Genomic DNA, 72089 nt, shown 5'->3' with positions numbered 1-72089 from the left:
ATTTTGCAGGTACTGTCTCAGTTTTTGTGGGTGATTTCCTTTCTAAAAATTTTCCATCAGTCCTATTTACTTCATTTCTTGAAAGAGGTTTATTATTGCAGCCTACAGTCTAATGTGAAATTGCAAAATTCTGGCTCGTTGCCCCACAGAATAAATCACCACACTGTATCTTTTATTCACAACACAGTTTGGCATCTGTACTATTGAGGTCAGTAGTTTTGCACAAATCAGATACACTTAGAAAACTGAGTAAGTCTTGGGGTTATTTAAAAAAGTGATATCAAGTCTATCCACATTTCATGGAAAATTCATAGGAATTTTAATTTGAAAAAATGTAACCTAGTTAAGGGAGACCCAGATTGAAGCTGAAATGTTAACTCTTATGAGCAATTCAGTAGAAGGGCCATTTTATGTTACAGTGATTATATTAGAAATAACACTAAGGGAGGATGGATCAAGATGGCAGAATAGGACATGGAACTCACCTCCTCCCACAAATACATCTAAAATACATCTACATGTAGAGCAATTCTCACAGAATACCTGTTGAATGCTGGCATATTTCAGACAACCAAAATTGCTAGAAAGATCACCACGTAACTGGATAGGATGAAAGAATTTTTTAAAAAGGAATTGGGATGAGACTTGTGCCCCTGGGAGGGAGCTGTGAAAAAGGAAAAGTTCCCTCACCTGGGGGAGCCCCTTCACTGGTGGGGAGATCAGCTGAGACAAAAAGGGAGCTTCAGAGGCTAAGAGGAATGCAGCAGCTGGCTTGTGACAGGCAGAACAGAAAGAGACCAGCACAGACTGTTCTAGCCACCTCCCTGCACTCCACAGCCTGAGATGTGCACTGGTGCACTTGGGGGCTGGGGGCTGAAATTTGGGCTTTAGAGGACAGACCTGAGGAGAGGACTGGGGTTGGCTGGCGGAGACAGCCTGAAGGGGCTAGAGCATGGTCTGAGCCACAATGGGAACTGTGCACAGGAAGGAGCCTGGGTGGGCCATTGAAGCCCCATTGTTAACATGCACATATGAAGGGAAGGGCAGGGCGGGGCCTGCCACAGCAGCCTCATTCTCAGCATGCTCAGAACTGGCACAGTGCCACCTCTACATGGAGAGCAGGGATGGCCAGACTTTGGAAGCAGGGCTGAAATCTGAGTCCTCTCCTGCAGCTGTGCCATCCACAGATCTATGCAGCTACCACCAAGGCCTTTGTAAACTCAGAGCCTGTGGGGCATCTGAGCATATTACTGGTGCTCCTGTGACTGGAGTGTGTCTGGCATGTGCATCTGGAGGAAGGGCCAGGGTCTGGGCTGATTCAGTCGCTCTTACTGTGTGTCCAGGTGCACAACTATGGTGGTCCCATTGTCTAACCTCATAAGTTTTGCACCAGTGGATCTGTTCTAGTGGTTTTGTAAGCACAGTGCCTGAGGGACACCCAGGCCTATTGCTTGAATTCCCATGATTCAGGCGGGGCTGAGGGCAGTGCCAAAACAGTGTACTTGGTAAGTCTGCACAACAGGTGACAGGCAACACCATAGAGCTCATTTACCAGTGGACAGTTCCTGTGGAGGAATGCTCAGGGCTCCTCTCCCAGTAGGAGCACTCCAGGCCTGTCTACTTCATATCACAGTTCAGAAACAGATCTGAGGGCATCTACTTCAACAACTGGGGAGCAGACTCTGCCCCCCACAGGGCTGTGACAACCACTGAGCAAAGAGGAGGCCCTGCTCAATATCAAGTGCATGCTCTGGTCACCTCAACACGAATCACATTGAAAGTGAGGGGATGGGAAAAGATATTTAATGCAAACAGAAATGACAAGAAAGCAGGAGTAGCAATACTCATACCAGACAAAGTAGACTTTAAAACAAAGGCCATAAAGAAAGGTAAAGAAGAACATTATATAATGATAAAAGGATCAATACAAGAAGAGGATATGACACTCGTTAACATATATGTGCCCAATATAGGAGCACATAAATACATGAAACAAATACTAACAGACATAAAGGGAGAAATTGACAGGAATACAATAATACTAGGATACTTTAACACCCCACTCATATCAATTGACACATCTTCCAGACAGAAAATCAATAAGGCAACAAAGAGCCTAAATGATACAGAAAAGCCAGACAAACATTCTTTTAGGTGCACATGGAACATTCTCTTGGATTGACCACATATTAGGACACAAAACAAGCCTCAACAAATTTAAGGCAATAGAAATTATTTCAAGCATCTTTTCTGACCACAATGGCATGAAACTAGAAATCAACCACAGAAAGGAAAACAAGAAACAAACAAGTACATGGAGACTAAACAACATGCTACTAAGAAACCAATGGCTCAACAATGAAATCAAAGAGGAAATTTAAAAATACCTGTAGATAAATGACAATGAAAACACAACCATACAAAATCTATGGGATGCAGCAAAAGCAGTTCTTAGAGGGATGATCATAGCAGTACAGCCTTCCTGTTTTGAAAATCTCAAACAACCTAACCAACCACCCAGAACAATTAGAAAAAGAAGAAAAAAAATAAGAAAAAAACAAAGCCTAAAGTCAACAGAGGGAAGGAAATAACAAATATCAGAGAGGAAATAAATAAAATATAGATTTAGAAAATAATTTTAAAAGCCAATAAAACCAAGAGGTGGTTCTTTGAAAGGGTAAACAAAATCAACAGACCTCTGGCCAGGCTCATCAAGAAGAGGACCCAAATAAACAAAATAAGAGGTGAAAGAGGAGAAACAACAACTGATACCACAGAAATATAAAAAGCCATAAGAGAATACTATGAACAATTATATGCCAACAAATTGGACAACCTAGAAGAAATGGACAAGTTTGTAGAAACATACAACCCACCAAAACAGAATCAAGAGAAATAGATAATTCAAACAGACCAATCACTAGAAGTAAAATAGAAACTGAAATTAAAAAAAAAAAAAAAAAAAAAGAAACTCACTGCAGACAAAAGGCCAGGACCAGATGGCTTCACTGGGGGATTCTACCAAACATACAAAGAAGAACTTATACCCATTCTTCTCAAACTCTTTGAAAAGACTGAAGAGGAGGGAGCACTTCCAAAGTCATTCTATGAAGCCACCATTACTCTGATACCAAAACCAGGCAAAGACACTACCAAAAAAAAATTACATAACAATATCTTTGAATATAGATGCAAAAATTCTCAACAAAATATTAGCAAACTGAATCCAACAACACATAGAAAAGATCATATACCTTGACCAAATTGGATTCATCCCAGGTTCAAATGGATGGTTGAACATACACAAATCAATCAGTGTGATATACCACATCAACAAAAGAAAAGACAAAAAACACATAATCATCTCAACAGACACAGAAAAACCATTTGATGAAACTCAACATCCATTCATGACGAAAGTCTTACCAAAGTGGGTGTAGATGAAACATATCTCAACATAATAAAAGCTATTTATGGCAAAGCCACAGCCAACATAATACTCAATGGTGGAAAGCTAAAATTCTTTCTGCTAAAATCTGGAACAAGACAAGGATACCAACTTTCACTGCTTCTATTCAACATAGTATTGGAAGTCCTAGCCACAGCAATCAGACGAGAAAAAGAAATAAAATATACTCATATTGGAAGGGAAGAGGTAAAATTGTCATTATATGCAGATGACGTGATACTATACGTAGAAAACCCAAAAGACTCCACATAAAAACTACTAGAACTGATAAATAAATGCAGCAAGCTAGCAGGACAAAAGATGAACATACTGAAATGTGTTGCATTTCTTTACATTGACAATGAAATGTCAGGAAGTGAAAGTAAAAACCAATCCCTTTTAACATATCATGAAGAAAAAAAAAAAAAACTTAGGAATAAACCTGACCAAGGTAGTAAAAGACTTATATTCTGAGAACTATAAAACATCAATAAAGGAAACTGAAGATGATTCAAAGAAATGGAAAGATAGCACACACTGTTGGATTGGAAGAATTAATATTGTTAAAATGGCCATACTACCCAAATTAATCTACAGATTTAATGCAGTCCCTGTCAAATTAACCATGAAATTTTTATAGGACTAGAACAAATAATCTTAAAATTTATATGGAACCATAAAAGAGCCAGAATTGCCAAAGCAATCCTGAGGAAAAAGAACATAGCTGGAGGCATAACCCTTCCAGACCTCAGACAATACTACAAAGCTACAGTGATAAAAACAGCATGGTATTGGCACAAAAAGATATATATGGATCAGAGGAACAGAATAGAGAGCCCAGAAATAAACCCACACACCTACGATCAATTAATCTTCGACAAAGGAGGCAAGAAAAAACAATGGAGAAAGGACAGTCTCTTCAGCAAGTGATGTTGGGAAAGCTGAAGAAGCCTCATGTAAATCAGTGAATTTAGAACAATCCCTCACAGCATACACAAGGGGAAGGAAGGGATCCCACGCCTGAAGGGGGAAATTGGGGAACCATTGGGAGGGCAGAGGATCAAAAGGGACCACGACCAGGTCTCTTCTGCCCACTTGGACCCCCAGGAACGTGCTGAGATCCCGGGCCAGATCCTCTGCGCACTGAGGCTCCCTCGAGCTACGCACATCTTGAGAGAGTGGGAAGGAGGGAAGGGGGAGCAAAAGTAAAGGCCAGACCTCCAGGAACAGCACCCCTGAGGGGTGGCTGGGGGAGGGGAGGAGTTCCTACACCCAGCAGGACCCACCCACATTTAGGGGTCCAGCAGTGATGGGAGAGACCCTTGGAGAGATGGTGGAGGAGGAGTATGAAGTAATCGAAGGGAATGCAGCCAGTGCTTTCCCTATCCACTTAGGCACCAGGGAGCCTGCTGGGCTCCCAGGCATAATCCTCTGCCCTCAGAGCCTCCCTCCTGCCATGTAGAACCCAAGCCCCACCCCTACACCCTGACACAGGGTCCTACCTCTACAGTCGGAGACCCCCTCCAATGCTCTGGGCCTAAGCGCCACCCACACACCCTCACTCAAGGCCCTACCTCCAAACTCCAGAACTCCACACTCCAGAGGCCCTCCTTTCGACGTGCTGCCTCTCCCCTTCAGTGCAGGTCCTAAGCAGAGGCCCCACCCCATGCTTGATACATACATATTGCTAATTACCTTAAATATAAATGGATTAAATGCTCCAACCAAAAGACATAGACTGGCTGAATGGTTACAAAAACAAGACCCATACATATGCTGTCTACAAGAGGTGCACTTCAGACCTAGGGACACATACAGACTGAAAGTGAGGGGATAGAAAAAGATATTCCGTGCAAATGGAAATCAAAAGAGAGCTGGAGTAGCAATTCTCATATCAGACTAAATAGACGTGAAAATAAAGACTGTTACAAGAGACAAAGAAGGACATTACATAATGATAAAGGGATCAATCCAAAAAGAAGATACAATAATTGTAAATATTTATGCACCCAACATAGGAGCACCTCAATACATAAGGCAAATGCTAACAGCCATAAAAGAGGAAATCGACAGTAACACAATCATAGTAGGGGATTTGAATATCCCACTCTCACCAGTGGACATGTCATCCAAAATGAAAATAAATAAGGGAACAGAAGCTTTAAATGACACGTTAAACAAGATGGACTTAATTGATATTTGTAGGACATTCCATCCAAAAACAACAGAATACATTTTCTTCTCAAGTGCTCATGGAACATTCTCCAGGATAGACCATATCTTGGGCCACAAATCAATCCTTGGTAAATGTAAGAAAATTGAAATCGAATCAAGTATCATTTCCAACCACAATGCTATAAGACTAGATATCAATTAGAGGAAAAAAACTGTAAAAGATAGAAACATATGGGGGCCAAACAATACACTACTAAATAACCAAGAGATAACTGAGAAAATCAAAGAGGAAATCAAAAAATACCTAGAAACATATGACAATGAAAACACGATGACCCAAAACCTGTGGGATGCAGCAAAAGCAGTTCTAAGAGGGAAGTTTATAGCAATACAATCCTACCTCAAGTAACAAGAAAAATCTCAAATAAACACTTAACCTTACATCTAAAGCAGTTAAAGAAAGAAGAATAAAAAAAAAACCCCAAAGTTAGCAGAAGGAAAGAAATCATAAAGATCAGATCAGAAATAAAAGAAAAAGAAATGAAGGAAACAATAGCAAAGATCAAAAGGCTAAAAGCTAATTCTTTGAGAAGATAAGCAAAATTGATAAACGACTACCACACTCATCAAGAACAAAAGGGAGAAGACTCAAATCAACAGAATTAGAAATGAAAAAGGAGAAATAACAACGGTCCCTGCAGAAATACAAAGGATCATGAGAGATTCCTACAAGCAACTATATGCCAATAAAATGGGCAACCTGGAAGAAATGGACAAATTCTTAGAAAAGCACAACCTTCCAAGACTGAACCAGGAAGAAATAGAAAATATAAACAGACCAATCACAAGCACTGAAATTGAAACTGTGATTAAAATTCTTCCAGTAACAAAAGCCTAGGATGAGATGCCTTCACAGGTGAATTCTATCAAACATTTACAGAAGAGCTAACACCTATCCTTCTCAAACACTTCCAAAATAGAGCAGAGGGAGGAACACTCTCAAACTCATTCTACGAGGCCACCATCACCCTGATACCAAAACCAGACAAAGATGTCACCAAAAAAGAAAACTACAGGCCAATATCTCTGATGAACATAGATGCAAAAATCCTCAACAAAATACTAGCAAACAGAATCCAACAGCACATTAAAAGGATCACACACCATGATCAAGTGAGGTTTATCCCAGGGCTGCAAGGATTCTTCACTATACACAAATCAATCAATGTGATACACCATATTAACAAATTGAAGGATAAAAACCATATGATAATCTCAATAGATGCAGAAAAACCTTTGGACAAGATTCAACACCCATTTATGACAAAAAGTCTCCAGAAAGTAGAAATAGAGGGAACCTACCTCAACATAATAAAGGCCGTATATGACAAACCCACAGCCAACATCATTCTCAATGTTGAAAAACTGAAAACATTTCCTCTAAGATCAGGAACAAGACAAGGTTTCCCACTCTCATCACTCTTATTCATTATAGTTTTGGAATTTTTGCCACAGCAATCAGAGAAAAAAAAGACATAAAAGGAATCCAAATCGGAAAAGAAGAAGTAAAATTGGCACTGTTTGCAGATGATGTGATACTATGCATAGAGAATCCTAAAGATGCTACTAGGAAAATACTAGAGCTAATCAATGAATTTGCTAAAGTAGCAGGATACAAAATTAATGCACAGAAATCTCTTGCATTCCTATACACTAATGATGAAAAATCATTAGAGAAATTAATGAAATTAAGGAAACACTCCCATTTACCATTGCAACAAAAAGAATAAAATACCTAGGAATAAACCTACCTAAAGAGACAAAAGACCTGTATGCATAAAACTGTAAGACACTGATGAAAGAAATTAAAGATGATACAAACAGGTGGAAAGATATACCATGTTCTTGGATTGGAAGAATCAACATTGTGAAAATGACTATACTATCCAAAGCAGTCTACAGATTCAATGCAATCCCTGTCAAACTACCAATAGCATTTTTCACAGAACTAGAACAAAAAAATTCTCAATTTGTATGGAAACACAAAAGACCCCGAATAGCCAAGCCAACCTTGAGAAAGAAAAATGGAGCTGGAGGAATCAGGCTCCCGGACTTCAGACTATACTACAAAGCTACAATACTTAAGACAGTATGGTATTGGCACCAAAACAGAAACATAGATTACTGGAACAGGATAGAAACCCCAGAGATTAACCCACACACATATGGTCACCTTATCTTTGAAAAAGGAGGCAAGTGTATACAATGGAGAAAAGACAATCTCTTCTTCAATAAGTTGTTCTGGGAACACTGGACAGTTACATGTAAAAGAATGAAATTAGAACACTCTCTAACACCATACACAAAAATAAACTCAAAATGGATTAAAGACCTAAATGTAAGGCCAAACACTATAAAACTCTGTGAGGAAAACATAGGCAGAACACTCTATGACATAAATCACAACAAGATCCTTTTTGACCCACCTCCTAGAGAAATGGAAATAAAAACAAAAATAAACAAATGGGACCTAATCAAACTTAAAAGCTTTTGCACAGCAAAGGAAACCATAAACAAGACGAAAAGACAACCCTCAGAAAAAATATTTGCAAAGGAAGCAACTGATGAAGGATTAATCTCCAAAATACACAAGTAGCTCATGCAGCTCAGTATCACAAAAATAAGCAACCCAGTCCAAAAATGGGTGGAAGACCTAAGTAGACATTTCTCCAAAGAAGATATACAGATTGCCAACAAACACATGAAAAGATGCTCAACATCACTAATCATTAGAGAAATGCAAATCAAAACTACAATGAGGTTTCACCTCGCACTGGTCAGAATGGCCATCATCAAAAAATCTACAAACAATAAATGCTGGAGAGGGTGTGGAGGAAAGGGAACTCTCTTGCACTGTTGGTGGGAATGTAAATTGATACAACCACTATGGGGAACAGTATGGAGGTTCCTTAAAAAACTAAAATTAGAACTACCATATAACCCAGCAATCCCACTACTGGGCATATACCCTGAGAAAACCATAATTCAAAAAGAGTCATGTACCACAGTGTTTATTGCAGCTATATTTACATTAGCCAGGACATAGAAGCAATCTAAATGTCCATCAACAGATGAATGGATAAAGAAGATGTGGCACATATATACAATGGAATAGTACTCAGCCATAAAAAGAAACGAAATTGAGTTATTTGTAGTGAGGTGGATGGACCTAGAGTCTGTCATACAGAGTGATGTAAGTCAGAAAGAGAAAAAGAAATACCATATGCTAACACATATACATATATGGAATCTAAAAAAAAAAAAAAAGGTTTTGAAGAACCTAGGGGCAGGACAGACACAGACGTAGAGAATGGGCTTAAGGACACGGGGAGGGGGAAGGGTAAGCTGAGATGAAGTGAGAGAGTAACATTGACATAAATACTCTAAGAAATATAAAATAGATAGCTAGTGGGAAGCAGCTGTATAGCACAGGGAGATCAGCTCAGTGCTTTGTGACCACCTAGAGGGGTGGGATTAGGGGGGTGGGATAGGGAGGGTGGGAGGGAGATGCAAGAGTGAGGGGATATGGGGATATACGTATGCATATAGCTGATTCACTTTGTCATACAGCAGAAACTAACACAACATTGTAAAGCAATTTTACTCCAATAAATATGTTAAAAAACAAAAACATACATACCAGTTTTAAGAGCAGCACTATTTATAATAGCTAAGTCATGGAAGCAAACTAAATGTCCATTGGCAGATGAATGGGTAAAAAGATGTGGTGTATTTACACAATGGAATACTTCTCACCAATAAAAAAGAATGAAATAATGCCATTTGCAGCAACGTGCATCGACCTAGAGATTATCTTACTAAGTGAAGTAAGTCAGAGACAGACAAATACCATATGATATCACTTATACAAGGAATCTAAAATATGACACAAATGAACTTATTTACAAAACAAACAGACTTACAAACATAAAAGCAAACTTATGGTCACCAAAGGGATAAGGGGATGGGGGAGGGCTAAATTAGTAGTTTGAGATTATCAGATACAAACTTCTATATGTAAAATAGATAAACAACAAGGACGTACTGTATAGCACAAGGGACTACATTCAATATCCTTTAATAACCCATAATGGAAAAGAATATGAAAAATGTGTATATGCATAAATGAATCACTTTGCTGTACACCAGAAACTAACACAACATTGTAAATCAACTATATACTTCAATACAAAAAAATAAAATAACACGAAGCATGATCCCTAGAATTTTGCTTTTATGAGTCAAGGTAGTTTTTTTTTAGAGAACTTTTATATTTTTAGGTCATTTGTTTTTCAAGTAGAATATACAACAATTATTTTGAGTGGAACTTTCAAATATGTGGCTGCCTATATATGTTATTTCTGTTGCAAGTAGAAAATGCCTTATTTCCCACAATTACCTCCCTTGTAACCTGTAAAGGAACTTGAAATGCCAACATTTGTGAGTCATTCCCTTTGTTCTTGAAGATTATAATGTTTTAAGCAATTATACCCCAATAAAGATGTTAAAAAATTATAATATTTTTTGTTTTTATATCTTTCTATTGGAATTATTTATCAATTAAACAAATGTTTATTAAACATCAACCTTGTACCAAGCTACACTAAGTGATATGCAGAAAAGTGAGACAGAACACTGGGAGAGAGGCATGGAGGTGCTATTTTATGTGACATGGTGACAGAGGTATCAGATGAAGTGACATTTAAGCAGAGACCTGAATGATACTGAGGAGTGTGCACTGGGTAACTCAGGAAAGAGAATTCCAAACAACAGGTAATATAGAGAACTTGAAATGGGAGTGTGTTTGAGAAACAATGGGCCAGCATAGCCAGAACAGAGCAGGTGGGGAAATTGTTAAGAGAGAACATCAGAGAGCCTGCCAAGAATACACGGTGACTTAGACTTTCTGGAAGAATTCCCAACTCCTATCCCCATTTTTCTTATCATCTATATCTAATCAATTCCATCAAATCAGAGGTCAGTTTTTAAATTATATCTCAGAACCAACATTTGACAGAAGCCCCCTTCAGCATGTCCACTTCCACTGTTTTAGTTTAATTTGCTCATCTTCTTACCTAGGTATTAAAAATACCTCCTAACTCAGTTTTTTCCCAAAACAGCATGACCATAAAGAAACTGTTAAACTCCAGATCCTCTGGCCCCACCCCCAAACCACTGGGTAATAAACGTAAAGGCAGGGCTCTGCGTAGCCATTTCTTAAACATGTGCTTTAGATGAATCCACATGTTTCTTGTTTCCTAAAACTTAAGTTTTTTTCTACATTCTTATCAGACTTTTCATCCCCTCCTCCCACCAAAAATTCAAATCTTATGGCTTTCTGGTTCTTTCCTTGCTTAAATACCTCAATAAATAAGATGGTATACCTTTAAATTCTTTAAAATGTATGTGGGCTTCCCTGGTGGCGCAGTGGTTGAGAGTCAGCCTGCCAGTGCAGGGGACACGGGTTCGAGCCCTGGTCTGGGAAGATCCCACATGCCGCGGAGCAGCTAGGCCCGTGAGCCACAATTACTGAGCCTGCGCGTCTGGAGCCTGTGCTCCGCAGCAAGAGAGGCCGCGATAGTGACAGGCCCGCGCACCGCGATGAAGAGTGGCCCCCACATGCCACAACTAGAGAAAGCCCTCGCACAGAAACGAAGACCCAACACAGCCATAAATAAATAAATAAAAACAAAATACTTTAAATAAATAAATAAAATAAAATAAAAATCCGTGCTTTAAAAAAAAAAAAAATGTATGTAAGCCTTTTCACAGTTTGATATTAATCTACATTCCCTACCATCATCTCCTGACTCATACGAATCACACACACACACATATGTCTTGCATTGATAATCAACCAAACTCTAGTAGATGATCAGAAGTACAGGTATTTTTCTAGTTCTGCTTCTTCGTCTTTCTCTTTTATGTGTATGCGTATGTATGCTTGTGTCTATGTCCTCTGCTTTGATAGCTGTTTGACCTTTCAGTTGGATAGGATAAACTAGTTATCCATCAAGAACTAGGTCAATTTCTTTCCTTTTGCAATTGACAAATTTAGTTGACCTCCACTGTGCTCCACATCTATTGTAGCACTTGAGACATTGTCACAAGTAAGTTATGTAAATGTTATATGTAATATTAAATATGTAACATCAAATATGCAATATTAAACATTTAAATTACTTGGTCCTCCATTAGAGTGTGAACTTCTTGAAAGCAAGACCATATTTCATTAATGTTTGATTTGCAGTTATAGCAGAATTCATGGACCAGCTACACTCTCATGAAATATTTGTTAAGTGAGTGAATAAGTTTAGTATGTTAAATTGGCAAAAATGTGGGGTGTTGAAAATTTAGACTCTTTTCTCGAGTCCATAAGCATGTTAAATTAATAATGATGTTTTAGACTTGTTAATTTAAAAATTCGAACTTTTAAAATTTAACTTTTTGGAAAGATATATTAAATCTCTACCATAGCAGAGTTAAATATTTTTTGATCAGTTTATAATACTTTTTTGAACTCAAATTTATTTCTTATTATTTACTATCTTTTTAAAAAAGACCTCTCTTATATATTGATGTGTTTCACATACTACTTTAAATCCAGGCATGCAGTTTTTCAAATCACTCACTGCCTATTTAGGACCAATTTCATATATTTTTATTTCCAAAGCATTTGGTTTAATGACAAATCCAGTAATTGTGGGGTGTGGGGGGAAGCTGAGGAGGAATAGAAAGAGAAATAAGGAAACCTAGAACAAAGTGGGAGCCATGTAGCCAAAGGAAGAGACGGACATTGGCCAATGTTTCAGAGTAAGTTGAGGACATATGATTATGTAGACAGTGTGAATGAATATAAGTTAATACTTCAAGAAGCATAACTGGGGAGGGAAGAGATAAGATAGTAAATAGGGGACACTATTGGGGTTTTTATTAAGAGAAGTTAGTTTTTTATCTTTGCTTTTAGGCATGCATGATTTAAACATTTCCATTTAAAGAACAGGAAACAGATACTGAGGTGGGTGGGAAGTTAAAGATAAATTTGTGAGAAGGGAAAAAAAATAAAGGCACCAGGTTTTGGAGGAATGAGATGTGTGAGTAGAGGACTGAGAGCCAGGGAAGAGAAACATTTTAGAATTCAAAATGAGGGAATTACCTTGGAAAGGAAATCTAGGGACCAAAACAATACTAAAAATAACATTTTCTTCATCTTACATCATAATTACTTTTACTATGATTAACTGATGAAGTACCTTCTGCTGGGGTCTATTATTGATATAATTACTCAAACTTTTGTCTGTAATCAAGGCATGCATTAATCCAATCAATGTGCTTATCTATGTATCAGTCCATATCTTTGGAACTCTTTCTTCTTAAATTTTAAAATCATTTTATATAGTCAGCTTTTCAAGAATAACCACCAAAAATGATGATCTGAGAGACGTTGTGGTCTATGACATGGTGCCAATGGATTTGGAACCAGTAAACTTGGGTGTATACATTTATTAGTTAGAAAATACAGTATCTAATTTTAAGATCTATTTTAAAGCTACAAAAACCAAGAGAGTATGAAATTTCTGTAAGAATAGACAATAAGACCAAGGTAACAAAACAGATGGTGTAGAAATAGATTGACACATTCAGTAAGTGGATATTTTTCCAAAAAAATGTGCTAATACAAAGATTAAGGAAAATTTGTATTTTTCATTTTCAAACCTGGATATCCATAAAGGAATAAAATGAACCTTAACCCATACCTCACACCATAAAATTTTAATTTGAGGTGGAATATAGACAGAAATATGAAGAATACAACTGTAAAGTTTCCAAGAAAGTTTCTGTAAAGTTTCTGTAAAGAATACAACTGTAAAGTGTAAACAGCATATTTTCACAACCTTAGAGTTAGAAAAGATTTCTTAAAGAGAGGAAGCATAAAAGAAAAAAGGACTAATCATACTTAAAGTAAAAATTTCTGTTCATAAAAAATACCATAGAGGAAAATGAAAATGTAAGCAACAAATTAAAGAAAATAACCATAGTGATTATATATATGTATATTTATGTATATCTGACATTGTAACAGTTATATCAGGATATATAAAGAATGCTTACAGATCATTAATAAAGAGATCGACAATTTCACTGCCCCCTAAAAAGGGCTTAAGACATAAACAGATTCTTTTTTTTTTTTTTTGAACATCTTTATTGGAGTATAATTGCTTTACAATGTTGTGTGAGTTTCTGCTGTATAACAAAGTGAATCAGCTATATGTGTACATATATCCCCATATCCCCTCCCTCTTATGCCTGCCTCCCACCTTCTGTATCCCACCCCTCTGGGTGGTCACAAAGCACCGAGCTGATCTCCCTGTACTATGCAGCTGCTTCCCACTAGCTATCTATTTTACATTTAGTAGTGTATATATGTCAGTGCTACTCTCTCACTTCATCCCAGCTTACACTCCCCCCTCCCCATGTCCTCTAGTCCATTATCTACGTCTGCGTCTTTCTTCTTGTCCTGCCACTAGGTTCATCAGAACCATTTTTGTTTTAGATTCCATATATGTGTTTTAGCATACAGTATTTGTTGTTCTCTTTCTGACTTACTTCACTCTGTATGACAGACTGTAGGTCCATCCACCTCACTACAAATAACTCAATTTCATTTCTTTTTATGGCTGAGTAATATTCCATTGTATATATGTGCCACATCGTCTTTATCCATTCATCTGTTGATGGACACTTAGGCTGCTTCCATGTCCTGGCTATAGTAAATAGTGTTGCAATGAATATTGTGGTACATGTCTCTTTTTGAATTATGGTTATGTCAGGGTATATGCCCAGTAGTGGGGTTGCTGGGTCATATGGTAGTTCTATTTTTAGTTTTTTAAGGAACCTCCATACTGTTCTCCATAGTGGCTGTATCCATTTACATTCCCACCAACAGTGCAAGAGGGTTGCCTTTTCTCCTCACCCTCTCCAGCATTTATTGTTTGTAGATTTTTTGATGATGGCCATTCTGACCAGTGTGAGATGATATCTCATTGGAGTTTTGATTTGCATTTCTCTAATGATTAACAATGTTGAGCATTCTTTCATGTGTTTGTTGGCAATCTGTATATCTTCTTTGGAGAAATGTCTACTTAGGTCTTCCACCCATTTTTGGATTGGGTTGTTTTTTTTTTTTTTTGATATTGAGCTGCATGAGCTGCTTGTATATTTTGGAGATTAATCCTTCATCAGTTGCTTCCTTTGCAAATATTTTCTCCCATTCTGAGGGTTGTCTTTTCATCTTGTTTATGGTTTCCTTGCTGTGCAAAAGCTTTTAAGTCTCATTAGGTCCCATTTGTTTATTTTTGTTTTTAATTCCATTTCTCTAGGAGCTGGTTTAAAAAGGATCTTGCTGTGATTTATGTCATAGAGGGTTCTGCCTATGTTTTCCTCTCAGTTTTATAGTGTCTGGCATTACATTTAAGTCTTTAATCCATTTTGAGTTTATTTTTGTGTATGGTGTTAGAGAGTGTTCTAATTTCATTCTTTTACATGTAGCTGTCCAGTTTTCCCAGCACCACTTATAGAAGAGGCTGTCTTTTCTCCATTGTATTATTCTTGCCTCCTTTATCAAATATAAGGTGACTCTATGTGCGAGGGTTTATCTCTGGGCTTTCTATCCTGTTCCATTGATCTGTATTTCTGTTTTTGTGCCAGTACCATACTGTCTTGATTATTGTAACTTTGTAGTATAGTCTGAAGTCCAGGAGCCTGATTCCTCCAGCTCCATTTTTCTTTCTCAAGATTGCTTTGGCTATTTGGGGTCTTTTGTGCTTCCATACAGCTTGTGAATTTTTTTGTTCGAGTTCTGTGAAATATGCCATTGGTAGTTTGATAGGGATTGCATTGAATCTGTAGATTGCTTTGGGTAGTATAGTCATTTTCACAATATTGATTCTTCCAATCCAAAAACATCGTATATCTCTCCATCTGTTTATGTTATCTTTGGTTTCTTTCATTAGTGTTTTATAGTTTTATGAGTACAGGTTTTTGCCTCCTTAGGTAGGTTTATTCCTAGTTATTTTATTCTTTTTGTTGCAGTGGTAAATGGGAGTATTTCCTTAATTTCTTTTTCACTATATTTGTCATTAGTGTATAGGAATGCAAGAGATTTCTGTGCATTAATTTTGTATGCTGCTACTTTACCAAATTCATTGATTAGCTCTAGTAGTTTTTTGGTAGCATCTTTAGGTTCTCTATGTACAGTATCACATCATTTGCAAACAGTGACACTTCAACTTCTTCTTTTCCAGTTTGGATTTCTTTTTTTGCTTTTTCTTCTCTGATTGCTGTGGCCAAGACTTCCAAAACTATGTTGAATAATAGTGATGAGAGTGGGAAACCTTGTCTTGTTCCTAATCTTAGTGGAAATGGTATCAGTTTTTCAGCACTGAGAAAGATGTTGGCTGTGGGTTTGTCATATATGGCCTTTATTATGTTGAGGTAGGTTCCGTCTACGCCTACTTTAGGAGAGTTTTTATCATAAAAGGGTGTTGAATTTTGTTAAAAGCTTTTTCTGCATCTATTGAGATGATCATATGGTTTTTATCCTTCAATTTGTTAATATGGTGTATCACATTGTTTGATTTGCGTATATTGAAGAATCCTTGCATTCCTGGGATAATCCCCACTTGATAATTGTGTGTGATCCTTTTAATGTGCTGTTGGATTCTGTTTGCTAGTATTTTGTTGAGGATTATTGCATCTATGTTCATTAGAGTTATTGGCCTGTACTTTTTTGGTGACATCTTTGTCTGGTTTTGGTATAAGGGTGATGGTGACCTCATAGAATGAGTTTGACAGTGTTCCTCCCTCTGCTATATTTTGGAAGAGCTTGAGAAAAATAGGTGTTAGCTCGTTTCTAAATTTTTGATAGAATTCACCTGTGAAGCCATCTGGTCCTTGGCTTTTGTTTGTTGGAAGATTTTTTTTTTTAATTTTTTATTATTTATTTATTTATTTATTTAATTTTTGGCTGTGTTGGGTCTTCGTTTCTGTGCGAGGGCTTTCTGTAGTTGAGGCAAGCAGGGGCCACTCTTCATCGCGGTGCGCGGGCCTCTCACTATCGTGGCCTCTCTTGCGGAGCACAGGCTCCAGACGCGCAGGCTCAGTAATTGTGACTCACGGGCCTAGTTGCTCCGCGGCATGTAGGATCCTCCCAGACCAGGGCTCGAATCCGTGTCTCCTGCATTGGCAGGCAGATTCTCAACCACTGCACCACCAGGGAAGCCCTGTTGGAAGATTTTAAATCACAGTTTCAATTTCAGTGCTTGTGATTGGTCTGTTCATATTTTCTATTTCTTCCTGGCTCAGTCTTGGAAGGTTGTTCTTTTCTAATAATTTGTCAATTTCTTCCAGGGTGTCCATTTTATTGGCATCATATAGTTGCTTATTGTAGTCTCTCATGATCCTTTGTTTTCCTGCAATGGCAGTTGTTACTTCTGCTTTTTCATTTCTAATTCTCTTCTTTTGTGTCTTCTCCCTTTTTTTCTTGATGAGTGTGGCTAATGGTTTATCAATTTTTTTTATCTTCTCAAAGAACAAGCTTCTGGTTTTATTGATCTTTGCTGTCGTTTCCTTCATTTCTTTTGCATTTATTTCTGATCTGATCTTTATGATTTCTTTCCTTCTGCTAACTTTCGTTTTTCTTGTTGTTGTTGTTGTTCTTCTTTCTCTAATTGCTTTAGGTGTAAGGTTAGGTGATTTATTTGAGATTTTTCTTGTTTCTTGAGGTAGGATTGTATTGCTATAAACTTCTCTCTTAACTGTTTTGCAGCATCTCATAGGTTTTGGGTCATCGTGTTTTCATTGTCATTTGTTTCTAGGAATTTTTTGATTTCCTCTTTGATTTCTTCAGTGATTTCTTGGTTATTTAGTAGTGTATTGTTTAACCCCCATGTGATTCTGTTTTTTTTACAGTTCTTTTCCTCTAATTGATATCTAGTCTCATAGCGTTGTGGTAGTAAAAGATACTTGATTTGATTTCAGTTTTCTTACGTTTCCCAAGGCTTGATTTGTGACCTAAGATATAGTCTATCCTGGAGAGTTTTGCATGAACACTTGAGAAGAAAGTGTACTCTGTTGTTTTTGGGTGGAATGTCCTACAAATATCAGTTAAGTCCATCTTGTTTAATGTGTCATTTAAAGCTTTTGTTTCCTTATTTATTTTCATTTTGGAAGATCTGTCCTTTGGTGAAAGTGGGGTGTTAAAGTCCCCTGCTATAGTGGTACTGTCGATTTCTCCTTTTATGGCTGTTAGCATTTGACTTATGTATTGAGGTGCTCGTATGTTGGGTGCATAAATATTTACAATTGTTATATCTTCTTTTTGGTTTGATCCCTTGATCATTATGTAGTGTCCATCTTTGTCTCTTATAATAGTCTTTGTTTTAAAGTGTATTTTGTCCGATATGAGGATTGCTACTCCAGCTTTCTTTTGATTTCCATTTGCATGGAATATATTTTTCCATCCCCTCACTTTCAGTCAGTATGTGTCCCTAGGTCTGGAGTGGGTCTCTTGTAGACAGCATATTTCGGGTCTTGTTTTTGTATCCATTCAACCAGTCTATGTCTTTTGTTTGGAGCATTTAAACCATTTACATTTAAGGTAATCATCGGTTATATGTGTTCTTATTACCGTTTTCTTAATTGTTTTGGGTTTGTTTTTGTAAGTCTCTTCCTTCTCTTATGTTTCCTGCCTAGAGAAGTTCCTTTAGCATTTGTTGTAAAGCTGGTTTTGGTGGTGCTGAATTCTCTTAGCTTTTGCTTGTCTGTAAAGGTTTTAATTTCTCCATCAAATCTGAATGAGGTACTTGCTGGGTAGAGTAATCTTGGTTGTAGATTTTTCCCTTTCATCACTTTAAATATGTCCTGCCCCTCCCTTCTGGATTGCATAATTCCTGCTGAAAGATCAGCTGTTAAACTTATGGGGATTTTCTTGCATGTTATTTGTTGCTTTTCCCTTGCTGCTTTTAACATTTTTTCTTAGTATTTAATTTTTGATAGTTTGAATAACATGTGTCTTGGCATGTTTCTTCTTGGATTTATCCTGTATGGGACTCTCTGTGCTTCCTGGACCTGATTGACTATTTCCTTTCCCATGTTAGTGAAGTTTTCAACTATAATCTCTTCAAATATTTTCTCCATACCTTTCTTATTCTCCTCTTCTTTTGGGACCCCTATTATTCAAATGTTAGTGCATTTAATGTTGTCCCAGAGGTCTCTGAGACTGTCCTCAATTCTTTTCATTCTTTTTTCTTTACTCTGCTCTGTGGCAGTTATTTTCACTCTTGTATCTTCCAGGTTACTTATCCATTCTTCTGCCTCAGTTATTCTGCTATTGATTACTTCTAGAGAATTTTTTTTTTTTAAACATCTTTATTGAAGTATAATTGCTTTACAATGGTGTGCTAGCTTCTGCTTTACAACAAAGTGAATCAGTTACACATATACATATGTTGCCATATCTCTTCCCTCTTGCATCTCCCTCCCTCCCACCCTCCCTATCCCACCCCTCTAGGTGGTCACAAAGCACCGAGCTGATCTCCCTGTGCTATGCGGCTGCTTCCCACTAGTTATCTATTTTACATTTGGTAGTGTATATATGTCCATGACACTCTCTCACCCTGTCACATCTCACCCCTCCCCCTCCCCATATCCTCAAGTCCATTCTCTAGTAGGTCTGTGTCTTTATTCCCATCTTGCCACTAGGTTCTTCATGACCTCTTTTTTTTTTTTTTTTTTTTTTTCCCTTAGATTCCATATATATGTGTTAGCATATGGTATTTGTTTTTCTCTTTCTGACTTACTTCACTCTGTATGACAGACTCTAACTCCATCCACCTCATTACAAACACCTCCATTTCATTTCTTTTTATGGCTGAGTAATATTCCATTGTATATATGTGCCACATCTTCTTTATCCATTCATCCGATGATGGACACCTAGGTTGCTTCCATGTCCTGGCTATTGTAAACAGAGCTGCAATGAATATTTTGGTACATGACTCTTTCTGAATTATGGTTTTCTCAGGGTATATGCCCAGTAGTGGGATTGCTGGGTCATATGGTAGTTCTATTTTTAGTTTTTTAAGGAACCTCCATACTGTTCTCCATAGTGGCTGTATCAATTTACATTCCCACCAACAGTGCAAGAGTGTTCCCTTTTCTCCACACCCTCTCCAGCATTTATTGTTTCTAGATTTTTTGATGATGGCCATTCTGACCGGTGTGAGATGATACCTCATTGTAGTTTTGATTTGCATTTCTCTAATGATTAATGATGTTGAGCATTCTTTCATGTGTCTGTTGGCAATCTGTATCTCTTCTTTGGAGAAATGTCTATTTAGGTCTTCTGCCCATTTTTGGATTGGGTTGTTTGTTTTTTTGTTATTGAGCTGCATGAGCTGCTTGTAAATCTTGGAGATTAATCCTTTGTCTGTTGCTTCATTTGCAAATATTTTCTCCCATTCTGAGGGTTGTCTTTTGGTCTTGTTTATGGTTTCCTTTGCTGTGCAAAAGCTTTTAAGTTTCATTAGGTCCCATTTGTTTATTTGTGTTTTTATTTTCATTTCTCTAGGACCTGGGTCAAAAAGGATCTTGCTGTGACTTATGTCATACAGTGTTCTGCCTATGTTTTCCTCTAAGAGTTTGATAGTGTCTGGCCTTACACTTAGGTCTTTAATCCATTTTGAGTTTATTTTTGTGTATGGTGTTAGGGAGTGTTCTAATTTCATACTTTTACATGTACCTGTCCAATTTTCCCAGCACCACTTATTGAAGAGGCTGTCTTTTCTCCACTGTATATGCTTGCCTCCTTTATCAAAGATAAGGTGACCATATGTGCGTGGGCTTATCTCTGGGCTTTCTATCCTGTTCCATTGATCTATATTTCTGTTTTTGTGCCAGTACCAAACTGTCTTGATTACTGTAGCTTTGTAATATAGTCTGAAGTCAGGGAGCCTGATTCCTCCAGCTCCATTTTTCGTTCTCAAGATTGCTTTGGCTATTCGGGGTCTTTTGTGTTTCCATACAAATTGTGAAATTTTTTTGTTCTAGTTCTGTGAAAAATGCCAGTGGTAGTTTGATAGGGATTGCATTGAATCTGTAGATTGCTTTGGGTAGCAGAGTCATTTTCACAATGTTTATTCTTCCAATCCAAGAACATGGTATATCTCTCCATCTATTTGTATCATCTTTAATTTCTTTCATCAGTGTCCTATAATTTTCTGCATACAGGTCTTTTGTCTCCTTAGGTAGGTTTATTCCTAGGTATTTTATTCTTTTTGTTGCAATGGTAAACGGGAGTGTTTTCTTAATTTCACTTTCAGATTTTTCATCATTAGTATACAGGAATGCAAGAGATTTCTGTGCATTAATTTTGTATCCTGCTACTTTACCAAATTCATTGATTAGCTCTAGTAGTTTTCTGGTAGCATCTTTTGGATTCTCTATGTATAGTATCATGTCATCTGCAAACAGTGACAGCTTTACTTCTTCTTTTCCGATTTGGATTCCTTTTATTTCTTTTTCGTCTCTGATTGCTGTGGCTAACACTTCCAAAACTATGTTGAATAATAGTGGTGAGAGTGGGCAACCTTGTCTTGTTCCTGATCTTAGTGGAAATGGTTTCAGTTTTTCACCATTGAGGACAATGTTGGCTGTGGGTTTGTCATATACGGCCTTTATTATGTTGAGGAAAGTTCCCTCTATGCCTACTTTCTGCAGGACTTTTATCATAAATGGGTGTTGAATTTTGTCGAAAGCTTTCTCTGCATCTATTGAGATGATCATATGGTTTTTCTCCTTCAATTTGTTAATATGATGTATCACGTTGATTGATTTGCGTATATTGAAGAATCCTTGCATTCCTGGAATAAACCCCACTTGATCATGGTGTATGATCCTTTTAATGTGCTGTTGGATTCTGTTTGCTAGTATTTTGTTGAGGATTTTTGCATCTATGTTCATCAGTGATATTGGCCTGTAGTTTTCTTTCTTTGTGACATCTTTGCCTGGTTTTGGTATCAGGGTGATGGTGGCCTCGTAGAATGAGTTGGGGAGTGTTCCTCCCTCTGCAATATTTTGGAAGAGTTTGAGAAGGATAGGTGTTAGCTCTTCTCTAAATGTTTGATAGAATTCGCCTGTGAAGCCATCTGGTCCTGGGCTTTTGTGTGTTGGAAGATTTTTAATCACAGTTTCAATTTCAGTGCTTGTGATTGGTCTGTTCATATTTTCTATTTCTTCCTGGTTCAGTCTCGGCAGGTTGTGCATTTCTAAGAATCTGTCCATTTCTTCCAGGTTGTCCATTTTATTAGCATAGAGTTGCTTGTAGTAATCTCTTATGATCGTTTGTATTTCTGCAGTGTCAGTGGTTACTTCTCCTTTTTCATTTCTAATTCTATTAATTTGAGTCTTCTCCTTTTTTCTCTTGATGAGTCTGGCTAATGGTTTATCAATTTTGTTTATCTTCTCAAAGAACCAGCTTTTAGTTTCATTGATTTTTGCTATTGTTTCCTTCATTTCTTTTTCATTTATTTCTGATCTGATCTTTATGATTTCTTTCCTTCTGCTAGCTTTGGGGTTTTTTTGTTCTTCTTTCTCTAATTGCTTTAGGTACAAGGTTAGGTTGTTTATTCGAGATGTTTCCTGTTTCTTGATGTAGGCTTGTATTGCTATAAACTTCCCTCTTAGAACTGCTTTTGCTGCATCCCATAGGTTTTGGATCGTCGTGTCTCCATTGTCATTTGTTTCTAGGTATTTTTTGATTTCCCCTTTGATTTCTTCAGTGATCACTTCGTTATTAAGTAGTGTATTGTGTAGCCTCCATGTGTTTGTATTTTTTACAGATCTTTTCCTGTAATTGATATCTAGTCTCATAGCGTTGTGGTCGGAAAAGATACTTGATACGATTTCTAGAGAATTTTTAATTTCATTTATTGTGTTGTTCATCATTGTTTATCTGCTCTTTCGTTCTTTTAGGTCCTTGTTAAACCTTTCTTGTATTTTCTCCATTTTGTTTACAAGATTTTGGATCATCTTTACTATCATTATCTGTATTCTTTTTCAGGTAGACTGCCTATTTCCTCTTCATTTGTTTGGTCTGGTGTGTTTTCACCTTGCTCCTTCATCTGCTGCATATTTCTCTGTCTTCTCATTTTGTTTAACTTACTGTGTTTGGGGTATCCTTTTCGCAGGCTGCAGGTTTGTAGTTCCTGTTGTTTTTGGTGTCTGTCCCCAGTGGGGTGGGTGAGGTTGGTTCAGTGGGTTGTGTAGGCTTCCTGGTGGAGGAGACTGGTGCCTGTGTTCTGGTGGATGAGGCTGGATCTTGTCTTTCTGGTGGGCAGGACCGCATCCAGTGGTGTGTTTTGGGGTGTCTGTGAACTTAGTATGACTTTAGGCAGCCTCTCTGCTAATGGGTAGGGTTGTGTTCCTGTCTTGCTCGTTGTTTGCCATGGGGCATCCAGCGCTGGAGCTTGCTGGCCATTGGGTGGAGCTGGCTTTTAGTATTGAGATGGAGATCTCTGGGAGAGCACTCACCGATTGATATTACATTGAGCCAGGAGGTCTCTGGTGGTCCAGTGTCCTGGACTCGGCACCCCTATCTTGGAGGCTCAGACCTGACACCCGGCCAGAGCACTAAGACCCTGCCAGCCACACGGCTCAGAAGAAAAGGAAGAAAAAAGAGGAAAATAATAATAATAATTAAATAAAAATGATAATAATTAATAAATAAGAAGATAGCAACCAAACCAATAAACAAATCCACCAATGATAATAAGCACTAGAAGCTAAACTAAGATAAACATAAAAATCAGAAACAAATCAGTCGCAGAAAACAAACCCCAAGTCTACATTTGCTCCCAAAGTCCACTGCCTCAATTTTGGGAACATTCGTTGTCTATTCAGTATTCCAGAGATGTAGGATTCATCAAGTTGATTGTGGTGATTTAATCTTCTGCTCCTATGCTGCACAGAGAAATTTCCCTTTCTCTTCTTTGTTCGCACAGCTCCTGGGGTTCAGCTTTGATTTTGGCCCTGCATCTGCATGTAGGCTGCCCTCAGGCGTTTGTTCCCTGCCCTGACAGGAGGTGGTTAAAGCAGCGGCTGATTAGTGCTCTCTTGCTCACTCAGGCTGGGGAGTGGGAGGGGTACGGTAGTCATAATTGGAATGCAGGGTGAGCCTGCAGCAGCAGAGGCCAGCATGACATTGCAACAGCCTGAGGTGCACTGTGTGTTCTCCCAGGGAAGTTCTCCCTGGATCTCAGGATCCTGGCAGTGGCGGGCTGCACAAGCTCCTGGGGGCAGTGGCGGGGGTGGCTGGTAGTGACCTGTGCTTGCACACAGATTCTTGGTGGCAGCGGCAGCAGTATTAGCATTTCATGCCCGTCTCTGGGGTCTGAGCTGATAGCCGCAGCTTGCGCCTGTCTGTGGAGCTTGCTTAGGCAGTGCTCTGCCTTTTGTGGGCACACAGGGAAGGAATCCCCTCTCTTGGCACACCCTGAAACAATGGTCTCTTGCCTCTTTGGCAGGTCCAGACTTTTTCCCAGACTCCCTCCTGGCTAGCTGTGATGCACCAGCCCCTTTCAGGCTGTCTTCATACAGCCAACCCCAGTCTTCTCCCTGGGCTCTGAGCTCTGAAGCCTGAGCCTCAGCTCCCAGCCCCCACCCACCCCAGCGGGTGAGCAGACAAGCCTCTCAGGTTGGTGAGTGCTGGTTGGCACCAATCCTCTGTACGGGAATCTCTCCGCTTTGCCCTCTGCACCCCTGTTGCTGCGCTCTCCTCCATGGCTCCGAGGCTTCCCCCCTGCCCACACCCCCATCCCTGCCAGTGAAGTGGCTCCCTAGTGTGTGGAAACTTTTCCTCCTTCACGGCTCCCTCCCAGAGGTGCAGGTCCTGTCCCTATTCTTTTGTCTCTGTTTTTTCTTTTGCCCTACCCAGGTACTTGGGGATTTTCTTGCCTTTTGGGAAGTCTGAGGTCTTCTGCCAGCATTCAGTAGGTGTTCTGTAGGAGCTGTTCCACACGTAGGTGTATTTTTGATGTATTTGTGGGGAGGAAGGTGATCTCCACGTCTTACTCCTCCGCCATCTTGAAAGTCTCCTAAACAGATTCTTTTAAAAAGACACATACAAATGGCCAATAAGCACATGAAAAGGGTCTCAGCATAATTAATCATCAAGTAAATGGAAATTAAAACCACAAGATACCACTCTGTAAAATTTTCTTTGTGTCAACATATAACTATGACCCAGCAATTGCACTCATTATTTATCCATGAGAAATGAAAAAATTTTACACAAGAAAGTTCACAGCAGCTTTATTAGATAAAAACAGAAAACCAAATGTCCACTAACAGGAGAAGGATCAACCAATTTGTAATTTGTCATGTAATTGAATACTTCTTAACAATAAACAGGAGTAAGCAACTGATACATACAACATAGATGGATAGTCAACGCATTATGTTGACAAGAGAAGTCAGTACAACGTACAGTTCTATTTATATGAAATTCTAGAAGAAGCAAAAGTAATCCATGCTAATAGAAAACAAGACAGTGATTGTCTAGTGAGTGGAGGCTGTGGTGATTGACTGAAAAAGAGCATGTGAGGACTTTCTGGGATTATGGCAATAGTCTGTAACCTGAGTGGGTAATTGATGCATAAACTGTTAATTCCATATACGTTTCCTGAAATGAGAAATTAGATTAAGGGAGACCTTATCTCTTTTTTCCATTGGTATGATGCATTACTCTACCCTTTGAGAGAAAAGCCATATCTAATCTTTCTGCAAAACCCGTATGATTTCATATGGGTTTATAATGAACTATTGCAGAAAAAGACTTCTTTTTATCAATTTAGACACTTTTCTGAGAAAACAAGATTATGCTTTTGAGTATAATTGTAATTATATATGAATTCATATATGAGGCTTCATATAGGTACATATACATACACACGTGTGTGTGTGTGTGTGTGTGTGTGTGTGTATACATATATCTAGGAAACTGTGTTGAATCGGAAAACCATTTCTTATTTGAGTCTGAAGTGTGATGACAATGTGAAAGTATAACCAAAAACATATCTGGGACATCAATATAATAAGCCAAGGTTAACTAATGAAACTGAGTTGAAAAGAGATATACTTATTTCTTTTACTCATTTATGTGAACACATATGCAAACATACTGAAGGGCTTCACAGAGGTTTCAACCATTGAATTCAATACGAATTTAGGTAAATTAAGGGGTGAGAAGTGTTGGGGAGTGACCTACCCCTTTTATCTGAATGAAGTGTCCATTATCTTTTTTATTTACCCATATTGTTTCTTAAAATCAAGACATTTGTTGTTTATAATTCAAACTAAGCAATATTAATCTGCTTTAATTCAAATAGATATTTCACTTAATTATTTTACAATAATGAACTATTGTGGAATGATAGCAAGAAAAAAAAATAACCTCTTTTTTAATGCCATAAACTGAGATTTATTTTCAAATTCCAGGATAAAGCAGCTTCCTCCCAGGTCTCCATTAGCAAGCAATATATAATGGTTTGTGGAATTACCCCTTCACATGAAAGAAGACATTTCCCTTTAGTGAAGAAAGTAAATATAGCAATATGTAATCTTTTGAATTAATTTTTGTATTAATCTTAAATGGTATCTTGACAGCAGTACAAAGTTTATCAACAAAAAGAATAAAGTTTTGAGATAAGGTGACCCAATATGCAGCAAATCCCATACTTGATTGTTTAAATCACAAGAGTTATTAGCATTAAAGAAATAATCCTTGATATAAGAAAAGGTGGAATGGAATCTTTCCTAATGGTTTTAACTCAGAATTAAGGATGTTCAGTTCCCTCAAAAAGCCTTCCTCTTTCTAACCTAAACTCGAAACACAATCCAAAATTTGACATGTCAGTTGAGGTATATTGATAGATAAACATTTATAGAGCATTCATTTAAAGAATTGTACAGATCTCATTTGAGTGGTTTTTTAAATCATTAGGAAGTATCCGAATGTTCAAATAATATTTAAATATAATAATAATATTAATTATTTTAATTCCCCAGGTATAGATCTCACTTTTTAAAGAAATTACAAGGCGCTTTCTGGGGAGGTTCTCTCTATACATTCTTTTTTAAAGCTCTCCTTTGTACTGTTGCTCTGCTGTTACTTTTTTCAGACCCCCTTTTTGTTTATAGCTCCTTAAATGTTAGGCTCAATTTCTGTTTCAGTTACTTTTGTCCTTAAATCTTCACATTACACTCACATACTAAATGTTTAATAAACAAATAAACCTTAAACAGGAATGGCAATGTAAACATCTTACTATGTTCCCAGGATCACAAATACATATACTATTGGGAACTAATACAAATAGCTACCTGAAAATTAATGAAAAGAATTTAAAGTTGAGGGAGGAATTACCTAATGGTTTATATCTTATGGAGATTAACTATTTTTAGTTTTATGGAGATGAACTAGTGGACTTTTGGCATTTGATAGATATGCAGACGCATAAACATACAAAGTACTTGGTGTAGTCTGTGTAAATGAATATTAATAAGGAAAGCCTTAAAGATTTATTCTACTTCTTCATAGATCTGATTGAATTTCACCACTTTATTCATTGCTTGGGCTTGTCTGAATATTACTTGTCTGAATATTACTATTAATCTAACCTTAACTTAGATTAAAACCATAAAAAAGTCCATTTTTAAAGCCGTGCAAAGAAAACGCTACATCAAAATTGTTAATATACACCTCAAACAGAAAACATGCGTATCTTTATTTGTCTTTCACCTCATTTATGTCAGCCTATATCTTACTGGCAAAAATTGCTTTCCAGCTCTAGACAATCTAATTTGACTGTGATGCTTTCTGACACCTGAGTATTATGGTTTCTTTGGTTAAAGTAAAAGATTTGCAAAACCAGTCCAAAAGCTTTATTATCAGGGCAGAGCATCAGTGCATTTCTTGAACATTCATCACAAACAGAACGTGTGAGAGCTGGAGGAGAATGAATCATCCTAGATTACCTATCTAGTACTTGAGAAGCCTACCACAAAACAGCAACAGCAGAGATTAACTTGCTGGAGTTCCCAGGAAATTTAGAGGTTGTTCTGTGGAGAAATAGAAACCCCATTTGCAAGATCCTTACCTGTGAAAGAAGGTATCTTAAATCAAAGGAAGCCTGGACATGAAAATTCTGTGAGGGTGCCCCATAGGTCAAGGTAAACTTGGTAATCTTTCCAAAGATCTCCCTTTTCATTGGATGTTTTTAATCTTTGAAAACCTATGTATATTCACATACAGAATAGCTTGACATAGGAACAAAAATTTAAAACTGATGTTACCGTGGGAGATTTTTTATAGTTCTGGAAAGATAAGTAGGGACCCTAAATCTCATGCTTTTGCCCAGAGAAGTGAACCGTGATCTGATATATATGTGCATCCTCTTTCTAGCCACCAATTTTCTGCAGTCATTACCAGCAATTTGGTCTTTCTAAACACTTTAATCAATTAGTGTGGCCTATAAGTTTATACAGTGGAATTCTCAACTGGTTAAAATGCCAGCCTTTCTCTATGCTGATCACCTTTCCAATTTCTACTTTAGTGACTTCCCTGGTAAGCATACTGCATTGACCTTGAAAGAATCCAAAGTATAGCTACTCTTCAAAGATTTTGGAATTCCTGTCTTTATGTAAGCAGAATAGGTACGAAAAATTTTGCCTTCCTCCTCTACTCCACAGAGATATGTCTCTGCATCTAACGCTTTTGTTTGAGATATTCATTTGGACTTAGGAACTGAGGACCCTGGATAAAATTATATTTGAACTAATCTTAAAATCCACGTTTAATGTATTAAACTAAGATTGGAAGGTCATCTATTACTGGTAGGTCATAGTTAGGAAACCAATTATTTTCTTACTCATCACTTGCACTCTGTCTATGGAGACAGAACAGGGTATTCCAGTCAAAATGTATAATTTAACGTGAAGCATAGATTTCTATACATTATACACACACACACACACACACACAATCTCCTTGTCATCAAAAGGCATCCTGGGAGGGCACTGTTTACAAATAGAATATTTAAAGGAAATAATTCCATTTTTACTTGTTTGTTTTAGATACCCAAATATAGGTGCTTAAGCAGGCCCTGAGTCAATCACTATATTGGTCATGATGGAAGAATCTGGTGAATTCTGGTGGTCTGGCTACCAGAAGTAATTTAAGAGTCCCTCCTATTCCTTTCAGTTGTGTGTGCCCCTTTATTATCCTCCATGGTTGTTCCAGACATCTTGCTTATTCTGGGTCTTACATTGTTCACTTTCCTTTGTCTTTAAGCTAAGCTTTCCATTCAGAATGAAAAATGCAACATATCTATCTGGATTTTCACATTTCATAGCTTGTTGTCATTTCCCTAAAGTGTGTTCATACTTCTGTATCTACTATCTAAGAAGTATATTTTTTGGTTAGAAATGTATAGATTATTAAAATATTCCACCCCACTTAGCTGACTATGTTTTTGCCATATTATTTACGTTTTAAACATTTAGAACAGTAAAACTGGGCATTAGTTAGTCCTGATGAAAAATTTTGAGTAATTCCATTATTTTTCACTTAAGAATGCTTGTTCTTGGGTGTGTTTGAAAGGACAAAAGTCTCCTAACCATTCCAGACCCATACTTATACCAAGTTAAATAGACATTGCTGAGCTCAGTCTAGGAGTGTTGGGCTTGTCAAGCAATTCTAATTTACAGGTTTAAACTTCTGAAATTAACAGCAAAAGGAATTAGAAACTCAGTATTATTGTAAAACAGAAGATTTCCAAGGGAATATGAAATTCCTTACTCCACCTTGAATTGAAGATTGATTGGGTTTCTCTAATAGCTTCAATATTATTTCTAATTCTTTTTCTGAAAAAAAATTTTTCATATTTTTATAAAAATAACTTCGCAATGAAACAAATGAACATAAAATTGCTGTCTTTGTTCAGTCACCAGTGAGGGAGATTAGAAGTTAATTTTTGCCAGAAACTGAAGTCTAGACATGGTTGTACAATAAACATACCGGCATCAGTAATCAGACCATGGGTTAACTTGATGATCCCAAGCACTTGTTTGTAATCCAGGTTTCTGAATCCCAACTTCAAGGACATTTTTTGTAACTTAAAACATGAGTCCTGCCACAACAAAGAATATATCAACTAGCCCAGTGAAGGAGATAGGGATTCTGCTTTTTAAACCTATAAATATATTCATATACAGACCTCTATTCAAACCCATTATAATTTCCGAGAGCTGCAAAAAAAAATGTACAGATGTTTTCTTTGTCAATCATGACAATTACCTCTGACTACTTTGGAGCTTGGAGGCCAGTAGTTTCTCCTTTACCTATGGTGGTGCCCAAAAGCAATTTATCGTAATGTTTCCATAGCTATTGTCTGTCTTGTTCTCCAATGTTTAATCTAGAATTATATAAAACTCACATGACATGGTTTGTATATTGAGTCTGTAACATGTAAGTTGAATTCCCATTGTATAAGAGATGGGCTGGATATATTGGAGATAAAGATAAATATTTAATGTAATAGTGATATTTAACTATGATACTTTAAAAATAACTGAAGTACTTTTGTTAAAGAATATACCTGTAAATTGAAAGTGTCTAAAATTTTTCACATAAAATAATATATATTATAGAAACTATGGTAACTATTAAAAGTTTAAAAGAAAAATTTTAAAAGCACCCAAGCAGACAAACTTTTCACTGGTGTAGTGGGACAAAAGTTATCACTTTATGTTTCAAGTCACAAATCTACATCCATGTTACAAATGTCACCATCATTCCAAAGTGGAAAACAAGGACCAGTAATGTGGTTTTATCTGGATAATATAGCTCACTTCATTTTTGATGACTGATGATGATAGTTCATATTTTAGTAGTGACACACTTGCTATTATGTTTTTAGCCATGGTTGTAAGAGTTAAGAAATTAAAAGCTCCCTAGTAAATGGCATACTTTCACCACTGTAATATGCATTCATATTACATTTCTTTTAGTTCTGAAGTTAAAATACATTTTTCTACCTTTTTAAAGAGTTCAGATTGGTTTGAAACATATCCTACTGCTCAAAGAAAAGTAGTTAATACTTTTTTTTTGTTATACCTACTACTTTGATATCTTTTTAAAAAATAGACTTCATGTTTTAGAGCAGTTTTAGGTTCACAGCAAAATTGAGCAGATGATACAGAGCTTTCCCATATACCCACTGCCTGCACACATGCATAGTCTCCCCCATTTCCAATATCCCCCACCTGAGAGGTACATTTGTTATAATTGATGAACCTACATTAAACACATCATGATCACTCAGTGTCCATAGTTAATCTTAGAGTTCACTCTTGGTGTTGTATATTCTATGGGTTTGGACCAATAATGACATGTATCCACCATTATGTTATCAGAGTAGTTTCAGTGCCCTAAAAATTCTCTGTACTGCACTTACTCATTTATCTCTCCCCCCAACCTCTAGCAACCACTGACTGCTCTTTTTATTGTTTTCATAATTTTTCCTTTTCCAGAATATCATATAGTTGGAATCATATAGTGTGGAGCCTTTTCATTTTGTCTTCTTTCACTTAATAATATCCATTTAAGGTTCCTCCGTGTTTTTCATGGCTTGATAGTTTATTTTTTATTTTTTAGGGCTGAATTACATTCCACTGTCTGGATGTACCACAGTTTAGTTATCTGTTCACCTACTAATGGACATCTTGGTTGCTTCCAAGTTTTGCAATACTGCATACATTTATAAATATCCATGTGCAGGTTTTTGTGTGGACATAAGTTGTCAACTCCTTGGGGTAAATACCAAGGGGCTCATTTACTGGAACATATGGAATGAGTATGTTTAGTGTTGTAAGAAACTGCCAAACTGTCTTCCAAAGTGGATGTACTATTTTCCATTCCCACTAGAAATGAATGAGTGTTCCTGTTGCTCCACATCCTTACCCGTATTTCGTGTTGTTGGTGTTCCAGATTATGGCCATTCTAATAGGTTGGTAGAGGTATCTCATTGTTTATATGTCATTTTCCTGATAACATGTGTAACATATTTTTGTTTTTACATGTGTAACATATTTTCATATGCTTAGTTGCCTTGTGTATATCTTTGGTGAGGTGTCATTTAAAGTCTTTGGCCTATTATTTAATCGGGTTCTTTTTCTTATTGTTGAGTTTTAAGGGTTCTATGTATATTTTGGATAACAGTCCTTTATCATATGTCTGTTACAAATGTTTTCTCCCAGTCTGTGGCTTATCTATCCATTCTCTTGACAGTCTTTCTTTTCTAAAGCAGAAAATTTTAGTTTTAACAAAGTTTAGCGTATCAGTATTTTCTTTCATTGATTGTGACTTTGTGTTGTATCTAAACACCAAACCCAAGGTTAACTAGGTTTTCTCCTATGTTATCTTCTAGGAGCTTTACAGATTTGCATTTTACCTTTAGATCTGTGATCCATGTGTAGTTTATTTTTTGTTTGGGGTTTAAGTTCTGCATCTAGATTTATTTTTTTACATGTGGATGATCGGTTGTTCCAGAACCATTTGTTGAAAAGATTATCTTTGCTCCATTTTATTGACTTTTCTTCTTAGTCAAATATCAGTTGACTTCTGAGGTGTCTATTCTGTTCTATTGATTGATATATTTGTCTATTCTTTGACTAATTTCACACAGTCTTGATTACTATAGTGTTATACTAAGTCTTGAAGTCAGGTAGGTGCAGTCCTCCAACGTTGTTCTTTTCCTTCAGTATTGTGGTGGCTCTTCTGGGTCTTTGGCCTTTTCATATAAACTTCAGAATCACTTTGATATCCGTGAAGTAACTTGTTGGAATTTTGATTGGGATTGAATTGAATCTGTAGATAATGTTGGGAAGAGCTGACATATTTACAATACCGAGTCTTCCTATCTGTGAACATGGAATGTCTATTTCTTCAGTACTTCATTGACTTCCTTCATCAGAGTTTTTTAGTTTTTCTTATGTAGAAGTTGTACATATTTTTTAGATTTATATGTACTTCATTTTGGGGAGTGCTAATGTAAATGGTATTGTGTTTTTAATTTCAAATCCCACTTTTGCATTGCTGGTACATAAGAAGGAGATGACTTTTTGCATATTGACCTTGTATCCTGCAACCTTGCTACAGTCACTTCTTCCAGGAAGTTTTATTTATTCTTTCAGACATAATCTAAATATAGTCAGTCATGTCATCTGTGAATAAAGACAGTTTTATTTCTTCCTTCTCAAGCTCTATAACTTTCCTCTTACCCCTTTTCTTGTGTTATTGTGTTAACTAGGACTTCCAGTTCTATGTTGAAAAGGAGTTAGGAGAGGGGCATCCTTCCTTTGTTTCTGATCTTAATGGGAAAATTTCTAGTTTCTCATCATTAAATATTGTTAGCTGTAGGTTTTTGTAGATAGCCTTTATCAAGTTGAAAAGTTCCCTATTTCTAGTTTACTGAGAATTTTTATCATGAATGGATGTTGAATTTTGTCAAAAACTTTCTATAGTACTATTGATATAATCATGTGGTTTCTTCTTTAGCCTGTTGGTGTGATGAATTTCTTTAATTGATTTTCGAATGCTGAACCAGCGTTGCATATTTGGATAAATCCCTCTTTGTTGTGGTGTTTAATTTTTTTCTTGCTGAATTCAATTTGCTAAAGTTTTATTCATGTTTTTTGTATGTATGTTCATGAGAGATTGATCTATAGTTTTCTTGTATTTTACTAGTTTTGGCATTAGGGCAATGCTGGCCTCATAGCATGAGTTAGGAAGTATTATCTCTGCTTCTGTCTTCTTAAAGCAATTGTAGAGTGTTAGTGGAATGTTTTCCTTAAATGTTTCATAAAATTTACCGGCAAACCCATCAGGTACTTTCTGACTTGGAAGGTTATTAATTATTGATTCAATTTCTTTAGTATTTATAGGCCTATTCAGAGTTTATTTCTTCTTGTTTGAGTTTTGACAGACTTTGTACTTCAAGGAATTTGTCTATTACATTCATGTATCAAATCGAATCGTGGGCATAGAGTTGCTCTATAGTTTTCTTTTTCTATTCTCTAAATGTCCATAGGCTCTATAGTCTTGTCCCCTTATTTCTGATATTAGTAATTTGTGTGACTTCTGTTTTCTTATTTAGCATGCGTAGAGGCCTATCAATTTTACTGATCTTTTCAAAGTATTAGTTTTAGTTTTTGTTGATTTTCTCTATTGATTTCTTTTTAATTTCAATGGTTTCTGCCCTAATTTTTTAATCTCCTTTTATCTGCTCTTTTTCTAGTTTTCTAAGGTGGAAGCTTAGATGAATTTTTTTTAGACCTTTCTTCTTCCCTAATATAAGCATTTAATATTATAAATTTCCCTTTAAGCACTGCTTTTCACTGGATCCCACAAATTGATAACTTGTATTTTCATTTAGTTCAAAGTATTTTGAAATTTATTTATTTTTTGTTCCATGTGCTAAGGAGAAGTTCTTATTTAATCTCCAAAAACGTTGGGATTTTCCAGCTACTTTTCTGTTACCATTTTCTAGTTTATGATTGACCCTTAAACAGAGTGGGGGTTAGAGGTCCCAACTCTCTTCAAAGTTAAATTCACGTATAACTTTGTAGTTGGCCCTCGGCATTCAACCGTCCACAGATGGTGTAGTGCTGTAGTTTGTATATAGTGAAAGAAACCCTTTTATGAGGACCTGTGCAGTTCAAACCCATGTTGTACAAGGGTCAACTATAACTTCCTTGTGTTTTGAGAGCAGACATTGTATGATTTATAGTCTTTAAATTAAAAAAAAATATTTTATGGCCTAGAATGTAGTCTATCTTGTTGAATGTTCCAAGTGAGCTTGAGAAGAATGTGTATTCTGCTGTTATTGGATCAAATATTCTATAGATGTCCATTATACCCAGTTGAATGATGGTGTTGAGTTCAACTATGCTCTTACTGACTTTGTGCCTGCTAGCTGTATCAATTTCTGATAGAGGGATGTTGAAGTCTCTAACTATAATAGTGGACTCATCTATTTCTTCTTGCAGTTCAGTTTTTGCCTCACATAGTTTGTTCTATAGTTAGATGCATACATGTTAAGAATTATTCTGTTTTGGAGAGCTGATCCCTTTTTTATCATGTAATGCCTTTCTCTATCCCAGATAACTTTACTTACTCTGAAGTTTGCTGTGTCTGAAATGAATATAGCTATTCCTGCATTCATTTGATTAGTGTTAGCATGGAATATCTTTCTCTATCCCTTTACTTTAGATCAATATGTGTCTTTATATTTAAAGTGGGTTTCTTGTAGATGACATATAGTTGGGATTTTTTTTTTTGGAACCACTCTGACAGTCTGTCTTTTAACTGGTGCATTAAATCATTACTATTTAATAATTACTGACACAGTTGGATTACTATCTACTGTGTTTGTTACTGTTTTGTTTTCCATTTGTTCTTTATCTTTTGTAGCTTTAATTGAACATTTCATGATTCCATTTTTTCTCCTTTCTTAGTATACTAGTTATACTTTTTTTAGTTGTTGACCTAGAGTTTGCTATATACATTTACAACTACTTCAAGTTCACTTTCAAAGGACACTGCACTGCTTCATGGGTAGAGCTAGTGCCTTATAAAAACAAAGTAATCCCAATTCTCCTTCCTGTCTCTTGTGCCATTGCTGCAATTCATATCACTTATACATAAGGCTACATAAGTGAATATATACATAAACATATTACAGTTGAATATATTATGGCTATTATTGTTTTGAACAGATTTTTAACTTTTAAACCAATTAAGAATAAGAAAATAAAAATTTTCTTGCTCTGTCATTTATTCCTTCTGCAGTGTTCTTCCTTACTTTACATAGTTCTGAGTTTCTGACCTGTATTATTTTGCTTTTCTCTAAAGAACTTCTTTTAACATTTCTTGCAAGACGGGTCTACTAGCAACACATTTATTCAATTTTTGTTTGTCTGGAGAAGTCTTTGTTTTTCCTTCACTTTTGAAGAATAGTTTCATTAAGTTACAGAATTCTAGGTTGGCAGATTTTTCCTCTTAATAGTGTTTCACTCCACTCTCTTCTTGCTTGTGTGGTTTCTGAGGAGAAGGTGGATGTAATTTTTATCTTTATTCCTCTACAGGAAGGTGGTTTTATCTCCAGGATTTTTTCATCTTTGATTTTCTTTCATTTTAAAATAATATGCCCAGATGTGGTTTTTTTGGCATTTATGCTTGATGTTCTCTGAGTTTCCTGGGTCTGTATTTTGATGTCTTACATTAATTTGAGGAAATTCTCAGTCATTATTGTTTCAAATATTCCTTCTGTTTCTTTCTCATTCTTCTCCTTCTTGTATTACCATTATGCATTAAGTTTCAGTCTTTTGGTGAGCCTATGCCTCTGGAATGTGAACTTTATAAGCATTTCTCTGTACCCACTCCCGCCTTCCCTTTAGGTTGGACCAGACAGCTAGAGTGGGCTGGAGTTGATCATTTCTCATTCTCCGGTATAGTTAGACTCTGATAAAACCCCAGCAGGTTAGGCTCTGGTTAAATAGTTTCTCCTTAGGGCAAGCCCTGTTAAGAACAGAGTGCTCTGATGTTTTTCAAAATGAATATTTTTCCCTCCCCTGCTGGAAGCACGAGTGGATTTTTCTCTGATACTCATTGTGAGAACTAGGTCAAGTTCATGGAGGTAAAACTCACAAAATTGTGGAGCCTTCCCTATGACTGGATCCTCCTGGAGCTTTTATTCTCAGCCTTGTCCACATTGAGCCTCCAACCATTAGTCAGTCACAGTTTAGGTTTTCCTACCCGGCTGTGGTTTCCAGAGAGGTTTCTACTCTTGTGTTTCTGTTCTGGTAAGTTGTGATCTCCTTGTCTGCCTGTCTGTCTCTCCAGTTTGGGGGTGGGGAGGGATGGCAGGGAGTGGTGTGTGCTATGACCTCACTTCTCTTAGAGATCTAAGAAGAGTTGTTGATTTTTCAGTTTGTTCTTTTTACTTGTTAAAACAGAATAGCAACTTCCAAGCTTCTTACATGCCAGACAGGAAACCAGAAGTCCTTTGATATCTTTTTAATGTCTGTTTTAACATGAAGACAAATACAGTGATAAACTATACTTTAAAAGAAATTACTTGATATTCTTCCTCTGTGTTTATAGTTATGATAGTAGAAAGCCTGAGAAATGACAATTCATTTATTTTACCATTTCTTTGAATTTGAATATTGAGTTTTTACAAAATGATGAATATGGAGCTGTATAAGAATATTTTGATCAAATAGAAAGCATCATCACTGATAATATGCTTTATTCTCAATCCAAAATATTTGTATATAGGATCTTGATTGTATGAAACATTTTGCATATTGACTTTCAAACAGTGCGTAATACTTTTGACCCAGAGTTCAATATCAATGAACAATTAACTACTTTTAAGTTGTAATTTGGGTCTGGAGAAATGCTTAATTATAAGGGAGTCTGGTTTGATAGGACTTTGGATAATAAAAGAAAACTGTGGAATAATATCAACTTTTATTCTTTATGTACTTCAAAAAATAGAAATGTCTTTCTGCAGCTTACCTCTACTAACATTTTTTGTTAAAAACTAAATTATGCATATATTTTACATATTCCTTTCTAATGTTTCCATACTATATTTCTTTCTCATTTTCTTCTGAATGACTTTAGAATTACCTAGTTTTTAATAACACTAAGTTTTTTAATAAATGGCTCTAATCAATATTTCATAAATGGCATACTGGTGTATTCCAAAATTTTTAATTCTTTCATTTCTTAAAAGTTATCTCTATTTTAATACCTTTTTCTATTCTTAGTACTCAGTGCATAAATGCATTTTTTACTTGTCCTTTTCCTCTACTGTGATGCTAATGTAGCATGCAGCATGAAAGAAAGAAATAAGCCTTGTTACATTATTCTATTCGTGCACTCTGTGAACTAAAATAGTCAGGTAGGATCCATCCAATTCATATGTTTATGAATAACCATATCTAGACAGGTATTTATGTATTTGTTGCTTTATTAAAATGCTCCCCAATTAGCATCAAATGACTAAAAACACAGTAAAATGAGTTTCCTACACATTCTGTACCATGACACACCATGTGATGTCCAGTATCAGTAACTAGTTTTTCTCAATTGAACTAGTGATGAATCCAGATGAGGAGGTTAAAGAGGGATAGTCCAGATGGTTTTCTTCCAGAGTCTGGGGGTCAACAAGTCTGTCCCCCTTAGAAGTCAAGTGTCCTGGAAATCTGCCTCTTACCTTAGAATCTTGATCACTTAGCTCTTGGGCTTTATTTATACAGTTTCTCAAAGTTTTGTTGTTGAAAACGGAGTCATTGATTTCTCTGAAAATGTTGCTTTCTTTCCCAAACAATGTTGCCAATATTGGCTGCTTTCTTTGCTTGTTATTCCTAGAATGGTTGAAGAGTACTGGTCCTCTTTGTATACCTAAATCTGAGTTCTCTGGGCCTCTCCTTTCCTTTTGCATTCACTCTGCCACATTTTGGTTTTTGGTGACAAGTGGGGCAGTGTAAACCCATTTTGAATTACCTGAAGGATTAGCTATTGCTGTTAACAGAAAGGTACTTAGTGTCTTTAAAAAAACTTAACTCATAGTTTCCAACTTCAACATCTGCCAAATCTCCTATAATTCATTCACTTCAAATTTTATCACTTTCTCTTTAAATTTTTTTCTAAATCTGAATGAATTTAGAAAAGGTTCTCCAGTGATTCTGGAGCAGTGGTTCTCAAACTTGAGAATTTACTTTTCTAACGAGCTCTCAGATATGCACATGATGCTCTATCTGGGGGCCCTATTTTGGAAACCACACCTCTGGAAGAAGAGGTGCAGCAGTTTTCTTTTTTGAAGAGAAAAATCTCTGCCAACATGTAAGTCAGTAATGGTTCTTCCTTATACTTACTTGTTAAACTTACCACCCATAAAATATAAAATATTCATAGGCTTGTAGAGTTTAAAAAAAAATCTTAGATTTCATGTTTTCTTCTTTGTTTTGCCTAAGAATACTAGATCATTTAAGTAGCCAGTTATAAAGCTGAGATTAAAATCAAGGTTTTTTGACTCTCAGTTCATTGGCCTTCGCCTTTCATCCCATAAATTCTTCTTTGTTTTATATAGTTAATAATTTGTAACACCAATAATATATGAAATGCCAATTTTAGTTACTATAATACTTTGATTTTTCCAGAGTCATAAAATGCAGTTTATTGTAGAGTTGGTTTAGACAAAGTCACTACAAGATTTGTTATGATTCTCATCTCATCCTTTCTTTGAATGATAAAATTAGGGAGGTTTACTGAAATATCTTTATATAGGCTTTATACTGGAAATTAAAGTGCATGCAGTATTTAAAAAAAGAGTATTACTGCCCAAGGAAACTATAATACTAATCAGCTGTGAGAAATTAAATCCCTTCCCTATGAAGTTTTGCTTTTAGACCCTGCCTTGGGCTACTAGTATCAGAGGTACTTAAATGCCTCAAAGAAACCCATGAACATTTCACTGCATCTCCTGTCCTGTGTCTTTAATACAAGCCAACCGTATTCAAATGAGGTGAAGATGTGCAGGTTATGTCACTGCCAAAGTGGAAGATGAACACCGCTTCAGAGTGTAGGGAGGACTTGAATGGGAGAAGTGCATAGATAAAAGACAAATTAACTTCTCAAATTCCTCCTTTCACAGAGTACGACTGCAGTAGCCTCTTCCAGAAAGGAGTGTCATTTTCTATTAGTACTGAGTGTCCATTTTTCTTGCCTTTCTTTTATGGTTCTAAAGGTACAACAAATGAATGTACATTCTCTATAGTAGCACATGATGGCTAAGGAATGTTTGGTATTATTAATTAATTTGTATTATTCTTAAATTTGTATATATGTATGTCTAGATGTAACATGTGTTAAGAATGATACCAGTCTTTACATTGGTAACTAGATGAATATTGAACTAAAAACTAATTTGTATTTAATAAAATTAAATTTAATTAAAAATAACTTTAAAACTCAATTATTTTAAATAATTAAAAATATTATTAACTACAAACTTATGACAATGGCATTGGCTTTGTTGGTATTCTGATTCCAAATCCAGAAGCATACTCTATGTGTGTGTGTATGTACCATATATTGCATTTGGTTTAAATTTGCTTATAGGAGCTGTGACCTCAGTTATGCCTATAATGATGACATTTTTGGGACCAATTCATACATTTAATACGACATATTCTGAATTAGTTTAAAGATGAAATATCTTAACAAAGGAAAATATGTATCAAACTTGATCTTACGGGCACTCGCAAACACAAAATATGAATGTCAACTAAATGATGTTAAGGCAATTCGATTAATTTTATCAAGATGCATAAGAAAATTTACAGGAATGACAGATGATTATTAAGAGCAAATTGTAGTTTCTGTAAACTTTAAATTATGCTCATTTTTTCCATACTTAATATTTGTTTTCTTTAATAATGAATTTACCATGTAGAAGCCCATTACAATATTTACACTTTATAATGTTTAGCAACCTTGTAGAACTGATCCCTTAACATTCATTGTAAAATGAATGGCTTTTTCCAAATCTAGGTATAACTATACTAATTTTAGATACTTCAAGTTGCAGTTTTCAGAGTGGTGTTTGTCATACTGAAATATTAAAAATCTATCTAAGAACTATAATCACTCAAAGATTTTCTAATTTGTCATTATTCTCAACCAAGCACAAGTTACATGAAAATTTTAATTACAGCAAGAATTATTTTTTCTGAAATTAAAGCAAAGAACCCAGTTTAATGGAAATATAAAACAAAAATATTAATTATGTTTTTATTACTCATCCAGATACCACCAGAATACCCCCACATGTATAATAATCTTTCAATTCACTTGTTTAGAATATTTTACCAAGTTTAATTCATAATAAAACCATAGGTGTTAAAAGATTATTTTGACATTTATAGATTGTCCAGAAAGAAGGATAAAACGTGTTTTACTTAAAATCTGTGGCTTAATTCATAACTCTTAAAGATTTAGATACATAATGTTCTATACTTACATTTTTGCCCAAGGCTCTGCAAATTCTAAAGGTAAACCTGCCTTATATCTTAGTTTCCTCAGTAAGAGTGGTGAGTTTGATATTCTCTATCTGTATCATATATGTTTTTTGTATTCATAAAAAGAAGAAAATTACCCCTGGCCTTTCCTGGAAGGGCCAACCGACTCAGGGCTTCAAGCTTCTCATGGACTTAGTAGAGTTTTGATTAGTGCCAACTATGTAATGATGATTAAACTCTCTTAATCTTGAACATTTCTGGTTCTGCAAAACACAGTCATGCAGTTTATTGGAAAAAGATTGCCTCTAACATTTTTTTTTTCCTGGAAATATGATGGCAAACACTTGGTAAACATTTTCTGTCTTGATATCTTTATCTACTTTGGAATAATCTCAGAATATTTTTTTAAGTCCATTAAGTAGTCTCAAATCATTTGCTGCATTTGAGTTATTTCAGGTACAATAAACAAACTCAGCTTCAGATCTCTGCCCCATACTATGCCTGCTAATAATCACTACATGTAGAACAAAGTATGATTTCACTTCAAAGGGTAATGACAAGGACTTTTACACCTCAGGTATGTGTAAAAGAAAGATTTAAATGGGGTGTTTTCTATCAGAGACTGTGTCTCATTCTCCAGCTTCCAATTCTGGAAACAAGCAAATAATCAATGAGATTTTCTTCTTTGTTCAATGTTACTGGATCCTCCTGGGATATAGTTGCATAGTTTTACTATCAAGTGAAATGCAGAAATAAGCCATTTTCTTTGAGCATGTCGACAGAGAAATAACTAACTTCTCATTGTGGAACAGCTTCAGGACTCTTGACACAGAGGGAATTTTCTGATTTGCTGCCGAGAACAGCATCCCCCAATTAATACCCACTGAATGGATCCAGTAGTTGCAGATGTTTCCATTTTTATTATTTGAATTTTTTAATATCATTAAGAGACTACAAGTATTTTGTTGTTGTTGTTTGAGATTATTGCACTGCTCTGATGATTGAAATCACTTGCACTTCAGCCTTTACTCATGTAAATATTCTATGGAGACAGAGGAAGGCACTTGCTGTCATTGTCTTATTGCTCAATTATGAAGCACAGAAAATGCTCCTGTGTGGGTAGTGCAAGAACAAAATGGGCTCATACATAATAAATCAGGACACAGGCCCTACTCATGTTGGTAGAATTCATGTACAAAACACAATCATACATTTATTTTTTCTTTACAGAATCTGAATGAAACTTTGAAAATGAGAAAATGTATATTGGTACTGAAACACTGATAGATGTATCACTTTGTAAAATAAAGCTTAAATTAACAATTATGTTCACTGAAGACTCATTAAGAAAGAGATGAAGAGAAAAAATAAAGATGAATTCATATCTCACTTTAATTACATTAAACTACATCACAAATATGACCAGACTCTTAATATCAGAGCTATAATCTTCTAAAATCAAAAATTTTGCCTTGCAGACTTCCTACTAGAAAAGTTCTGGAATGGAATACAGTCATCTTTCAATGAGTTCTTTCATGAACTCATATAAAGTCTTATTTATTACCTTATTTTTGCCTGTTTGACCTGAAGCAACCTCGAAGAGAACAATTTCAGCTGATTTTTTTTTTTTTCCTATCATGCTCAAAGAGATAATGAAAGCCTTTTTTTCAGTCATGCAACTTACCGGAGACCTGCAGGTTTTTTGACCTGAACAAAATTAAGCCTGGCCTAAACTGAATTATAAGCTAGAAACGCGGGAATCCTTTATTCAAGTTATCAGTTTCTTTGCTGACACTTCCACCAGTATTCAAATATTATGTTCAACTGTCTGTACTGATAATCAGCATTTTTTCCCCATAGTCGTCGTCAGGATCATGTCTATTTTTTGTTCATTTGTTTGTTTATTATTGACTGTTCCATCTAATACAATGTAAGCTCAATGTCTTTCTGTTCATACCAAAATCATAGCACTTGGCACAGTGCCTGGCAGTGATACATTGAATAAAGTGAGTAAACAAATAGGATTGTTAAAGCTACAATAATATTTCCTTAATTTTCAACACTTTCATTATACTAAGATTTATAGCTATGTTTCACTTGAGAGAATGAATCCAGAGTTGATTTTTTGACACTGTTCCTTGGTCTTAGGCTTTTCTATGTATTTACAGTTGGGTTGTTTCAAGGCTTAGGCATTTTATGAGGGGAAGTTCTCCCTGGCACTGCATGATAATGAGACTGCATGGGGAGCATAGGTTTTTCCTACTTACTAAGAGAGTATCTCATTTTATATTGATGAAAGCTGATGAAATATTAGAAATGTTTCTATTTCTTAGAGTTTGGAAGCATGAGAACTTAGGAGAGGAGATTTTCATTTATAAACTGAAGCTTTCATGTTCCACACAAACAAAGCATAAATGATGTTAATCAGTGATGACAATACATCCCCTACCACTGGGAGGATATTCCACATGAGAAGGAATTTGCTCTGAGTCTTGTGATATACCACTATATTCAGCTCATGTATCCCATTCGATAAACTCAACTTTATCCTTGGATCAGGCTAGACCATTAAAAAGCTTTGGATTTATATTGCACCATTTGAGACTTTCATCTAATTACTTTTATCAAATTGAGTTCTGGTTTTATGCTACCAGCTAACACTGAAGGGTGTGAAAAAAAGTAAATACTGTAAACTAGTAATTAGCTCTATTGTGGAGATGTTGTTGAGAATACCCTGCAGTGTCTTTTTCCCTATCCCGAGAAAAAATACACTGCAGGGTCTTTTTACCTCCCATCCCCCCATCCAATAGTGCTGGTACCTCCTTTGTTCTCCTACAGTATGCTATATTAATCTCCATCTTATCATTAATAAAGACACTTTCATAAAACTTTTCCACCAAGTCTTTCTTTCTCTGTCTCTAGACTATAAACTCGTTGAAGGCAGAGGTTAAATTTTTGTGTGTGTCTTAAAATCAAGAAACTTTGTATAACTCCTGGCATATTATGCATATTCAATGTGTTTGTCATATGAATACTGGGTGGATGAATGAACGAATGCATTATTAAATACTACAGAGTCTGTGTTAAGCATTACAGATTTACAAAAATGAAACCAGAGAGTAGATGATTGATTGCCCATGCTATGCTCCCTCTTTCAGTCTGTGGAGTATACTATATGAAAATCATAAGAACTATGGAATGCTGCTAAATATACTATGTCATATATTGAAAGAACAAATGTATCTGCCTAATTTCCAAATTTAAAACATGAAATAAAAAAATACTGTATTTGTGAATATATACATGCAGAAGTGTTCAGTTGTTATAAAGATACCAAAATTCATGTAAATGTAGACAGAATCCACCTATTACTAAGGTTGTTTTGATTTCTTGGGGCCTCACCACCATCATAATTTTTTTTTTAATTAATTTGAAATAATCATTAGGAATGATGCTTTGACACATGTCGCTGAACAAAAATTTAGGGCTATGAAACTCAAATTAAATATTTGGGGTAAGGTCAATCCTTAGGTAGAAAGAAGTGATACACGTAAGTAGACCTAAATTTTTCATTTTATAGATAACTTATCTGTATTCAATTATTCTGATTTCCAGCGCTTTCCAGTACTTCTGTTTCCAGATTCGAATGAGTAGATGAGACCATCAATAAGTAATTTTTCAAGAAATTTTTATTTTGGGACTTCCCTGATGGTCCAGTGGTTAAGACTCCACACTTGCATTGCAGGAGGCCTGGGTTTGATCCCTGGTTGGGGAACTAAGATGCTGCATGGCACAGAAAAAAAAAAAAAAAGAAAAAAAATTTATTTTAAGAGCATTCCAGGAAGACACTGGAATGAACTTAATACTTACTGTATGCTGGAAAACATAAAATTACCTTTTATTTGAATTTATACTTTTGTTCTAATAAATGTGATTTTTAAAGCTTTCAACATATGTAATTTTCAGACTCCTTTAGTATAACCAACACTGTATATGACAGCTCTTTAATCATGAAATTATATAATCTTACATTATTCTATATTAAAGGGATCTTATGAATCACTCTAGTCTAACCCCCTTCATTAATATTGATTTAATTATGTCCCAGATAATTAAAGCAACTGGCCAAATCTTTCAAAGATTTTATAGTTTTGAAAATAAAAAAAGTAAATTCCTAGCCATGGATAAATGCCTTAATTTTTCTCATATGATAATATATTAATCCATTCTTCATTCATACGGTAGTATATTAATAAAATTGCATCAACTGTATAAGTCAAATTATAAATATATAATTGAGACAATAGGAGGAAGGATAATAAAGTACTGTTCTCACTAATACAGGATTTATAGAATTGACAATTTATATTAATATATGAAAGGTACCTATGTAGTGGCTCTCCATTTTGTCAGGATTAGGTTGTTCAGTCTTTCTTTTCACCTGTTCTTTGAAAATTGAAAAATCTAGGAAATGTGATTAAAACTGTCAGTAACTATTAAGCACACACTGAAACATTATTTTGGATAATAAATTAAGTAATTACAATAAGTATAATTAAAGAAGTTAATAGATTAGAGGATTAATGCCTATATAAGATACTTGAAACTGGAAACCAATTATATAGACTAGCTCCCCAGTATTAGTGATGGTCTTATACTTCCAAGTATATTTTTCTTTTATTCCTTAGACCTATTAGGGCCATTGCAATTATGTTAAAGAAGGAAATGAGTGTAAAATTCATATAGTTTAAAATTTTGTGTTTAAAAATATCATTTTTAAGCAGTAAAATATTAGAATAAACAAATTCAACAAAGTTACAGGACACAAAATTTACACACAAGTCAGTTGCATTGCTATACAATCATAGTGAACAGTCTGAAAGGAAAATTAAAACAATTCTATTTACAATAATATGAGAAAGAATAAAATACTTTAGGAATAAATGTAACCAAGGAGATGAAAGACTTGTACACTGAACTAGAAAAATTACTGAAAGAAAGAAGACATCCCTTGTTGCGTAGATTGGAAAACTTAATATTGTTGATAGTACCCAAAGTGATCTACAGATTCAATTCACATGGAGTCTAAAGAGACCAAAATAGCCACAACAGTTTTGAAAAAGAAAAAGTTGGAGGACTCAAACTTCCTGGTTTCAAAAAAAACTACAAACCAACAGTAATCAAAGCAGTATGGTACTGGCATAAAGACAGACAAATCAATCAAAAGAATATAATAGAGAGCCCAGAAATAAGCTCATATTTTATATATAATATATATATAAGCTCATATATATATATGACTTTCAACAAGGGTGCCAAGATCACTTAACAGGGAAAGGACAATCTCTTCAAAAAACTCTTGTTGGAGAAAACCAGACCTCCACATGCAAAAGAATGAAGATGGACCCTTATCTTATACCATATACAAAAATTAACTCAAACTGAAATAAGACCTAAGTGTAACAGCTAAAACTATAAAAATCCTAGGAGAAAGCATAGAGGGAAACCTTCATAACATTGGACTTGGCAATGATTTCTTGGATATGACATGAAAAGTATAGGCAACAAAAGCAAACATAGACAAGTGGTACTATATCAAACTTAAAAACATTTGTGCTTGAAAGGATACAATAAATAGAAAAGACAACCTATGGAATGAGATAAAATACTTGCAAATTATATATCTGAGAAGTAGTAAATATCCAGAATATATAAGGAACTACAACTCAAGAAAAAATCAAATAATTGGATTAAAAATGGTTAACTGGTCTGCACAGATATTTCTCCAAAGATGTACACTAATGGTCAACAAGCATATGAAAAGATGCTCAACATCACTAATCATCAGAGAGATGCAAATCAAAACCACAATAAGATATCACTTCATGCCCATTAAGATGGCTAGATACTATCAAAAAACAGAAAATAACAAGTGTTGACAAGGATGTGGGGAAATTAGAACGCTTGTGTACTATTGGTGATACTGTAAAATGGTGCAACTGCTGTGGAAAATAGTATGGAGGTTATTCAAAGAAAGAAAATGAGAGCTATGTATGGTGTAGCAATCCCACTTCTGGGTATATAGCCAAAAGCATTTTTGACATCTGGGTTTTGAAGAGATACTTGTACTCCCATGTTTACAGCAGCACTATTCATAATCACTAAGAGGCAGAAGCAACTCAAATGTCCAATGATGGATGAATGAATAAACACAATGTGGTATATATACACAATGGAATATTATTCAGACGTAAAAAGGAGAGAAAACCTGTCACATGCTACAACGGGATGAACCTTCAGACGTTGTTTTAAGTGAAACAAGCCATTCACAAAATGACAGGGTATTATTCCACTTACCTGAGTTATCTAAAGTGGTCAAATTCATAGAAGGAGGAAGTAAAATGGTGGTTACTAAAGGCTAAGGGGAAGAAGAAACAGAGAGTTGTTTATTGGATATAGTTTCAGATTTATAAGATGAAGTTCTGGAGCTCTGTTTCAAAACAGTGTGAGTATATGTAACACTACTGGGCTGTACACCAAAAAGGGATGATGGTAAATTTTCTTATGTTTTTTACCATAATTTTAAAAATTATTTTTATACATAAACCCTCTACACATTTCCCCCTTAATTCAAAATCACTATTTTCTTGAAATATCCAATAATTAATATGCAATGAAAATAATGATTCACCCTGTATATACACATCACAATGTAAAATATATGGCACAAAGCTTAACATCTGAAGAAAACTCAAATAGGAAAGAAATAAGTGCATCATAAATTTTGTATCGTATACGTTGAGGTTCCAAAAGTCTTTTTACACTATGTTCAGTTGCTTAGAAAAATCACGGAAAGAGTCCTTAGCCTTTTTGTTTCACATGCAAAATAGAAATGGCTAATATCTGGAAATATGATGAAATTATAAAAGTAATGTGAAAAGCATAGAGAAGTAACTTAATTTTACACATACATGCACATAAAATTTTTTTAAAAATCAGCATCAGGTACACGAAATAAAATTGTAAATGGAAAAATAGGTAGCAAATTTGTTAAATGGACTGTATCAAATTTACCAAGAAAAAATATTTATAAATTCCTACTTCAAACTTCAAATTGTATGAATATCAGTTTTCCTGGAAGTAATTCGAAATTTGTTATTTAAAGGTTGACAGACTTTTACAAATCCTTAATTTTCTTCCTGAGAAGGATTTTATAACAGGGAACTCTAAAAACAATGAATTCTGAAAATATAGACAATGAAAGAAAATTTAAAATGTGGTATTTAAAACCATACTTTCTCTGACCTCCCACCTTTCTAATGCTTATTGACAAGAATCAAAGCTCATTTAACAGCATTTAAAACCTTCTCTCACATTCTGGCCATTTAAAAAAAATGTTTTTTTTTCCATTTGTAAATGGATTTCATGTACAATCTGTGCTATGAAACTTTTTAAAATAAAAGTGAAACCTCTAATAGATAGTCCATAATGAAGGTCATTGCTTCTAAGAAAATCTTTCTTATTTTTAATCTTCCAGCATGAGTTCCCTGTTAGATGACTCAGTTAGTGCTAATTCTTATCAATAGATTGAATTGCCTCATGTTCATCCAGTTTTCTTGTATCTTTGTCCATTTATTTTCTATAGAACAAAAATAAACTTTTGAACTAGGTGGAAGTCACACCATATTTTTGGTAATCTATTTCTTTTTTTTTCTTATTTTTTTTTTTATTGGAGTATAGTTGATTTACAATGTTGTGTTAGTTTCTGCTGTACAGCAGAGTGAGTCAGTTATACATATACAATATGTACACTCTTGTTTAGATTCTTTCCCATAAAGGTCATTAGAGTATTGAATAGAGTTCCCTGTGGTATGGAGTAGGTTCTTATAAGTTAGCTATTTTATATATAGTAGTGTGTATATGTCGATCCCAATCTTCCAATTTATCCTTACCCCCACCTTCCCCCTTGGTAACCATACGTTTGTTTTCTACACCTGTGACTCAATTTCTTTTTTGTAAATAGGTTCAATTTGTACCGAGTTTTTAGATTCCACATATAAGCAATATCATATGATATTTGTCTTTCTCTGTCTGACTTCACTCAGTATGAAAATCTCTAGGTCCATCCATGTTGCTGCAAACGGCATTATTTTGTTTTTTTTATGGCTGAGTAATATTCCATTGAATGTACGTAACCACATCTTCTTTATACATTCCTCAGTCGATGGACATTTAGTTTGCTTCCATGTCTTGGCTATTGTAAATAGTGCTTCAGTGAACATTAGGGTGCATGTATCCTTTCAAATTATGGTTTTCTGCAGATATATGCCCAGGAGTGGGATTGCTGGATCATATGTTGGCTCTATTTTTAGATTTTTAAGGAACATCTATACTGTTCTCCATAGTGGCTCTGTCAATTTACATTCCCACCAACAGTGTAGGAGGGTTCCCTTATTTCCACACCCTCTCCAGCATTTATTATTTCTAGATTTTTTGATGATGGCCATTCTGACTGGAGTGAGGTGATACCTCATTGTAGTTTTCATTTGCATTTCTTTAATAATTAGTGATGTTGAGCATATTTTCATGTGCCTCTTGGCCATCTGTATGTCTTCTTTAGAGAAATGTCTATTTAGGTCTTCTGCCCATTTTTTGATTGGGGTGTTTTGTTCTTTTTTTTTTTTCATATTGAGCTGCATAAGCTGTTTGTATGTTTTGGAGATTAATTCTTTGTCGGTCACTTTGTTTGCAAATATTTTCTCCCATTATGTGGGTTTTCTTTCCATTTTGTTGATGGTTTCCTTTGCTGTGCAAAAGCCTTTAAGTTGAATTAGGTCCCATGTGTTTATTTTTGTTTTTATTTCCATTATTCTTGTAGGTGGATCAAAAAAGATGTTGCTGTGATTTATGTCTCTTCGTTTACTTTTATTTTTATTTATTTATTTTTTAACATTGTTATTGGAGTATAATTGATTTGCAGTGGTGTGTTAGTTTCTGCTGTATAACAAAGTGAATCGGCTATACGTATACACATACACCCATATCCCCTCCCTCCCACCCTCCCTATCCCACCGTTCTAGGTGGACACAAAGCACCAAGCTGATCTCCCTGTGCTATGCGGCTGCTTCCCACTAGCTATCTATTACACATTTGATAGTGTATATATGTTCATGCCACTCTCTCACTTCATCCCAGCTTACCCTTCCCCCTCCCCGTGTCCTCAAGTCCATTCTCTACATCTGTATCTCTATTCCTGTCCTGCTCCTAGGTTCTTCATAACCTTTTTATTTTTTTTCAGATTCCGTATATATGTGTTAGCATACGGTATTTGTTTTTCTCTTTCTGACATACTTCACTCTGTATGACAGACTCTAGGTTCATCCACCTCACTACAAATAACACAATTTCATTTCCTTTTATGGCTGACTAATATTCCATTGTATATATGGGTGACATCTTCTTTATCCATTCATCTGTTGATGGACACTTAATTGCTTCAGTGTCCTGAGTATTGTAAATAGAGATGCAATGAATATTGTGGTAGATGACTCTTTTTGAATTATGGTTTTCTCAGGGTATATGCCCAGTAGTGGGATTACTGGGTCGTATGGTGGTTCTATTTTTAGTTTTCGAAGGAACCTCTGTACTGTTCACCATAGTGGCTGCATCAATTTACATTCCCACCAACAGTGCAAGAGGGTTCCCTTTTCTCCACACCCTCTCCAGCATTTATTCTTTGTAGATTTTTTGATAATGTCCATTCTGACCAGTGTGAGGTGATACCTCATTGTAGTTTTGATTTGCATTGCTCTAATGATTAGTGATGTTGAGCATCCTTTCATGTGTTTGTTGGCAATCTGTATATCTTCCTTGGAGAAATGTTGATTAGGTCTTCTGCCCAATTTTTGATTGGGTTATTTGTTTTTTTTGATATTGAGCTGCATGAGCTACTTGTATATTTTGGAGATTAAGCCTTTGTCACTTGCTTCATTTGCAAATATTTTCTCCCATTCTGAGGGTTGTCTTTTTGTCTTGTTTATGGTTTCATTTACTGTGCAAAAGCTTTTAAGTTTCATTAGGTACCATTTCTTTATTTGTGTTTTTATTTCCATTTCTTTAGGAGGTGGGTCAAAAAGGATCATGCTGTGATTTATGTCATAAGTGTTCTTCCTATGTTTTCCTCTAAGAGTTTTATAGCGTCACACCTTACATTTAAGTCTTTAATCCATTTTGAGTATATTTTTTGTATGGTGTTAGGAAGTGTTCTAATTTCATTCTTTTACATGTAGCTGTCCAGTTTTACCAGCACCACTTATTGAAGAGGCTGTCTTTTCTCCATTGTATATTCTTGCCTCCTTTATCATAGATAAGTTGACCATATGTGCATGGGTTTTTCTCTGGGCTATCGATCCTGTTCCATTGATGTATATTTCTGTTTTTGTGCCAGTACCATACTGTCTTGATTACTGTAGCTTTGTAGTATAGTCTGAAGTCAGGGAGCCTGATTCCTCCAGCTCCATTGTTCTTTCTCAAGATTGCTTTGTCTATTTGGGGTCTTTTGTGTTTCCATACAAATTGTGAAATTTTTTGTTCTAGCTCTGTGAAAAATGCCATTGGTAATTTGATAGGGATTGCATTGAATCTGTAGATTGCTTTGGGTAGTATTGTCATGTTCACAACGTTGATTCTTCCAATCCAAGAACATGGTATATCCCTCCATCTGTTTGTATCATCTTTAATTTCTTTCATCAGTGTCTTATACTTTTCTGCATACAGGCCTTTGTCTCCTTAGGTAGGTTTATTCCTAGGTATTTTATTCTTTTTGTTGCAATGGTAAATCGGAGTGTTTTCTTAATTTCTCTTTTAGATTTTTCATCATTAGTGTATAGGAATGCAAGAGATTTCTGTGCATTCATTTTGTATCCTGGTACTTTATTGAATTCCTTGAATAGCTCTAATAGTTTTCTGGTAACATCTTTAGGATTCTCTATGTATAGTATCATGTCATCTGAAACAGTGACAGTTTTACATCTTCTTTTCCAATTTGCATTCCTTTTATTTCTTTTTTCTTCTCTGATTGCTGCAGCTAAAACTTCCAAAACTATGTTGAATAATAGTGGTGAGAGTGGGCAACCTTGTCTTGTTCCTGATCTTAGTGGAAATGGTTTCAGTTTTTCACCATTGAGAATGATGTTGGCTGTGGGTTTGTCATATACGGCCTTTATTATGTTGCGGTAAGTTCCTTCTGTGCCTACTTTCTGGAGGGTTTTTTTTTTTTTTTGTCATAAATGGGTGTTGAATTTTGTTGAAAGCTTTCTCTGCATCTATTGAGATTATCATATGGTTTTTATTCTTCAATTTGTTAATATAGTGTATCACATTGATGATTTGCCTATATTGCAGAATCCTTGCATTCCTGGGATAAACCCCACTTGATCATGGTGTGTGATCCTTTTAATGTGCTGTTGGATTCTGTTTGCTAGTATTTTGTTGAGGATTTTTGCATCTGTGTTCATCAGTGATATTGGCCTGCAGTTTTCTTTTTTTGTGACATCTTTGGTTTTGGTATCAGGGTGATGGTGGCCTCATCGAATGAGTTTGGGAGTGTTACTCCCTCTGCTATATTTTGGAAGAGTTTGAGAAGGATAGGTGTTAGCTCTTCTCTGAATGTTTGACATAATTTGCCTGTGAAGCCATCTGGTCCTGGGCTTTTGTTGTTGGAAGATTTTTAATCACAGTTTAATTTTCAGTGCTTGTGATTGGTCTGTTTATATTTTCTGTTTCAGTCTTGGGAGGTTGTGCTTTTCTAAGAATTTGTCCATTTCTTCCAGGTTGTCCGTTATATTGGCATATAGTTGCTTGTAGTAATCTCTCATGATCCTTTGTATTTCTGCAGTGTCAGTTGTTACTTCTCCTTTTTCATTTCTAATTCTGTTGATTTGAGTTTTCTCCTTATTTTTCTTGATGTGTCTGGCTAATGGTTTATCAATTTTGTTTATCTTCTCAAAGAACCAGCTTTTGGTTTTATTGATCTTTTCTATTATGTCCTTCATTTCTTTTTCATTTATTTCTGATCTGATCTTTATCGTTTCTTTCCATCTGCTAACTTTGGGGTTTTTTTGTTCTTCTTTCTCTAATTGCTTTAGGTGTAAGCTTAGGAGGTTTATTTGAGATTTTTCTTGTTACTTACCGTAGGATTCTATTGCTATAAACATCCCTCTTAGAACTGCTTTTGCTGCATCCCATAGGCTTTGGGTCATTGTGTTTTCATTGTCATTTGTTTCTAGGTATTTTTTAATTTCCCTGTTGATTTCTTCAGTGATCTCTTGGTTATTTAGTAATGTATTGTTTAGCCTTCGTGTGTTTGTATTTTTTACACATTTTTTCCTGTAATTGACATCTAGTCTCATACCGTTGTGGTTGGAAAAGATACTTAATACGATTTCAATTTTCTTAAATTTACCAAGGCTTGATTTATGGCCCAAGATATTATCTATCCTGGAGAATGTTCCATGAGCACTTGCAAAGAAAGTGTATTCTGTTTTTTTTGGTTGGAATGTCCTTTAAATATCAATTAAGTCCATCTTGTTTAATGTATCTTTTAAAGCTTGTGTTTCCTTATTTATTTTCATTTTGTATGATCTGTCCATTGGTGCAAGTGGGGTGTTAAAGTCCCCTACTATTATTGTGTTACCATCGATTTCCCCTTTTATGGCTGTTAGCATTTGCCTTATGTATTGAGGTGCTCCTATGTTGGGTGCATAAATATTTACAATTGTTATATCTTCTTCTTGGTTTGATCCCTTGATTGTTATGAAGTGTCCCTCTTTGTCTCTTGTAATAGTCTTTATTTTAAAGTCTATTTTTTCTGATATGAGAATTGCTACTCCAGCTTTATTTTGATTTCCAGTTGCATGGAATATTTTTTTCTATCCCTTCACTTTCTTACTGTATGCGTCCCTAGGTCTGAAGTGGGTCTCTTGTAGACAGCATGTATATGGGTCTTGTTTTTGTATCCATTCAGCCAGTCTATGACTTTTGGTTGGAGCATTAAATCCATTTACATTTAAGGTAATCATCTATTATACATGTTCCTATTACCATTTTCTTAATTGTTTGGGTTTGTTATTGTAGGTCTTTTCCTTCTTTTGTGTTTCCTGCCTAGAGAAGTTCCTTTAGCATTTGTTGTATAGCTGGTTTGGTGGTGCTGAATTCTCTTAGCTTTTGCTTGTTTCTAAAGGTTTTAGTTTCTCCACTGAATTTGAATGAGATCCATGCTGGGTAGAGTAATCTTGATTGTAGGTTTTTCCCTTTCTTCACTTTAAGTATGTCCTGCCACTCCTGGCTTGCAGAGTTTCTGATGAAAGATCAGCTGTTAACCTTATGGGGATTCCCTTGTATGTTAATTGTTGCTTTTCCCTTGCTGCTTTTAATATTTTTTCTTTGTATTTAATTTTTGGTAGTTTGATTTATATGTCTGTGGTGTGTTTCTCCTTGGATTTATCCTGTATGGGACTCCCTGCACTTCCTGGACTTGATTGACTATTTCCTTTCCCATATTTAGGGAAGTTTTCAACTATAATCTCTTCAAATATTTTCTCCGTCCCTTTGTTTTTCTCTTCTTCTTCTGGGACCCCTATAATTCGAATGTTGGTGTGTTTAATGTTTCCCAGAGGTCTCTGAGACCTCCCTCAATTGTTTTCATTCTTTTTTCTTTATTCTGCTCTGTGGTAGTTATTTCCACTCTTTTATCTACCAGGTCACTTATCCATTCTTCTGCCTCAGTTTTTCTGCTCTTGATTACTTCTAGAGAATTTTTAATTTCATTTATTGTGTTGTTCATCATTGTTTGTTTGCTCTTTAATTCTTCTAGTTCCTTGTTAAACGTTTATTATATTTTCTCCATTCTATTTAAATGATTTTGCATCATCTTTACTATCATTACTCTGCATTCTTTTTCAGGTAGACTGCCTATTTCCTCTACCTTAGTTTGGTCTGGTGGGTTTTACGTTGCTCCTTCATCTGCTGTGTATTTCTCTGTTTTCTCATTTAGGTTAACTTACTGTTTTTGGCGGGTGGAGTTTGGGGTCTCATTTTCACAGGCTGGGAGTTTGTAGTTCCCATTGCTTTTGGTGTCTCCCCCCAGTGGGTCAGGTTGTTTCTGTGAGCTGTGTAGGCTTCCTGGGGGAGGGGACTGGTGCCTGTGTTCTGGTGGATAAGGGTGGAACTTGTCTTTCTGGTGGGCAGGACTGCATCCAGTGGTGTGTTTTGGGGTGTCTGTGTAGTTATTATGGTTTTAGCCACCCTCTCTGCTAATGGGTTGGGTTGTGTTCCTGTCTTGCTAGTTGTTTGGCATGGGGTATCCAGCACTGGAGCTTGCTGGTCGCTGAGTGGAGCTGGGTCTTAGCATTGAGATGGAGCTCTCTGGGAGAGCTCTGGCAGATTGATATTACATGGAACCAGGAGGTCTCTAGGGGACCAGTGTTCTGAACTCAACTCTCCCACTCAGAGGCTTAAGCCTGACACCAGGCCAGAGCACTAAGACCCTGTCAGCCACATGACTCAGAGGAAAAGGGAGAAAAAAAAAAAAAAGAAAATGAAAAAAAAATAAGTTATTAAAATAAAAAATATTAAAATTAAAATAATTAAAAAGTAATTAAAAAAAGAAAAGAAAGAAGAGAGCAACCAAACCAATAAACACATCCAGCAATGATAACAAGCACTAAAAACTGTACTAAAAAAACAAAAGGAAAAAAAAAAAAAACGGACAGAACCCTAGGACAAATGGTAAAAGCAAACCTATACAGACAATGTCACACAAAGAAGCATACATATACATACTCACAAAAAAAGAGAAAAAGAAAAAAAAAAAAATATATATATAAAGTAAAAATGGAAGAGAGCAACCATATCAATAAACAAATCTACCAATGATAATAAGCTCTAAATGCTAAACTGGGATAAACATAAAACCAGAAACAAATTAGATGCAGAAAGCAAACCCTAAGTCTACAGTTGCTCCCAAAGTCCACTGCCTCAATTTTCGGATGATCCGTTGTCTATTCAGGTATTCCAGAGATACAGCATACATCAAGTTGTGGAGGTTTAATCTGCTGCTCCTAATGCTTCTGGAAGAAATTTCCCTTTCTCTTCTTTGTTCGCACAGTTCCTGGGGTTCAACTTTGGATTTGGCCCTGACTCTGCATATAGGTCACCTGAAGGCAACTATTCTTCGCTCAGACAGGACGGGGTTAAAGGAGCAGCTGATTAGGGGGCTGTAGCTCACTCAGGCCAGGGGGAGGGAGGGGTACAGCATGCAGGGCGAGCCTACGTCGGCAGAGGTTGGTGTGACGTTGCAATAGCCTGAGGCATGCCATGTGTTCTCTAGGGGAAGTTGTCCCTGGATCAAGGGACCCTGGCAGTGGCAGGCTGCACAGGCTCCCGGGAGGGGAGGTGTAGATAGTGACCTATGCTTGCACACAGGCTTCTTGGTGGCTGCAGCAGCCTTAGCGTCTCATGCCCATCTCTGGTGTCCGCGCTGATAGCCACGGCTCGCGCCCGTCTCTGGAGCTCATTTAGGCGGTGCTCTGAATCCCCTCTCCTCGCGCACCCTGAAATAATGGTCTCTTGCCCCTTAGGCAGTTCCAGACTTTTTCCCGACTCCCTCCTGGCTAGCTGTGACGCACTTACCCCTTCAGGCTGTGTTCACGCAGCCAACCCCAGTCCTCTCCCTGGGATCCGACCTCTGAAGCCCAGGCCTCAGCTCCCAGCCCCCGCCTGCCCTGGCGGGTGAGCAGACAAGCTTCTCGGGCTGGTGAGTGCTGGTCGGCACCGATACTCTGTGCGGGAATCTCTGCACCCCTGTTGCCCTCTGCACCCCTGTTGCTGTGCTCTCCTCCGTGGCTCTGAAGCTCCCCCCGTGCCACCCACTGTCTCTGCCAGTGAAGGGGATTCCTAGTGTGTGGAAAATTTTCCTCCTTCACAGCTCCCTCCCAGAGGTGCAGGTCCCATCTCTATTCTTTTGTCTCTGTTTTTTCTTTTTTCTTTTGCACTACCCAGATACATAGGGAGTTTCTTTCCTTTTGGGAAGTCTGAGGTCTTCTGCCAGTGTTCAGTAGTTGTTCTGTAGGAGTTATTCCACATGTAGATGTATTTTTGATGTATTTGTGAGGAGGAAGGTGATCTCCATGTCTTACTCCTCTGCCATCCTGAAGGTCCCCCTTGATTTCTTACTTTTAGAGTAAAGTTTATCTTCAGAACTCAGTTACTTATAAAGTTTTGTAGGGAAAGAAATCGGTATTGTAAGAAAGAAATAAGCCAGGGCACCTGAATAAAGGTTGCAAAAGAATTCTCACCTCCTAGAGCTCTGTCCTTCCTATATTCTCAGAATGCAAATTTAAGGAATGCAAATTTTCCTCCTGATTAATTAGTTATTCCCTCAAGAGATGTTTAAAGCAGTCCTTTACCTCCATTACCAAGTCATTAGAGGGAATTTATAATTCCCAGGCCTTTAGATAATAAGCCACAGGCCACTTAAAGGTACTACTAAGAGTAGAAGTTTGGCATCAGAATATTCAGTCACAGATGGTAAATGGAATGTCCACTGTCTACTGCATCTTAGATACAGAGATTAAATCTGTCTCAAATTTGTCTCCACATCTCTTAAACTAGTTTTTGTTCTACAAAGTTTATTTTGTTCTGCAGCATTTGAAGCTTCTGAAGAGATTGATACTTTCTCATTTTCTGGGGAGGAAAAGTGATACAGATTGCTTTGTAAATGAAGACTCATCCTGTTATTGTCTACAGTTTGTGTAGTCATGTTAGATTATACAGCATTGTGTTGTGGGCTCCTTATTAATTATGATGCTTCCTGCTGCCATGCTGATTCATTTTTTCTGATGGCTTCACTATGGAAAGCACAGTTTCTTTCAAAGAAGCCCATCACAATGCAAGCAGCTCATTAACTTCAGCCTTCCTCCCAGTTTCCTATGACAAGCTGAAGAACCTTCTCTAACTAACTTTAGAAAGAGATAATAAAGTTTTATTTCCCTTTCACAGCATCTCAAGGGCAGTTTAGCATGTTCTCTTCCTCCAGACAGAATTTTGAACAGAAGCAGAGGGAATCAGAACTTTATTTTTTAATGTTCTGGATGTCACTAAATTAGAAGTTACTGTAAATGGCAACTCCTTATACTTAGTAGTTTCCATATTTTATTTTAAAAAAATGGTATATCTTTGTGTGTTATTTGCTTCAGAGAGAAAAAATAAATGAAATTATCAGGACTGTCTTTCCAGATTCAAGTTCTGTGACTGTTTTTCTTTAGTTTTCTTTTGTTTTTGTTTGCTAGCAAGGAGGAGAGTATTTGCCTAATGTGAAACCCTTCAAGTATGAATACTCTTTAATTCTCTCAAATTCCAAAAATCCACCATTAGATGTTCTTTCTTTTGGTTTGTCTCTCCAGGCATTTTCTAACACTGTAAATATCTTTGGAAGCAGGTACATATCTGGGTGATTTAGTGAATACACTTTATTCAGTCAGAATAGGCTATGTTATGCTGTAATAATAGACATCCCCTAAAATCTCACTGCCTAAATACACACAAACACGTGTTTCTATCTCTTGCTACAAGTCTGATGTGGGTTGGCAGATGGCTTTAGCCATCATATTCATTTAGGGATGGAAGCTGTAGGAAACTCCATCTCCTCATGTATTTTTCCATGACTGATGGAGCAGGAAAAAGAAAGATATTGAACACTGCCTTTCAAAATTCCTCCAAGGAGTGGCACATGCCACTACTCACAGTTGGTCAGCCAAAGCGAGTCCCATGACCATTTATAACTTTAAAAAGGTGGAAAGGTATCTTCCTACCCAGAAGGAGAAGGAAAAGCACATTTGTAAACAGCCCCAATGATCAACAGTACACTGTTGTAAATTGTTCCTTATACCACATTCTGGCTGATGGCTAGTGGGGTGAGAACTGGAAATTTGAATGCCTTTGGAGCATAAAAAGCAAACCTAGGAGGCACAGCAGAAACATGGGGCTAGGCACCTATCTCATATGCAGAAGCAATATTCCAGCTCACCAACCTTTGGTGTTCTTCACTAAATATGGTAATCCTCAACCTAGGTAAATTTTCTGAATAACAAAATGTAATGCACTATTTCAATAAGATACCTGTATGCAATCAATACATAATAAATGCCATTTATAAGGCTTTTTAAACCGGACCTTTCTTGAGAAGTAACACTATAAATTGTTGATGATGAAATCTTTGGAAACTCCTGACCTACAGTATAAGATTTAGTGTTCCCTAGAAACAGGGGTTGTGTCTTACATCTCTCTGTGTCTCCATTTGCTAAGTTACAGCTGACAATATTCATCATAGAGGGTACAAAAAATACTGCAGGAACTAAGTAGCCTAAGTTTCTGTCCTTGCCTGATTACTTACTTGCTGAGTAACTGTGAACGAGTAGCTATTGCTTTTGCCTACGTAGCATCCATCTCTCCTTCTGTTAACAGTGTCATAATTCCCCACCCCCAGCTCTTGGATGGCCCCAAACACTTATTCAGTCTCTGTGATTCCATTGGAGTTGCATCTCCCAGCTTCTGGGATAACACATATCTCACCTTATAACCCATCCCTGTGGTCACAGTGATTGTTTCAGAAAGGGATACATATGCAACATTTTCCATGGGAGATTTTTTTTAACCATTAGGAAAGAAAAGCTCTATTTTTATCTATGGCTGCTGAAAGAATATGATGCAAATCTGAAGTGTTTGGCTGCCATATTACCCCCAAAAGGGAACGTCTATCTGAGAAAGGAGGCAACACAGAAAAACTCTAAACTGAATGGTAGAAACCAAGAGATGGAGAATATATGAGTAATAGGTAGACTAAAGTGATTGAGTGAGCCCTGCATGATTTGACTTTGTGCTTTCAATTATAGGACACAATTCATGTCCTTTTTATTAAACCTAGTTAGAGTTAAGGTGTTTGAAATACCAAGCATCATGACAAATTAACCTTCCTGAGCCTGCTTCTAAATGTATGAGATGAAGTATTGTCATAATATGTGGATTTCCCTAAAATAACTATACATCCTTAAAAGTGCTATATGCAGTAGATTTGTGGATGAAGATTATAAATCCAGTTTGTTAGAAATGTTGGGTTTGAGACATCTATGAGTTGGGTATCCTTATCTGCAGCTCAGAAAATAAGTACTGGAAGGGGATAGAGATTTGGGAGTCATCAGCAGAGAAATGGTAATCAAAACCAAGGTGATAAATAAAAGTACCCTGTCAGAGTGTGTGTATACTAAAAGGTGAAGAAGGGAATACTGTATAGTTTAAATTTGATAGAATGTAAACCACAGTGGGGCCTGGGACAAAGATAAGTTTTGATCTAAGGTTGGCAAGGAAATGCAGTGGCCAGTTTATATATGACCCAGACCTGGTGTGAGTTGCTAAGGAACTTATCGTTTATCACTTAGGCAAATAAATGGGAGTCGATCCAGGGTTTCAAGCCAGAGACAAAATAGCATTTTGACTTTTATTACGATCACTCTTGTGGAAGAAGAGACAATGGATTATAGGTGGAAGTGAATGATGTCAGAGTTACTAATCGATTATTCCAATTCTTTAAGCAAAAGATAATGAAGACCTAAATTAAGGTAATGGCAATGAGAATTAAGATGAAGATAAGGTTGGAATGAGATTTAAGAGAGAGAATCTTACACTATTAAAGGTATTTGAGGGCTAAGGGAGAGAAGAAAATTCAGTATAAAGGTTTTTACTAGAATAATTGAGAGAAAAGTAACAATTCAATTAAGAGACAATAAAAAATGAGTAGGTTGGAAGCAAATTTCAGTTTTGAGCAGGATGATCTTAAGACCTGAAACCAAGAGAATTTAGAGTTGATTTGTTAACAAGTAGGTAGTAAAACCCCTGACATGAACTAAAAAGCCTAAGAGGTGTTAGAAGATGACAAAATGATGAACTCTAAGACTGAATCCCTAGAAACAGCCAGGCTCTGAGAACACTTAAGAATAAAAGAACATAAAAGTAGAAGGTGAAACCAAAGGATCTGGATGCCCCCCAAGAAAGGGAGAGTATCAAGTATGAGGTAGTGGCTGGTTGGCCACTGTCTATCTAGATCCTCAGTAAGATTTAAATTGGGAAAAATTTAAGGAACCAAGCATTAACTAATAATTCAGGTCATCTTTAGGGTAACGATACCATTCTCAAGTACAATTTACTCACTGTTTGCATAAATTTCTTTAAAATTTTAATTAAATATGCCTGTCGATGAGAAAGGGCTGTACTTCTATAAACTATGAGATTTTATATCACATTTCTCTAAGATATCACTCAAGTTTTCAATCCTCGTGAAAGCCCCTGCTTGCTCTTCTCACACTGGATGTTAAATGTCCCTTTACCTGGGTTCTTAGAATCCTCTGTGCATACCTTCTTCACACTTAAGCTCTTGATTTTAATCATTGGCTATATTATTTTACTTTTCTAACAAATCGCGAAGTCATTGAGGATATGATTTCTTTTCTTTCTCCATCCATTCATGGCCCTATGCTCCTGGCCTAGCTCAGAAGAATGCTTATTGAATGCGTCACCCTAATATCTACCATTCCTTTTCTAAGTGTGGTGTCCATTAACCTACCAGTCAGTTAGAAGGCTAAATTTTCCTATTTCTGACATATTAGCTCTCTGATGTGTTCCATGTCATAAGTCGTTCCCACCACTTATAATGGCCACTAGTCTTCATGTTGTAGACCACTGAATAGCTCAACACTCTTTCTTCCATTGAGCCCTGAAGAAAACTGGATGGAGCAGAAGCAAGCCATTTTATCATGTCAAATTTCACAAGACCAGTGATTGAACTGCAATTCAAATGTATTATTATTCATTAATAATACATAGAACTACAATATAAGAGGAACTAGGTAGAAATTCTAGTTAACTTAAACTTTTCCTAGTACTGCATAAAGGTAGAAAAAAATTTTTTTATTGAACTATAGTTGACTTACAATGTTGTGTTAGTTTCAGATGTACAGAAAAGTGATTCAGTTAAACATTTATATTGTCTTTCATATTCTTTTCCATTATAGGTTATTATAAGATATTGAATATTGTTCCCTGTGCTATACAGTAAATCCTAGTTGTTTAATCTATTTTAAATATCATGGTATTTATCTGTTAATCCCGTACTCCTAATTTATGCCTCCCCGCCCTTTCCACTTTGTTAACCATAAGTTTGTTTTCTATGTCTGTGAGTCTGTTTTGGTTTGTAAGTAAGTTCATTTGTATTATTTTTTAGATTCATATAAGTGATATCATGTAATATTTGTCTTTGTCTGACTTACTTTACTTAGTGTGATGATCTCTAGGTCCATCCATATTGCTGCAAATAGAATATTCCATTCATTTTTATGACTGAGTAATATTCCATTGTATATGTTTACGACATCGTCTTTATCCATTCATCTGTTGATGGACATTTAGGTTGCTTCCATGTCTTGGCTATTGTAAATAGTGCTACTATGAACATTGGGGTGCATATATCTTTTCAAATTAATGTTTTCTCCAGATATGTACCCAGGAGTGGTATTGCTGGATCATATGTAACTCTATTTTTAGTTTTTTAAAGAACCTCCATACTGTTCTCCATAGTGGCTGTACCAATTGACATTCCTACCAATGGTGTAGGAGGGTTCCCTTTTCTCCACACCCTCTCCAGCATTTATTAGTTGTAGACTTTTTGATGATGGCCATTCTGACCAGTGTGAAGTGATACCTCATTGTAGTTTTGATTTGTATTTCTCTAATAATTAGTGATGTTGAGCATCTTTTCATGTGCCTCTTGGCCATCTGTATGTCCTCTTTGGAAAAATGTCTGTTTAGGTCTTCTGCCCATTTCTGATTAGGTTGTTTGCGTTTTTTCGATATTGAGTTATATGAGCTGTTTGTTAGGAGATTAAGCCCTTGTCAGTTGCATTGTTTGCAAATATTTTCTCCCCGTCCATAGGTTGTCTTTTCATTTTGTTTATGGTTTCCTTTGCTGTGCAAAAGCTTATACATTTGATTAGGTCCCATTTGTTTATTTTTGCTTTTATTTCTATTGCCTTGGGAGAGTGACCTAAGAAAACATTGATATGATTTATATCAAAATGTTTTGCCTATATTCTCTTCTAAGAGTTGTATGGTATCATGTCTTATGTTTAAGGCTTTAAGCCATTTTGAGTTTATTTTTGGGTATGGTATGGTATGGTATCTTTGTGTATTTTTGTGTATGGTATGAGTGTTCTAATTTCATTGATTTACATGAGGCTGTCCAGCTTTCCCAACACCACTTGCTGAAGAGACTATCTTTTCTCCATTGTATATTCTTGCCTCCTTTGTCAAAGATGAATTGACCGTGGGTGTGTGGGTTTATTTCTGGGCTCTCTATTCTGTTTCATTTATCTACATGTCTGTTTTTGTGCCAGTACCACACTGTTTTGTTTTCTGCAGCTTTATAGTATTGTCTGAAGTCTGGGATGGTTATGCCTCCTGCTTTGTTCTTTTTCCTCAGGATTGCATTTGGCAATTCTGGGTCTTCTGTGGTTCCATATAAATTTTAGGATTATTCTAGTTCTGTGAAAAATGTCATGGATAATTTGATAGGAATCATATTAAATCCATAGATTACTTTGAGTAGTGTAGTCATTTTAACAATATTAATTCTTCCAATCCAAGAGCATACGGTATCTTTCCATTTTTTTGAATCATCTTCACTTTTCTTTATTAATGTTTTATAGCATATAGGTCTTTCACCTCCTTGGTTAGGTTTATTCCTAACCTTGGTTAGGTTTATTCCTTGGTTAGGTTTATTCCTTGGTTAGGTTTATTTCCTCCTTGGTTAGGTTTATTATATTTTTTGATGTGATTTTAAATGGGATTGTTTTTTGTTTTACTTTCTCTTTCTGATATTTCATTGTTAGTATAAAGAAATGCAAAGATTTCTGTATATTAATCTTTTATCCTGCTACCTTGCTGAATTCATTTATTAGTTCTAATAAAGTTAGAAAATTTAAGACAAGACCTTCACAAGAAGAATGGACCTTATGTATTCTCAATTCCTTAGGTCTGCATGCCTCTACTGATGTACCTATCTCTTCAAATTTCTTTGTCCAGTAGAACACGTCTACCTTATTCACAGGAATAATATCTTGGGTTTCTCCTGAATCTGCATCCTAGGCCACCACCTGGAATTCAGCCAGATGGTAAATTGTATATCCCTCTAATCATCTCTCATATTCCAGGGAGATTTTAGGCTGTGAACAAGCAGAAAGTAGGATCTCAGATTCTTGTTCAGTTTTTCCACCAATGAGTGTCATGAGTCACTGATTTTGTTACCTGGTAAATAATTTACACTCTCCAAAACACTGAATTATTTTCTTCTGAGACATCACAATCTAATTTCATTTTTTAAGGATATTTTTCACATTAACAAAACTCTGGACAGGTCATTATAGAAAAAGGAGTGTGAATGGCTTCTTGTCTACTCTACCTAGCACTTTAACATTTAATGCCTATGCTATTTATTGGCCATTTCCTCATCAAAATCTATTCCAATTAAATTATTTTGATTCAGGATCTTGCAATAATGTGGAGACGGTTTGACAAATATGACCCCTGAGAATGAATGAATGAGTGTATCTTTTTTATATGAGATGCATCTTATCAAATTAAATAATTCTTATATATCTACATCCACTGTTCTTTTAGTGGTTGCATGTGATATGGGCACACCTATAACTCATTTAGCTGTAAGTACTCTGTCTCTAATAAAACTGGATTTGGCTCCTTATAGAAAATGATTTAATAGGAGGGGACAGTTATTACACATGCAAGCACACTTGCCTGCTGGGATTAAGTATTTAAAAAGATGAGGCAACTGTAAATGTTTACATGCTAATTTACCATGAAATATTTTCCCAGCCCTAAGGACACAAGAGCTTTATGTTTAATGTTTTAGTCCAGTGTAACAGATAAATTCAAAAGAAGTTGGTTTTTTTTTTTTTTTTTTACTTCAGTAACTTCATATTTATTATTACCATCATTGCATCAACTATTAACTACAAGACAGAAACCTAGGATTTATCCATGGCTCTTTGCTTTCCTTTCCACCCTTGTCTATCATTATGTCCAGTCTGTTTTATTTTCTTAATGTCTCTAGAATTGGTAACCACCTTCATCATCACTGGTCTACTTAATTTCAAGCCCTTATTAATGACACCTGAATTATTATGATATACTATTAACTGGCCTCCTTGTTTCTGATCTTGTACATTTCAAGGCATTTTTCATACAACCTGATATTACTCTCATATAAATCCTTTAATTGCTTACTGTTGCCTTATGAATAAAATCTAAACTCTTTCATTATCTGTAGCAATCCTTTAGTCCCCAACTTTGACCTTGTTCTCCAGCCTACCAACTATGTGCAGTTGTCACACTCCTGTGTCTTTACAAACACTGTTTTGTCTGGTTGACTCAGGCTCATCCTTCCTCTATACTTGGCTGACTTTCTCAATCTTCAAGACAGTTCAACATCATCCTCATTGAGAAAGTATATCAGACCTCCTCCTTGGTCCTTCCCCAGTATTCTGCATTGGCCTCTGTCTTAGTTCTTCCACCAATATTGTAATTACCTATTCACTCCTCCATATAAGCAGTAGAACCTTTAGAGCACTAGAGTTATGTCCTATTTCCCATATAGCAGAGAAGTAGATATTCAAAAATGCTTATGCATGAATTCATGAGTTAAAGAATGAATACTTTTTAAACAATTTTTTTGTTTTCTTTTAATTTATCAATGCTAAGATGATGGAACATTTGTTTTAACCCGTTTAAATATTCTTTCTCACTGGAAGATTTCTGTGAAGATCTTTATTTGAAGAAAAGACAGCAGAAGAATACAGAGTAGATAAAATTTCCCTAATTTTATGATGCTTCCTAATATGTTTGTATATCATTCTGAATTCATCTTTCCATGAACATCCATATGGAAGTTTAAACCTTGTCCAAGATTTCTATAAATTGCTAGAGGGGCCTATATTCTCTTAATGACTTCAAGTTCAAATGTCTCCTTCTGCCTCAAAAAGGTTGTGTATTACATCTCTGTCTTGAGAGTTCTGTCTTTGTTTCATTCTTTGTGTAAATTTTAAGCTTTGTCTCAATTTCCTTTTTTTTTTTTTTAAAGCAAGTTTCTTTTTTTTTTAATTTTTATTTATTTATTTATTTATTTATTTATTTATTTATTTATTTATTTATGGCTGTGTTGGGTCTTCGTTTCTGTGCGAGGGCTTTCTCTAGTTGCGGCAAGTGGGGACCACTCTTCATCATGGTGCGCGGGCCTCTCACTATCGTGGCCTCTCTTGTTGTGGAGCACAGGCTCCAGACGCGCAAGCTCAGTAATTGTGGCTCACGGGCCCAGCTGCTCCGCGGCATGTGGGATCTTCCCAGACCAGGGCTCGAACCCGTGTCCCCTGCATTGGCAGGCAGATTCTCAACCACTACGCCACCAGGGAAGCCCTGTCTCAATTTCTTAAAAAGTTTAGATTCACAGGGCATTTGTCAATAGAACAGACTTCAGTGAAGTTATTTTTATTTTCAGGGGAGGTGGTGGAGAAGAGGGATCATAAGAATGTTTTTGTTTTTTAAAAAGACATATCAATGCAGATTGTAAACAAGCCTCTTATATGAGTTCCTTCAGCCATCCCTCCACTATAAATATTTATTCTTTAGTTCATTTCACTCTAGGTTGTTGCTCCATCTTCATGCCATTTCGCTAACTCATTTCTTCTGTCATTTCTATTCTGTAAATTACCCAGGAATTCAAATTATTTCCTTTGCATTTTGCAGAGTAATTAATCTTTCTCTAGTTCCTACTGCTAAACTATTTTCAAAACACACTTTTGCATATTTAAATCCATTGTGAATCTCTGTAGGAGAATGGAGATTTTCATTAAACAAAGTCCACCCTTGCCTTAACTAAGTTTCAACATAAGAAAACTACCCTAGTTGTGCTAGGCAGAGAGGGATTTAATACAGAAAATCAGGTACTTACACAATCTTTGGAAAGAATGGAGAAATGGGCCTTAGACTGAGCCTTAGGAATGACTGAGAACTCTACAGCACTAGTACACCAGGGAAACTACATTGACTTAAGCTTTCAAACTACAACCATAGCAATAACAACATATTCTTACCTAAAGTAAGAAATTATGTATCACCAAATAAAAGCATTCACCATTTCCCCAAAATGGGCTACACAAAGTACCAATAGTAAATTTATTCATTTCTGAGTGATGTCCATCCCTCTTCTGTTCACAATAATGCCTTTATATCATATTACTTAGAGTAAATAATTAATTTAATGACTCTACACATACAGTATATAAAGCCACTGGAGGGGGAGGGGAAAAGTTGTTAAACATATAAATATTGGAAGAAGCAAGGAAGGAAAAATATAAAGCAAAGGTGAAGACAGCAAGAAACAAAACGTCGTTATAAGTAAAAGTCCTCATGTTTGAAAATGGTCTTGAGGGCACAGCCAGAATCGCCATATATAACATTCATCTTCTACCCCTTTGCTGTTCCCTTCACCTGCATCTAGAACCTCAACTGATCAAGGTTCTCTACATAATAGTCTACCAACTTGTTTATTCTGAAGAAGAATGAGCGCTTGGTATCTTTCCAATTTGTTAATTCTCTAGAAGTATGAGCACTTGGTATCACTACATTGTGATAGTCTTGCATTAAATTTGTCACTGACTGTGGACACATGAGAGATTTCCTAGAGAACTAACTGCTCAAGAAATATACATGATACTCCTCCCTGCTCCCATATGTAGCAGTAATGGTATTTTCCTCTGATGGTTAGAAGCAATCACCCCACCGTGACACTACTACTTTTAAAAAATCAATCTGTGGATTCAGAAGCATAGGGAAGTCCAAAAGACCAGATAGAACAATTATTGTTACCTCTTTAGACTCACTCTGACCTTGAATACTAACACCACTAATGCAGAAAACCTCTAAATCACAGAGACAGAAAGTAACAATTTTGTGAATAAATTATTAGGTGTAATAGTATGACGGGACATAGTCACGTTCCCCTAAGAATTGCAGATTACTTATCTACCTCAGCTATCCTTATGGATATAATCATTCCGATTTTGTTTCCTGTTGAATAACTATTACAAAAATTACATGCACAATTCCCCTGCTGGTTAAGTTGCTATTTGTCTTCTGACATTCTAGAGTCTCCCATGCACATTGAAACAGAGATGCCTATTTCAGTGGTAGCATTGTTTACCCTCATCCCTGGCAGATAGAGGACAGACACTATGGTGCTATTCAGGGATGCTAGTGCACCCCTCACCAGTGTATTCTTTTAGTGCATTGGCAAAATAATTGTCCTTTTTACCTTCTCAGGAAATAAATAGGCAATGGAACCATTGAACCCCTTCATTCACACTAAACATATGAATTTTTAGGTTCTCAAATCCATTTATTATAACCATAGTTAGTGTTTTTTTTCATTTTTATTTTTCTGTTATAGAAGCATAGTTGCTGTACAATATTATGAGTTTCAGGTGTACAATATAGTGGTTCACACTTTTTAAAGATTATACTCCATTTATAGTTATTTTAAAATATTGGCTGTATTGCCCATTTTGTATAATATATCCTTATACCTCATTTTATACCTAATAGTTTTTAATAGTCTTAATTCTCTACCCCTGTATTGTACCTTCCTCCTTCCCTCTCCCCACTGGTAACCACTAGTTCATTCTCTATATCTGTGAGACTGCTTCTTTTTTGTTACATCCACTGGTTGGTTGGTTGTATTTTTTTGATTCCATATATAAGTGATATCATATAGTACTTGTCTTTCTCTGTCTGACTTATTTCACTTAGCATGATGGCATCCAAGTCCATCTTGCTGAAAATGGCAAAATTTCATTTCTTTTATGGCTCAGTAGTGTTCCATTGTGTGTATGTGTGTGTGTGTATGTGTGTGTGTGTGTGTTATAATCACATCTTCTTTATGCATTCATCTGTTGGTGGACATTAGGTTGCTTCCGTACCTTGGCAATCGTAAATAATGCTGCAATGAACATTGGGGTGCATATATCTTTTCAAATTCGTGTTCCCGTTTTTTATTGGATATATACCTGGGAGTGGAATTGCTGGGTCATATGGTAATTCTATTTTTAGCTTTTTAAGAAACCTCCATACTGTTTTCCATAGTGGGTACACCAATTTACATTCCTACCAACAGTGTACAAGGGTTCCTCTTTCTCCACATCCTTGCCAACATTTGTTATTTGTCTTCTTTTTGATGATAGCCATTCTGACAAGCCATAGTTAGGTTTAAATTTCAGTTAACCTATGAACCAAAGTTACAACTACTACAGGCTGCTCTAGCCACATCTTGAAATCTAGATTTTCTGGTAATGTTATCTATGTAGATACATTAGATTAAACCCAACATTATGTTCCTTTTTCCCTAGTGCCTCATTCTTAGGATCTATTCCCACACATGTTCTCCAGCATTCTACTAATATATTACAGTCTTACAACAACTCTTTGGATGTTTAAGCCTTTGGTTCTTTAATCATGCTAGTATCTGATTTTAGTTTAAAATATGGAAGAAATGGGATATAGTACAGAAAGAGCATTTAGGAAAATGGAATTTGTTTACAACCTAGTTATGTCAGGTATAATCATTTTGGGACCTTTAGACAAGTGAGGCCCAGCCTCAAAAGATTGGAGGCCTGAGGGATAGAGAGTGAGAGGCTGCTTCTGCCTGCCAGAGAATTCACTGGTTTTGAAATATCAGACTGTATATATTCATCTTAATTTACCCAATGGTTCATTCATTTCATTTCTGAGAGCTTCAGTCATTTCCCAGTTAATACATTAAATTTTACATAGGAAACCTTGGAAGAATATGAATTAAATTTGTGTCTGATTTCCAGCTACATCAGTTTCTGTGACTATAGAGATAAGAGATTACATTAATATAGTCACAGTAGCTCCTTGGACCTCTGTGTCTTTCTCAAGCCAAGAATTTAAACCCCAGCCAGGACATTTTCTTTCTATAGGTTTCCAGGGCCATTAAAAGTTGCCTGCCCATCCCACAGCACTTGTAAACACCATTCCTACTCTAATGATCTGTTGCAGCAGCCACTTGGTTCATCAATGCTTTGTCTTTAATAGGCACTTCATTGCGGGTGACTACTTCATTCCAGGTAAGATAATCTAAGAAACTCATCAGCCTTCTTATGCTGTGGACTTCCGGTATAGTGTACCATTTTCCCACAAAAAGCAGCTCAACACTATTTGTTGCTAGAAAACGTTTAGTACCAAGCACTAAATCAGTCAGGTTTAGTAAAGAAAATAGGAAATACTTTATGTATTTTAAAGGGGAGACAGATTTAATGTAGGAGTTGGGTATTTACAAATGTATCAGAAGGGCTGGAAAAAATGAGTTCTAGCCTGAGTTTCACACTAACTACCTCAACCCTTTTTAAGACAGGTAGTTATTTTAAGAACAGGGTTTCTCTCCCCACCACTGAGTTGCATATTTTAACATATCCCAAATTGTGACACATCACTTCTGAAAGGTTGTTATTAAGTTGATGGTGTCTTAGAGTCATAGAAATGTGGCATTTATCATCTAGTCATCACTTAATTTCCATTCTGTCCTCAACGAGGCTGTCTTAAGTGGCATTCATCTTGGTTTCTCGAGTAGCCAGTTTGGTTAACTTCTCCATCCGAGGCACAGCCTTAACCTTCTTAGTCTTCAAATGACCTGTTAATTTAGGCTTTTACCTTTCAACCTCTAATCAGACTCTATTCCACATTTATATTAATGTAGAAATTAAAGAAGAATTCTTTAAATATTCTCCAAGTACAGGGAGAGTTTCATTTTGATGTTGATGAAAGTGTAAGGTTAAATTTTAATTATGAAATATCAGATGACCTTTGTTTACCTCTAAAATATATAAATCTTATTATATTCGGCTTTAGGATTTTCACTTGTACTGTTAATTTCTGATGTAGATGTTATTTTAATAGCTGTTTCCAAGTAAAAGGCATATCAGTATAGAAAAAAATCTAAAACTTTGTTAAGATAATTAGACAAAGGATATGAATGGGCAAGTACATGCAGCAAGGAAGGGTTATAAGGAAACTGTTCTTTGATCATAATGTTCCTTATTTGGAAGTCTTCAATAGATCCCATTGTTTAAGTGTTTTGGAAGGAACTTGAAGCTGTAGGCAGAAGAGTCAATCTCAGATGCTGAAAGTGCTGCCTCAGGAGGGTCATAAAATTTCTCCAACCACCACATTCCTCTTCATTAAAAATGGCAATAGAAATATCAACTCTGAGTTGTGTTATGAAATGCAATAAAATGGTTGTAGAAGCTGACATCATGGTGTCTAGTAAGCTTAGGAATACAGAATACCTCTGTTCTCCTAACCAGTTTATATTTCTAATACACATCCATAAAGGTAGGGAAGATAACAAATAAGTATTTCCTGCTGATATGAGCAAGATACTTAATGTAGGTGAATTCTAAAAGTGATGTATATATTTGTTGAAAAACCTCATTTCCCTGTGATGTACCTTTTGTTTGTGCTTACACAGTATGCATTTAAAATTCTACAAACAATAACAAGGGACAAAGGACAGAAGTAATATTGCTTTAAAATTTGCTTCTTGACATTTTTCCATTAATAAACAGGGTGAAGCCCACAACTTTCAAAAGACTGACGTGGACATCTCCTTTCCATGCAAATTTATATCATGAAAGAATGATTGGCTTAGGTTTCCTACTGTGCAACAAATTTGTTAAGTGGAACATATTGAAAATATCATGGCATTTCCCACAGACATAGGACTTGTAAATCAGCTTGCAAATTATAATGCGATCACAAAGAATCATTTGGAAATGATTGACTGAAGATTAGAGGACCAAGTGTGAAGTGATGGGCAGAAACTAAGTGCCAGCTAAGACTCAAGTAAATGACACACACAGAGACCCTGAGCAATAATTTTTAATATTATCCTATTTCTGTATTATCCTGAGAAAGGATCTGTGCCATGCACTGTTCTAATGGTTTACAT

This window comes from Eubalaena glacialis, chromosome 4 (genome assembly GCF_028564815.1).
Source record: "Eubalaena glacialis isolate mEubGla1 chromosome 4, mEubGla1.1.hap2.+ XY, whole genome shotgun sequence".
In the NCBI taxonomy this organism is placed as follows: Eukaryota; Metazoa; Chordata; class Mammalia; order Artiodactyla; family Balaenidae; genus Eubalaena; species Eubalaena glacialis.
This window is presented reverse-complemented; position numbering follows the sequence as displayed.